The sequence below is a fragment of the Gossypium raimondii genome, chromosome 5, assembly GCF_025698545.1.
Source record: "Gossypium raimondii isolate GPD5lz chromosome 5, ASM2569854v1, whole genome shotgun sequence".
Taxonomy (NCBI): Eukaryota; Viridiplantae; Streptophyta; class Magnoliopsida; order Malvales; family Malvaceae; genus Gossypium; species Gossypium raimondii.
The window spans coordinates 53,200,241-53,272,329 of record NC_068569.1 but is presented as its reverse complement, the minus strand read 5'-3'; the positions used below and the strand labels follow the sequence as shown (position 1 = coordinate 53,272,329).

General features: G+C 32.2%; 3 protein-coding genes across 6 annotated transcripts; all 3 read right to left on the bottom strand.

Moving 5' to 3' along the window:
- Positions 1-34,768: 34,768 nt before the first annotated feature.
- LOC105768356 (NAC domain-containing protein 72) lies at positions 34,769-36,686 on the bottom strand. The gene is made up of 3 exons (XM_012588247.2): positions 36,384-36,686; positions 36,018-36,286; positions 34,769-35,510 (listed from the first exon to the last, which is right to left on the bottom strand). Exons 1-3 carry the CDS (start codon positions 36,562-36,564, stop codon positions 34,932-34,934), a joined length of 1,029 nt encoding a protein of 342 aa, XP_012443701.1. The 5' UTR covers positions 36,565-36,686; the 3' UTR covers positions 34,769-34,931.
- A 13,478-nt stretch (positions 36,687-50,164) lies between these two features.
- On the bottom strand, positions 50,165-55,950 carry LOC105768358 (uncharacterized). Of its 4 annotated transcripts, XR_008196036.1 has the most exons (5): positions 54,426-55,950; positions 53,516-54,301; positions 53,313-53,387; positions 50,501-53,224; positions 50,165-50,378 (listed from the first exon to the last, which is right to left on the bottom strand). XR_008196036.1 is itself a non-coding variant. In XM_052630990.1 (2 exons), the coding sequence occupies exon 1, from the start codon at positions 53,269-53,271 to the stop codon at positions 52,405-52,407; it is 867 nt and encodes a 288-aa protein (XP_052486950.1). In that variant the 5' UTR covers positions 53,272-53,297; the 3' UTR covers positions 50,165-50,378; positions 50,501-52,404. The 4 variants fall into 4 exon arrangements, 1 of the variants encoding a protein (XP_052486950.1); XR_008196034.1 differs by having other exon boundaries at positions 53,516-55,950; XR_008196035.1 differs by having other exon boundaries at positions 53,313-53,383; positions 53,516-55,950.
- Positions 55,951-61,637: 5,687 nt separating this feature from the next.
- On the bottom strand, positions 61,638-64,835 carry LOC105768362 (ABC transporter G family member 9). Its single transcript, XM_052631000.1, has 4 exons — positions 64,467-64,835; positions 63,401-64,196; positions 62,457-62,779; positions 61,638-62,373 (listed from the first exon to the last, which is right to left on the bottom strand). The coding sequence occupies exons 1-4, from the start codon at positions 64,566-64,568 to the stop codon at positions 61,705-61,707; spliced, it is 1,890 nt and encodes a 629-aa protein (XP_052486960.1). The 5' UTR covers positions 64,569-64,835; the 3' UTR covers positions 61,638-61,704.
- Between the last annotated feature and the right edge of the window lie 7,254 nt (positions 64,836-72,089).

Here is a 72,089-nt window from a genome sequence, read left to right as displayed (position 1 = left end):
AATTGGGTCAACAAATGGACAGCCTACTAAGAAGATATGAGTCCAAATCGTCCACTAAGGAGGAGAAGGCCCAACCGTCCATAAAGTTGCCCAAGGTAGCCACCTAAGACTTGATAGAATATCTAAAATCAACCATAAAAATTCTCCATGTGACTGTTCAACTCCCCTCCTCATTTGAAGTTTCTCTCCCATGAATCAAGCATGAAACTAGCTAAAAATAACAAAGTCATCCACCCTCTTTCCTTGAAGGAAGGGTCGGCCATAGGGAGAAAGAATTTGTAACATCCTAAAACCTAGCCCAGACGTTTCGACCAAATTTTTGTGGTCACATTAGCCACCGAAAAGGCTCAAAACATAACACTGTTTTAAGTACAACATTCTTTTCAAAAATGCAACTTACTTAAACCGAAAACGAATTTTGCCAAAATTCTTTGCACACGATAAACTTATTTTCGCTTAAAAATTTCTTAGAACCTATTTCACATTTAATGAATGAAATTTTTTACAACCAAAATAGGTTTGAAAATTTTGATAACCGAACTTAAAATCATAAATTTACATTGGAAAAATAAATTATTTATCTTGTTGAAAAATTGTGTTCAGTTACTAAAGCTTATGCATGGCATCACATGTTTAATTCAAAAACCATAAACTCAAAACTTAATGAAAGTCCAAAATTCAAAACTCATACAACAATCCTATGAAATTTAATTACAGTTCCAGTGAAAACATATTATCAAACTTTATAAAAAATCAATCTAAGACTCCAATCAAAACTAGAAATTCTGAGACCCTCACTTTGTTGATTCTGACATCTATCCTCACGAGTTACATGAGAAGGAAACTAAAAGGGGGTGAGCTACACAAGCTCATTGTGAGTCCGAAACAAATACAAAAGGCAAATGATGAAGTAGTAAAGCGAAAATTATAGATATGAATATACAGACAACATAGAAAATCTTGAACTGGTAATCAGATATATGAAAAGTTTTCACTAACAATCAAAACACAATTACATTATTACAAATTCACATGATACTCATTCACAACAATCATACAAACAAACATAAACTCAGAAGCGAAATGTAGCAATAAGTAGAAATCTCACCCAACTAAACAGAACACTACTCCGACCACCTTACACACTGCAATTTGGCTATGGTAGGCTCATCCACCCTGCACACCGCAATGGGCTATAGTAGGCTCGTCCACCCTACACACCATGATAGTGGATCTCAGCCAGTCAAATAGGAATATTTAGTTGAGCTAACATATATATTACGGTATCAGAACCATAAAGTATTACAGTTAAACTGTCGAATCAGACTTCCTTCTCTTCAAACAAATCCAAACCCAAATGCAGATGCAAACAATTCACAGAAATGGATAGGCTGATTTAATTAACAAATATTTCTTTTAAGTACTTATGTGAATAATAGATATAATCGGTGTTATGCGAATGATTAAACCATGAGGACAAACTCATATTCAAAATAATAGAATCAAAATCATAGTAGAACAAACTAATCACGATATCTCAAATGTCACAAAATTAAATCTAACAAAAGCATATTATAACAAGTTCAAACACAATTATAATCCTACACACTCCTACAAAGCTTTAAACATCCAAGAAATCGGTCAGGAACTAAAAATAAACCACTTTGCAAAAAGGGTGCAAAACTATAAAAATAGGGTCACACAATCATGTGGCTAGACCGTGTGATAGGCCTACACGACTGTGTGAAGGAGAGACAACTATGTGACTAAGTTACACGACTATGTGGCTAAATCGTGTAACTCACTGTGCACGTGTGACAAAATTAACACAATTTTAGAAGCAGATGAGGCATGGCCTTGTGTCTGGATGACACGCCCGTGTGGCAATAACACATGGCTATGGGCAACCGAAAAAATCCCCAAACAAAGGTCACTTGGCCGTGTGGCCAACTCGTGTGGCTCACTCCAGACTGTGGGACTCAAAAATAACATAGTTTACCTAGGGGCACTCGGCCATGTGTACTACCCGTGTGCGGCACATGCAAAAATAAAAACTTCCTATTGCTTTCAGAATTGAAACCAAAAACAAAAACATTTCCATATTGCTTTCACGGATATTTGAACATAAGACCAGCAGAATTTCATAAGCTTATCCATCGAGCCAGCAAACTTATTCTTCTCCTAAAACGCAAAAACTAACTTACCAGTCCCACCGAACCACTGACCCAACCAGCTAACCTGATTAATTCTAACCCTAATTCCTGGGCGTTACAGAATTTCAAGGCTCTCATTTGCTAAAAATAGCCAATCTATTCAAGTAAAAATACCCCTTAACCCTTCACTCATTTCATTGATCCCTCATTCACCATATCTTCTCCCATTCTCTCTTCTTTCACTTCCCATTTTCCAGTCATAAATTCCTTCTTGAAAGCGTTTGCAAGGCTTTGAGAGCAACCACATTCAGCCATATGAAGAGCTTCTGAGCTTGGTAGTCACGGTAAGAAGAGAAGAACGAAAGAGGAGCAAAGTGAGTTGTGCCATAGAGATACACTAGAAACGGCTTAGCATTTCTCTTTCCCTTCAATAGTTTATTTTTGTTCAATTCAAGAAACATGATTGCAACTAAGTTTTTTACTTTTAATATAATCATGATTGCTTAATTTTGTTAATGTTAGAATGATTTAAATTCCATAGCTTAGATTATTTAACTCAGTTAAAGATATTTTGTGCATTTGATCTGTTTACTCATGCAAGTAAAATTATGAACACGTTTCTCATGCATCCGAAATGAAGGAAGCAACTTAATTAATTAATTAATCTAATCAAGATTTTAATTAATTGACATAGTACTTATATGGTGTAAGTTTTGATCATTTAGTGATTAATTTAGTAATAATACTAAAACTATTATTACCTTACATAACATTTGTATAATGTTTGCTTATAAAATTGTAAGTTTATTAAACATAGAAATATGATAGATAGACTTATTAATTAAATAAGTTTAACATTATAACTTAATTAAACAAGGTTAGTAAATTATCAACTTGTCACGGAATCTTCATAACATCTCTTAACATTGTTTAAATAATTCTAAGTTAGGAAGAAATATTATTCTAACACATACATGCTATTGTGATTAACTTTTAAAACTTGCATACTTAATTCTTTTGTATTTATTTTAATTTTGAGCATACTTAGGTTAGTTTTTGTGTAATTATAAATTCATCACACTTTAATTTATCTCATCACCAATCAATTTGCTAAGTATTAGTTTTTCAATTCTTGATTTGCATAAATAGTCCTTGTGGAGACGATAACTCTTACTACTTTATTACTTGTCAACGATTGTAAATACTTGCACATCAATCAAATATTTTCGAGATACAAGTTTGTACAAAACAGAACACAAACTTATAGGGAAAAATTGGCAAATCATCTTTAAGTTAGGCACCTTAGGAATGAGAACAAACAAAGTTTTGATAAACAAAGGATTCAAAGGACACCCCCTGAAAACTCCCAAAGGATCCTAAAAGGTTATTATACATTAGGATGGAAAATGGTCATCGTTCCTATTTTCTTTACTCTCACTTTTCTTCTCAAGCACACTCAAATCTTATTTTTCCTTCCATTTTTACACTCCTTCTTCTCATCCCTTTACTTTTTTATCCAACCAAACACACCCTAAATTTTATTTTAATATTTTCTACGTGTCCAATACTAAAAATTTTGACTCAATAAAATTCATTCTAAAATCTCAATTATCTTTAATTGATAATAATTTGTTCTTAAATGATATATATATACTTCTTTTTATATATGTCATCTTCTTTGAAAAGAATAACATGGGAGAAAACATGTTATTGTTAAATGGAATCTTACAGTAAGTTGATGCTATGCCTAATGCAAATGGAATATGTCTTTATCTTTCCATATTTTAATTATTTTCTCAATCTCTAAATTAATTTCTCAATTGTTCTTCACGTGAATGCATGTAAATGGTCACGCCTAAAATATTTTATTCATTTCACAAATTATTGAAAGTGATTGAACACCCTATCCCCATAATTTTATCTTCTTTTTCTTTTCATTCTAAGGGAAAAATTAGAGTGCGTGAGAAAGGAACAAATATCCAAACTAAAATGAATACCAACATCTATAGATCATTATCCCAAACAATTTGTGGAAAGACGAATAATATTTAGTTGCAAAAGTTTAAAAGATTATTTTAAAGATACTTAAATTATACTTTTTTTTTATCTTAGCACCTAAATTTTTATGGGTCAAAAGTGGTACATAAAATGCTTTTTCCTTATATTGATACTTCGTTAATCAATCATTATTTAAAGATAGTCAATGATAACGTAGCTCAATCACATAGTAACACATGACATAAAAAAACATATAAGCTCTACTTTATTGACTAGACATTAACTAGTTAACTCAACCAATTCTTAATTTAATTTTTATTTTTAATATATATTTAATTATTTTTATTATATAAAGTTATATATACCTTTTAATTTTATATAATATATATAATATAAAATATAAATTTCATAACTTTAAGAAAATTGGATTTATATATATTGATAACTAGGGATAGGGTGGATTGCTAGGTGCTAAACTCAATTTCTCACGCCACGACACAAATATTTTTGTCACTAAGTCAAAAGATTGTTGGCAATTTTTTATACAATTTTGAATATTATGATTTTTTTAAATTTTTTATTATTTTGATACATATTTGAATTTCGATACATATTTTAATTTTTTATATAATTAATATTGTACAGACCTTATTTTGCCCGGGACCATATAAACCCTAGCCCAAACCTACCAACCCAAAAAAATTTACCGACCCAATTACAATAACAGACCCACAACCCAAAATTCAAAAGCCCAAATGGCCCAAAACGTTTTGACATTTTCAAAATGCCAGAAACCCTAGGGTTTCTGGCGCCGTTCCCTTGCCTCGCGCCTCTGCTACCCATGTGCGCCTTCAGCGTGCACCATGCCCGAGGTCTGCCACCGCCAGCTGTGCCTTGCACCAAAATGGAAGCTTTCCGTCTCCGTTGACCTCACCAAAACCTGCAAATAAAACAAAACAATAGAAGAAAACAGAGGCAAAAGAACAATGGAATACAATAGAAAAAAGCAACATAATCGGCTATAAAGGCCGAACTAAATGTAATCCGAATAGAGGGGATCTCTGTAGCAAAAATAGATATTAGCAAAAAGAAATAAAAAAGAAGAAAATTTGAGAGGTGATTTTCTCTCATTTCTGTTTAGATTTTAACTCTATTTTTGTTTTTCTTTTCTCTTCTTTTTGCATGTTTTACATAGTAAAAATAAAAGAAAAAGAAAAGCCTTACCTGCGCCGCGCCGGAGGAAGAGGAGACGAACGGTTCTCCTCGTTCTTCAGGTTTTAGGCTCATTTTTCCTGCGATTTGGCCTTGGGTTCACGTCTCAGAGACGTTCGGCTTCAAAACAGGACCAAAAAGATCCCATTTTGAGCCATCGACCGCCGCACGTGGCGGCGCTACGGCGGGAACCCGTCGGAGATGTAGGCCGGAATCGGAGCTGAGAGAGGGAAGAAGAGAGTTTTCTCTCTGTTTTTTTTAAAACAAAAATGATGAAACTTTTTTTTAAGCTTTTTTAATATTTATATTAAACACAAAACGACGCCGTTTTGACATGCCCTGACCCGCGTGCTCGACCCGATCCGACCCGGAGGATCCGCGTGTTTTTAACTTTTGGGCTATTTTCTCGAGCAGTCCCTCCTATTTTGCGGCATGTTGCAATTTGGCCCTTTTTCACTATTTTCTTTTATCTTTTAATTTGCCACAAAATTTCATTTTTGTCTCGATTTGATCCACTACAACGCAGCGTTTTGGGGCTTTGGTTTATTTGCCCTATTGGTCCCCCTCCTTTCACGCGCATCCCAAATTAATCTTTCGCTTTATTTTATTCTGATTTCTCCCCTGGGATTTTGTTTTTGTTTTCAATCTAACCCCGTTTATTATTATTATTATTATTATTATTATTATTATTATTATTATTATTATTATTATTATTATTATTATTATCATTCTTGTTATTGCATTTATTATTATTACTTTTCTTATTATTATTTACCCACTTATACCATTTTAGATTTTGTTATATATATCCTTACTAACATATACATATATTTTTAATTTTTATATATGTGCGTACTTGTACTTTTATATACTTTAATATATATATATATATATATATATACTTACTTATATATTATTTGTACTTTATACTTTATATATGTATACCCACATATTTTAAATATACATACTTATGTTTTTTATGCTTTATAATATATATATATACATAGATGCATATTTTTTTTGTATATGTATATACATTCATATAATTTATAATTTATAATTTAAATATATAGATATACATACATAAATATTTCATCTTTTATAATTCAGTATTATCATTGTTGTTTTATTTGATATTTATTTATCCATTTATTGAAGTGTTCATTATCTTTGTGAAATGCTTTAGATTTTTTTATTATTTCATGTATCTTTGATTCGTTTATTATGTATCTTATTTGTTGCTCATTTTAGTTGTGCTTGTATTATTTTACTTACATTATTATCATTGTTATTCCATGACGTTCATTTTTATTTAGATGTCAAAAAATGAAATTTTAAAATTATAAGTAATATTCGGTATTTTAGATCTCCGAGAGAATCGAGCCCTAACGTGTTGGGTTCCGACTTTCTTCGTTGAATTTAAATAATCGAGATTAGTCTTTTAAAAATGATAAAAAGCTCGTTATCAAGAATTCAATACGTCGTGTCCTAACGCATTGGATGTGACACGTTGTTTTCTCGAGACGAGGAGTTTTCTAAAAAATAGTAAGACAATATTTTGCGTTTGGAAATTCGAGGAAACGTGCCCTAATGTGTTGGGTTTCGATTTCTCGTTTAATCAAATAGCCAAATATCTTCTTAAATCTCAATCCATGTCGTTCAAGTTTTTAGGATCGTATTTTTAAAATTCTTCAAAATTCTCAATTTTCGACATTAAGACATTAACTAATCAACTAGGTACCAATTTTGGGCGTATCGAGGGTGCTAATCCTTCCTCGTGCGTAACCGACTCCCGAACTCATTTTTCTGAATTTCGTGGACCAAACTTGTTGTTTTAATAAAATCAAATCATTTATTAAAAACAACCACTTTTCGAGGTGATCCGATCACACCTTATCAAAAAGGATTGGTGGCGACTCCCACATTCGATTTCATTTTTTCAAAACCCAAGTCGTCCCCGTTTTCATCAAAAAAATGGTGTCAACAGCTTGGCGACTCCACTGGGGAAGTAAAAAGAGAGTTAAGCCACGAGTTGATTAATTTTTGTCTTTTTATCAAAAATTTAAAATTTGGTTTAAACGTACGATCGTTCCGTTGCATTTTGTCCGTCGTTTTTATGGTCTTTAATATGTTTACTTTTTTTTTCGGTTCAAGCCTTTTGATATTTCTGCACATTGCATTGCATGACCGTTGGTCACACCCTTTTAATTGGGAGTGAGAAACTAGTCCTTCATGAGGTTTTCACCTCCGTGCAGGATAGTGGATCGCTTTCGGGATACATCCGTACCTATGTCTTCGTGAGATTTTCATCTCCGTGCAGCCATAGGGAAATGTATTCCCCTGAACCGAACTCAGTCCGTATGAGCCTATAATGGGTGAAGATCGAGGAATCTGCTGGTTCGGGTACCCTTACTTTAGAGCCAAACTTCATGTAGTGAACCTTAGGAGCCCACCCTAGGTAGAATCACTTCGAACCCCTAGTATTCACCCGAATAGGTGTTCTATTTATTCTTGCTTGCTTTTTCTTTGTACTAACCTGCTTTCTTTTTTGTTATGATTGCATTGTATTTTCATCATAAAAATACAGTTGTTAAATAGAGAGCCTGTCATAAGGAAATGGGTTTCTTGATAAAGTGGATAATAATATAGTTGTCCGAATATGGTCCAAGAAAACGTGATAAAAGAAGGATGATAGTTCAATGAAGGACTACACGACTATTTCTCCGTTGCCCGAGGATTCAAGCTGACAAAGATTATTCGAGAGCCGCTGAACTTTCTTAAAGAGAAGCCAACGTGTGTCACGAGGATGAGTGATTAACGAGTCGTGGCTCGGATTAAGTAAAAGGGAGATAGAAGAGACGTCCTTTTGAAGAGATCGTGAGATTTATCTTAACGCTCGAATGAAGAAGAGGATCGAATGTCCCCGCCTATGACGGCAAAACCGTATATATATCCATTTTATGTAAAGAGATTTGTTTTCTAGTAAAGTTGTTCTAATATAATTGAATCAGAATCAACGTCTCTTTTTGCATTCATTCCAATTATCTGCATTACATTTCATTGCATGCGCTTTTTTGCATTCATGCATCTGCATTACATTGCATGCATCTTTTTATTCATTAACATTACATTTCATTGCATACAATAAATTTTCTAAAATCCAAAAGTACGTCAAGTTCAGAACTCTAGTACAGAGCCCGATCGAAATCCTTTGAATATATTGACGGTTCGGAAGGTAAAGATGTGTGTGCCTTTGAAGAAGGAACTAAAAAAACCAATCAGGAATTTGTTTCTACATCCCTAGAGGCGTCCTAAACAACTGGACTGTGGAGGAGATTCTTGTGTTTTTTTTAGGGCCAGTTCAGAGTAATATTTGGAACGCTCTTATTGCTCTAAGCCTGTGAGCAACAAAAAATCCTTTTGTGAAAAAGGCACATGTCCACTTTCTTTATTTCAACGAAATGCATCTTTGTGTCTTGTTTTGGCAAACATTCTTTTGTTCCTTCCATTTCATTCATACTCATACCACACAGATAAGTACCATTTGATTCATTAAGCTCTTTGAGTCTTCCTTCGTCTCTAAAACAGGTCTCCAGATATCAATGATATGAGCGACACTGCTATTAACTCAAAACTTTCTTTTGAACAAGAGATGTGTCTAGAGGTACCTCAGGACTTTGAAGACGACCGAGACTGTGGTTTATCTCCTGATTTGTTAAGGATGGTAGAACAAGTCGAAACAGATCCTACCTTACAAAAAAAATCAGCGGAGATTGTGGGATTAGGAGAAAAGAAAAAAGTGAAGATCGGAGCATGTATCACTGCAAAGACAAAGTGAGATGTCATTAAGTTACTCTAAGAATTTAAAGATGTTCTCGCATGATCAAGATATGCCTAAGCTGCCAAGACGTGTGGATGCCGCTGAGGCTAAGAAAGTATTAGAAAATGTCCATAAGAGTATCTGAGGAGCACATGCATTGATTTTGCAATGGCCAAGTAAATCGTGAGATTTAGGTACCGCTGGTCCATCGTGGAAAGGGATTGCATCAGTTATACCAAGAAACGCCACAAGGGCCAAATTTACGGAGACAAAACTTAAGTGCTTTCTTCATCTCTTCATGTTATGGCTCTTCCATGACCTTGCTCTATGAGGGGCATGGATGTCATCAAATTAATTGCGCCGAAAGTTTCTGGTGGTCATCGAGTCATCTTTGTGGTCATCGATTACTTCACTAAATGGGTGAAAGCTGCTTCATATTCCGGCGTCAGAATGGACAGACAGTAAATTCTCGAAAAAATTATATGCCGGTATGGAATGCCCAAAAGGATCATATTAGACAATGCATTGAATTTGAAAAACCGCACGACATCAGAAGTTTGCAGTCTGTTCAAGATTAACACCATGTCGCCCCAAAATGAACGATTCAATGAAAAAAAAGAGAGTAAAAAAGGCAAAAAAAATGAAAAAACCAAAATAAAATAAAAGACCTCTACCGGGGCAACTCATTTCTCATTGGTATATGGAATAGAGGCAGTCTTACCCATCGAAGGTAATATTTCTTCCCTTCGAGTCTTGTCAGAGTTGAACTTGGATGAAGCAGAATGGATCCAAGCCTGATTTGATCAGTTGAATTTAAGGGAAAAAGATTGAAAGCTATCTGTCATGGTCAAATGTATCAAAAGCGAATGATGCGAGCTCGCCAGAGAAGGTTCACCCTAGAGAATTCCATGAGGAAGACCTAATATCGAAGAAGATCCTCCCCTTTGCAAGAGACTTCAGAAGAAAGTGGATACCAAACTGGGAAGGACCTTATGCGGAGGGCCTTACTTGGAAAAGTGTTGATTTTGATCGGAATGGATAACAAGGACACTCCTAATCCTATAAGTTCCGATACAATAAAATATTCCAAAAAAGAAAAGAAAAAGAAAAAAATGAAAAAAAAGAAAAGAAAAGAAAAGAATAACGAAAAGATAAGGGAGAGGCCAAGGTGAAAACCCACAAAGGGCGCCTTGAAACCAAAGAGGTTTTGAATTGAAAACCCAGGAATGGGCAGTTCAAATTTTTATCAAAGGTGGGGCATGTGGTAGCCTTGTCCTCTCCGAATTAATAAGAAGGAGAGATGCTACGTCTTGGGGCATCAGCAAAGTCTTCTAAGACTTCTAGACACATATCAAGTTCAAAAGGGTCCTCAAGATGTTTAAGGTAGAGAAGCTCATGCTATGATATCTGGGGCACCTATTTCCATTTCATTCAATTTTTGTATTTTTGACAAAATACGCCACCTTGATTAATTTATTCTCATTTTGTATTCTAGTAAATTTGCTATCTTGATTGATTCATTCATTTCGAGCTCTGCTCTTAACAAAATTTCATCTTGTCCATTTTGATAATCTTTTCAAGCATTTTCCATTGAAACAAAGATTAATGGGCTGTTAATTTTCAAGCGAAAGGAGTTTTGCATATTACTTTGGAAGTTTCTAAACAATACAGTAGCCTGAAACAGGATCATTGTTTAGAGCACACCAAGTTTAAAAGGTCGAAATATCTAAGAAAGAAGAGTCTAAGTTAAAGACTATCCTTTCGGATTCTGTTGTCCAAACATGGATTGAACAAAATGACAAAATGTCGTGTTGGTGACAAAGCTTCAATGAACAAACAAGCAATGATCACCAAGTGATAAGAAAATGTTTTCTCGGAGAATAAAATTTTGTAATTGTGCATGAGCATTTGGTATGACACATTGGGGATGAGGTAAAGGACTAAAGAGTTTCACATCCTTGAATTGCAATAGGAGAAGATTGAGAAAAGCAATATCTTTCTACCCTTGGGTTATAGTAGGAGATTGATGGTACAAATTTTATGTCCCAGTGGTTTGAACTTCGACGTTCACAGTGGGGGGCAATCAGATTAAGTGTTTCTTTGGATATGCCAGCCGGGTAAGAAGGCGTTGTAGCACGTCAATGATAAAGCCTTAATATGCTTTCTCGTGATGATAACCTAAGCATTAAGGAATCATTTTCATGACATTCTGTATTCATTCAAATGTCATTCATACACATCTAGTTAGGAGCATTTGATTCATTCTGATCATGTCATCCTAATCACTAGGCATAAATAGGTTCATAAAATAGATTATACAGGTCATGTTCCACAGGGAACAGAGCAAAGAAATTACCAGATCTTGCCTTCCTGCATTGACAGCGAAACAGATCGAAGACAAACCTTGCCTCTCTCGGTTGTAGTAGAGCTGGTTGAAGACAACAGATCTTGCCTTCCTGCATTGACAACGAAGCAGATCGAAGACAAACCTTGCCTCTCTCGATTGTAGCAGAGCTGGTTGAATACAACAGATCTTGTCTTTATGCATTGACAGTGAAGCAGATCGAAGACAAACCTTACCTCTCTCGGTTGTAGCAGAGCTGGTTGAAGATAACAGATCTTGCCTTCCTGCATTGACAGCGAAGCAGATCGAAGACAAACCTTGCCTCTCTTGGTTGTAGTAGAGCGAGTTGAAGACAACAGATCTTGCCTTCCTGCATTGACAGCGAAGCAGATCGAAGACAAACCTTGCCTCTCTTGTTTGTAGCAGAGCTGGTTGAAGATAGCAAATCTTGCCTTCCTGTACTAACGGCGAAGCAGATCGAAGAAGCCAGTCTTGCCTTCCTGCACAGACAGTGGAGCAGACTAAAGATAGTAGATCTTGCCTTCCTGTATCGACGGCGAAGCAGATCGAAGAAGCTAGTCTTGCCTTCCTACACTGACAGCGGAGCAAACTAAAGATAGCAGATCTTGCCTTTCTGTACCGACGGCGAAGCAGATCGAAGAAACTAGTCTTGCTTTCCTGCACTGACAGCGGAGCAGACTAAAGATATCAGATCTTGCCTTCCTGTACTGACAGCGAAGCAGATCGAAGATTACAGATCTTATCTTCCTAAGCAGTAGTGGAGCAGGTCGAAGATGGCGGATTTTACCTCCCTGATTACAGTTGAGTACATTGAAGCTGGTAGTTCTATCTCCCTGGGCAACAGTGGAATAGATCGAAGACTACAGATCTTATCTCCCTAAGCAGTAGTGGAGCAGGTCGAAGATAGCGGATTTTACCTCCCTGAGATTACAATGGAGTACATTGAAGCTAGTAGTTCTATCTCCCTGGGCAGCAGTGGAATAGATTGAAGATTACAGATCTTATCTCCCTAAGTAGTAATGGAGCAGATCACATCAAGTCTTATCTCCCTAAGCAGTAGCGGAGCAGACGAAACCACAGATCTTATCTCCCTAAGCAGTAGTGGAGTAGATCGCATCAAGTCTTATCTCCCTAAGCAGTAGTGGAGTAGACAGAACCACAGATCTTATCTCCCTAAGCAGTAGTGGAGCAGATCGCATCAAGTCTTATCTCCTAAGCAAGAGTGGAGTAGATGTAACCACGATCTTATCTCCTAAGCAAGAGTGGAGTAGATCGCATCAAGTCTTATCTCCCTAAGTAGTAGTGGAGCAGATAGAACCACGATCTTATCTCCTAAGCAAGTAGTGGAGCAGATCGCATCAAGTCTTATCTCCCTAAGCAAGAGTGGAGTAGATGAGAATCATGATCTTATCTCTAAGCGAGAGTGGAGCATATCGCATCAAGTCTTATCTCCTAAGCAAGAGTGGAGTAGATGTAACCACGATCTTATCTCCTAAGCAGTAGTGGAGCAGATCGCATCAAGTCTTATCTCCCAAAGCAAGAGTGAATGCATGTAACCATAGATCTTATCTCCCTAAGCAGAGGGAGCAGATCGCATCAAGTCTTATCTCCCAAAGCAAGAGCGGAGCGAGCATGTAACCACGATCTTATCTCCCTAAGCGAGAGTGGAGCAGATCGCATTAAGTCTAATCTCCCAAAGCAAAGAGCGAGCATGTAACCACGATCTTATCTCCCTAAGCAAGAGGGAGCAGATCGCATCAAGTCTTATCTCCCAAAGCAAGAGCGGAGCGCATGTAACCACGATCTTATCTCCCTAAGCAAGAGGGAGCAGATCGCATCGATCTTATCTCCTAAGCAAGAGCGGAGCGCATGTAACCACGATCTTATCTCTAAGCAGAGTGGAGCAAATCGCATCAAGTCTTGTCTCCCTAAGTAGTAGCGGAGTAGACAAAATCACAGATCTTATCTCCCTAAGCAGTAGCGGAGCAGATCGCATCAAGTCTTATCTCCCTAAGTGGTAGTGGAACAGATCACAACCAATCCTATCTCCCTGAAGTTACAATGGAGTGGATTAAAACAATGAGTCCTATACCTTTGAAGTTGCAGAGGGTTGGATTAAATCTTATCATATCAAACCTTATCTCCCTGATGTCACAGTGGAGCAGGTTGGGGCAACAAGTCTCATCTCCCTGATATTGCAGTGGAGCAGACTAAAACCTCAAACTTCGTCCCCATGAAGTTGCTGCGAAAAAGATTGAAGCTACGAGTCAAAACTCTCTGAAGTGCAGTGGAGTGGATCGAAGCAACAAGACACAGTGGACTGGAACGAAGTTACATGAGGAAGAGGAGCATCAAAATAAGTCAAGACTTGGCGAGACTGGGCAAAATTGGTCTTTTTTAGTCTTTGCTCTGTTCTCGTTACACGACAACGAGCAAAGAGGGGCAGCTGTACAGACCTTATTTTGCCCGGGACCATATAAACCCTAGCCCAAACCTACCAACCCAAAAAAATTTACCGACCCAATTACAATAACAGACCCACAACCCAAAATTCAAAAGCCCAAATGGCCCAAAACGTTTTGACATTTTCAAAATGCCAGAAACCCTAGGGTTTCTGGCGCCGTTCCCTTGCCTCGCGCCACTGCTACCCATGTGCGCCTTCAGCGTGCACCACGCCCGAGGTCTGCCACCGCCAGCTGCGCCTTACACCAAAATGGAAGTTTTCCGTCTCCGTTGACCTCACCAAAACCTGCAAATAAAACAAAACAATAGAAGAAAACAGAGGCAAAAGAACAGTGGAATACAATAGAAAAAAGCAACATAATCGGCTATAAAGGCCGAACTAAATGTAATCCGAATAGGGGGATCAGAGCAAAAATAGATATTAGCAAAAGAAATAAAAAGAAGAAAATTTGAGAGGTGATTTTCTCATTTTGCTTAGATTTTAACTCTATTTTGTTTTTCTTTTCTTCTTTTGTATGTTTTACATAGTAAAAATAAAAGAAAAGAAAAGCCTTACTCAAGGCCAAGGCCAGAGGAAGAGGAGACGAATCTGTTCTCCTCGCTCTTCGTGTTTTAGGCCTGCTTTTCCTACGATTTGGCCTTGGGTTCACGCCTCAGAGACGCTCGGCTTCAAAACAGACCAAAAGATCCCATTTTGAACCATCGACCGCCAAGACGTGATGACGCTTACTGGCGGAACCCACGGAGATGTAGGCGGAATCTGAGCTTGAGAGAGGGAAGAAGAGTTTTCTCTGCTTTTTTAAAACAAAATGATGAAACTTTTTTAAGCTTTTTAATATTTATATTAAACACAAAACGACGCCTGCTTTGACATGCCCCGACCCGTGTTTCGACCCGATCCGACCGGAGGATCCGCGTGTTTTAACTTTTGGGCTATTTTCTCGAGCAATTCCCTCCTATTTTATGCATGTTGCAATTTGGCCCTTTTCACTATTTTCTTTTATCTTTTAATTTGCCACAAAATTTCATTTTGTCTCGATTTGATCCACTACAACGCAGCGTTTTGGGGCTTTGGTTTATTTGCCCTGTTGGTCCCCCTCCTTTCACGCGCATCCCAAATTAATCTTTCGCTTTATTTTATTCTGATTTCTCCCCTGGGATTTTGTTTTTGTTTTCAATCTAACCCCGTCTATTATTATTATTATTATTATTATTATTATTATTATTATTATTATTATTATTATTATTATTATTATTATTATTATTATTATTATTATTATTGTTATTGCATTTATTATTATTACTTTTCTTATTATTATTTACCCACTTATACCATTTTAGATTTTGTTATATATATCCTTACTAACATATACATATATTTTTAATTTTTATATATGTGCGTACTTGTACTTTTATGTACTTTAATATATATATATATATATATATATACTTACTTATATATTATTTGTACTTTATACTTTATATATGTATACCCACATATTTTAAATATACATACTTATGTTTTTTATGCTTTATAATATATATATATATATATATATACATAGATGCATATTTTTTTTGTATATGTATATACATTCATATAATTTATAATTTATAATTTAAATATATAGATATACATACATAAATATTTCATCTTTTATAATTGTATTATCATCGTTGTTTTATTTGATATTTATTTATCCATTTATTGAAGTGTTCATTATCTTTGTGAAATGCTTTAGATTTTTTATTATTTCATGTATCTTTGATTCGCTTATTATGTATCTTATTTGTTGCTCATTTTAGTTGTGCTTGTATTATTTTACTTACATTATTATCATTGTTATTCCATGACGTTCATTTTTATTTAGATGCCAAAAAATGAAATTTTAAAATTATAAGTAATATTCGGTATTTTAGATCTCCGAGAGAATCGAGCCCTAACGTGTTGGGTTCCGACTTTCTTCGTTGAATTTAAATAATCGAGATTACTCTTTTAAAAATGATAAAAAGCTCGTTATCAAGAATTCAATACGTCGTGTCCTAACGCATTGGATGTGACACGTTTTCTCGAGACGAGGAGTTTTCTAAAAAATAGTAAGACAATATTTTGCGTTTGGAAATTCGAAGAAACGTGTCCTAATGTGTTGGATTTCGATTTCTCGTGTAATCAAATAGCCAAATATCTTCTTAAATCTCAATCCATGTCGTTCAAGTTTTTAGGATCGTATTTTTAAAATTCTTCAAAATTCTCAATTTTCGACATTAAGACATTAACTAATCAACTAGGTACCAATTTTGGGCGTATCGAGGGTGCTAATCATTCCTCGTGCGTAACCGACTCCCGAACCCGTTTTTTCTGAATTTCGTGGACCAAACTTGTTGTTTTAATAAAATCAAATCATTTATTAAAAACAACCACTTTTCGAGGTGATCCGATCACACCTTATCAAAAAGGATTGGTGGCGACTCCCACATTCGATTTCATTTTTTCAAAACCCAAGTCGTCCCCGTTTTCATCAAAAAATGGTGTCAACAAATATATTATAAAAATAAATTTTAATAAAAATATATATTTTAAAAATTTGTTTTAAATTTTGTAAAGAAAATTTTTCAACTTTTTGGAATTATTTTATATAAATAAATGCATGACAATGCTTATTTAACTTTTGTGACATATGACAAATTATAATTGTTTAGTTTTTTAGTAGATAATTATTGGGATAAATTGAGTAATGGAGATATAGTTTAGATTTCATTTCTAATTAAAAAAATTAGATATTAGGATGAAAAATTGGTATAATTTAAATATTAATTTGTCATTTAAGTTTTTTTTTTAACAAACAATAAATATTTCTATAAGCGTATTTCTAACCCTAAAAAGAATTACTTACGAACACAATAATAAGGTTTGAATTTAAGGTAAAGAACACCAACTATTGCTCCACAATGGTGTTGTACTCCTAATTTTATACATATATCTTTTCTTTAAAAAATTCACCCATAAATGCAGTAATTAGATATCTTCTAATTTATTACTGTCAAAGAGTTTAGCAGTTTGTGATTAGGTTTGGACAAAGAAATTAAATTATTATTGTCGGTGAGGGATTTGTTATTGTTACCGACAATAAATATTTTGATTACGATTAAGAACATATTTTTAAAATTTGAAATTATAAAATCAACAATGAATCTAAGTTAACAAACTACGCCAAGTTAAAGAAAAGTAAACTATACTCAAGGTCATTAAACTATTAATAATTAATTTACATTTTAGTTACTTAGCTTCAAAAGTTAAAAAGGTTGCTAAACTATTTGAAAGTTTTCATTTAAATCACAGAACTATTAAAAAAGATTATTCAAGTCACTAAGCTATTTAGTTTTTTTTTCAAGCCAGCTAGCGAGCTCGAAGCAACAATTTAATAATTGATACGGTGGATCAATACCCATCGACGATTAGAAGAGCATACTTTAGATCCAAATTAATCTAACGGTCCTTGTGGGAGATCGGAGAAGAAAGCTGTTTGGATTTTAGTTTGTAAATTCATAGCAATCAAAACTATTTCATGAAAAAGAAATAGAGTTGTAAAAGAGAAAGGGAATGGGAGTTTTCAGTTGGTGCAAGCAGTGCAAACATAAAAAGTCATATAACAACAATTTTAACAGCTTATTAACTTAAATAAAAATTTTCGAATAGTTCAATAACCCTTTTTAACTTTTTAAAATTAAGTGACTAAAGTGTAAACTTATACGCAGTTCATTTTGTTTTCAAATACTATAGATTTATTTCGAAAAAGAAATTGATGTAATCTAATTGAAAAGAAAGCAAATAATAGCAAAGAAAAATAGAAGTGATTGGTGTACCTTATGAAATGGTATTCCACTTGTTCTTGTTTGTTTTTGTTAAAGTAAAAACTAAGAATAAAAGTTTGCTTAATAGCGTCATACCCACCTATTTCTGGGGGAAGAATATCCCTAATCCAACCTTAATCAAAATCAAGAAGGAAAAAGAAAGTTGTCACTAAGCTTAATTCAAGCAAAAAAGTGATAATATTCTTCTGACATTTCCTTAAATTCTTCAAAGGTGGAGAAGTCAATAATTTATTGGAAAATGTTGTTTAACTTTTTAAAACAAAATATCTTCTTGTATAGAGAAAGTAAAGGAGTTTGTACATTAGATTAAATCCAGGTTGGTTCTAAAACTTATATAATTTTTATATTTTATAATTAAAATTAAGTATAAATATTTTTAATTATTTAATTTAAATTCAAGTTAATCTAAAGATAAAAATCTTATCCAGCCCAAAGCATGAAAAGAAAATTAAGAAATAAAAAGTAAGGCATAATAATATTTTTGGCCTCCAATTTTACAAAAAGAATTATTTTAGCTCTTCATTTAATTCTTTATCTTTTTAGTCCTTGAGCTTGCATTATTTGTCAAATCACCTCAAAATGAATAAAAAAGTTAACAAATGCCGACGTGGCATACACATGGCCATTTGTAAGACACGTTAAGAATTAATAAATATTTTAAAACTTAAAATATATTAAAATATATTTTTAATATTTTGTATGCTTTAAATAATTTTAATAATTTTTATTTTTAAATAATTTTATATTTTTGAATTTTAAAAAATGAAGCAATTACTGATATGTCATATATTGTATTTCATCTCAATAAAGTTTTTAGGATTTTAGGATGATTTGATAAACAATATAAGTTTAAAAGTTAAAAAGAAAAAAGAAAAATAAATAAATAAATGAAGGACTAAAATAACCTTTTTATAAAGTGAGAGGGCCAAATAAATTCTTGTACCTAAAAATAATTCCATTTTATTTTACTTTTGCTTGTTTTATTCGCTGCTTGCAAATCTCAATTGCATTTATCAAGTGGAATGAAAACAAAAGTATTATTTCCTACATATATTTGAAGTTGATTTTATAATCTATTCTATTTATAAAGAGTTTTATTAGGATGGTGTTATTACTTTATACAATTTAGTTAATAAATTATAAAAAAAACCTATTATTTAAAAATAATAGTAAATATTACTTCCAGGAAAAAGGGGAGAAATTTCAATGGAATTCTTTGGAGTAGGTTTTTCGATAGGCTCTAACTCTGATTTTTTCGACATTGGCTTTGGTCAAGCTCTAAAGAAGGTTCGAAGGCGACCAGGTGAGTTGCCTGATCTGGTATACCCGTTAGTGGATAGGAATAGTATATACCTAGATAAGTTTAGGCATGGAAAAACCTGAACCACCCAATAAATTTCAAATCAATTCATTTTAAATGGAGTAGATTTTTCTTTTGAAAGGTGGATTGGGTAAGATACTTTTTTTTTTGGATAGTGAGTATAGAACAGTTATAGTAATTGTTTGTCCCGGCTCTCACCCTCTCCACTCTATGAAAATACCATTTTTATCTTTGTATATATAAACTATTAAAAGGTTAAGAATGCAATGACATACTATAGAAAAAATCTATATATTTTATGTTGAAATATCTTTTGAAGAATTATGTTTAAATATTTACTTGACTTTAAAAAGTTTGAAAATATTAAAAATAAGTAATAAAAATTAAATTGAAACAAAATGGAGTGAGGTAGAGTGAGACGAGGATAGAAATATCCAATACTTATGCAGATGATAGTAATTTTTAAAATATGTACTCATAATAAAAGGAGAGAGAAAAAATATCGGGCAATGATAAATTTAGCAATATTTGTCTTACCTCGTTCCATTTCCATCATTAGATGAGTGTGCAATGCCTAAAACGTCTTTTAGGGAAACACTAATGGGTTGATTGTTGAAGTCTTCGGGCTGCGCAAAAGAAGAAAATTTTGTATGTTAGACTATCAATGGCATCCCATCAATCAATTTTTCAAAACGAATCCATAAGTATATTGCCAAACGCATGGCGCGTACAATTATCATTAAATTGTTAGGCGGGCGCATAGCGTTCAATGCTTTGTCAAACAAGTTATATGCTTTATGGAAGCTGAATAAATTGATCCAAGTTAAGGTTTTGGAAAACGATTTTTATCTGGTCAAATTTCACGACGATGATGACTACTCCAAAGTGTTAACGGATGGGCCCTGGGTTGTTTTCAAACATTACCTATATGTTCACCCATGCTTCCCCTCTTCTCAACATCACAAGTACTCCCTAACAAATATGGTGGTTTGGGTTCGTTTACCAGGTCCCCCGTAAGGACTATATTCTAAAAGCTTACTTATGATTATCGGGGGAGCAATCAACTTGGTTGTTAAAATCGATCACAATAGTAATAGTGCTACTTGAGGGCAGTTTGCTAGATTAGTCATTTGTATCGACTTGGGGAAACCTTTAATCTCAATGTTAAGGATAGATGGGACGTTGCAACGAGTTGAGTACAAATCTGTTCCCGCCGTTTACTTTGGTTTTGGTCACTGTGGCCGCAACAAGGGACTTTGTCTTCACAAGATGCCTACCTCTGATAAGTCCTCTGGTTCTTGGATGATAGTAATGCGCAGACAACGTCGGGATGATCAACCAACAGGAATTAGAAGCAATAATATCAAGGCAAGAATCTTAGAAGCTCGAGATTTTCAGATCTCAACGAGGATTATGACGAAAACTTAGGGCTAGTTTGGATGGGCGGGTGTTTACCTCCGGTGAGGTTAAAAACAGCGGTGGCGGTGAGATTAGTTACTGTAGCGGTGAGATTAGAAACAATGGTGGAGTGTGTGTTTGGATTCAAACGCAAATTAGAAAGAAATGAGGTGAGAATAAAAATTACTATTAAGAACATCGATTAGAATTGATATATAATGGAAGTTTTTAAATTATTTTACTTTTTAAAATTATTAAAATATGTGAATTTATAAATTCATTTAATAAAATATTAAAATGTATCTTTCAATATTTTAATGAATTATATAATTAATTTAAATTATTTATTAGATAAAATGATAATTATTTTAATTTTGAATAGTTAAATATTTTTTATAACAATGATAAATATTATTTTCACAAATAGTAAGATTATACTTGGATCAAATTTTGAAGTATCTAAACGGATGATTTTTAATAAAAAATATAGTAACATAAGACATAACAAGTTTCGTTACTACTAAAAATTAGGTTATGATACAAAATGTTTTTACAAATATGGATTCATTAAACTAGTTGCAATGGTTTTCATCCCTCACGTTCCATTTTTTTTCTTCCCTTATCGTCTTCCTTCTTTTCATTTTGCAAATCTTCTTCTTTCTTTTCATTTTGCAATTTAAAATGGTGAAAACAAAGGAGGATGAAAATGTAGCAATGACAATGTTGCTTTCCTTGGGGAGAAATAATGTTGTTGTCGAAGCCTGATGAGCATACCATGGTCCATTGAGAATCCATGTCAGATATGCAGTAACTTTTTGATCAATTTAACACATATATACATATATACTTTCTGTTATAGGCTAGAACCTTAAGCAGAGGAGGGAGAGTATATATGTATATATGTGTTAAAATTCTAGTCAAAAGAAGTTGCACCACCTTATCCTTGTGATCTTTGATTTCTAATTGATTCCTGCACTTGACGCAGAGATTTGGTGATCTCACCAAGAGTTTCTTGAATTTGCGTCATATCACTTTTTAGCTCGGCCCTCATCTCCTTGAGCTCTCTATTCATATCATGTCTGATCATACCATTTGCTCCAACTTTCTTCAAAGTTTGCCACAACACTTCCTCAATTGTCGGCGCTTTTAAGGCTTCTACATGGATAGTCGGTGCTTCAGCTTCTAAGATGGATAACAAATGGCTGCGATTTCTACATGGATAGTCGGCTTCTACTATTTCGCATGGTCCTGTCGACATTTCGTGGCTTCTACATGGACCATGAGCGTTTCTGAGGCTTCTAAGAGTTCTCCATGGACAGTCAGCGCTGTGGCAGTTTCTTCGACAACAACATTATTTCTCCCCAAGGAAAGCAACATTGTCATTGCTACATTTTCATCCTTCTTTGTTTTCACCATTTTGAATTACAAAATGAAAAGAATGAAGAAGATTTGCAAAATGAAATAAGGAAGACGATAAGGGAAGAAAAAAGATAAAACGTGAGGGATGAAAACCTTCTTGTGAAAATGAAATCTTCTTGTGAAAATGAAGAGTATATATAGAAAGTTAGGGGGTCTCTCTGCTCTGAAATGCAAATGAGAAATGCAAGGCACCAGAAGCTTCTTTCACTTTTCTGTTAGTGGAATAATTGTGGCACCAGAAGTTTCTTTCATTTTTCTGTTAGTGGACTAATTGTGGCACCAGAAGCTTCTTTCATTTTTCTGTTAGTGGACTAATTGTGGCACTAAAAGCTTCTTTCATTTTTCTGTTAGTGGACTAATTGTAGGTGCAATAGGCCAATTTTGGCCCGGGCCTGAGACCCAAAAATAGACAAAATAAAAAGGTCCATTTTCAAAAACAATCAGATCCAAAATACACCCAAAACAAGATAAAATAAAATATAGCCTAATAACCCAAAATGGCCCAAATTCCCAAAACCCTAGCACCCTTAAGCCATGTGCGCCGCTGCCCCCTCTCGTGCCGCCCGAGGTTTGACCCTTTCCTTTGGCCTCCTTGCCTAGCCCTACAAGTATGGGTGAGCATTCGGTTGAATTGAATCGAATCGAATAAAATTTTTTTGAGTTAATTGAGTTTTCGAATATCATTTTATCATCCTAACTTTATTTGAAGTTTTCTCGAATCGAGTCGAGTGAGATGAAATTCGAATCGAGTTGAATCAAATATATTTGTTCAAGTTAAATTTTAAAAAATAATTTTGAGTCCTTGTAACCACTGTCACCCATCGTAATAAAATTTGTCCACCTTAATCAATTTTTTTCTTAACTTTTATCACCTCATAATTTATTTATTAATTTTTTATATATTGGTTAGCTTCTTTGCTTGCTTAGTTGTTTCAATTATCTTGATTCTTGTCACTATGTATTTTGGAATTAAAAATATATTAAATGTAAAATATGATTTTTAATAAAAGTTATTTTAAAAATAAAATTGAAATTGATACTAATATAAAATTTTAACACGAATATTTTATGGCATAATTAATAATTCAATTTTAATATAAATATTCAATATGACTAAACAATTCAATAATATAAATAATATAAAATGTGAAATTTAATTTAATAATATAAATAGTATATATAAATAAAATTATTACTATTTATGTTTAGTGATTTTTTGGATAATTTTGATTTTTTATTTGAGAGTAAAGGTGAGAAGTAAAAGTTTAAGGGAAAATAAAAATTTTGGGGAATAAAAGTTTGAGGAAAGTAAATAGAGGAGTAAAATTTTGAGGAAAATAAAATTAATAATTAATAATTAAATTTTAATATAAATATTCAATATGACTAAACAATTCAATAATATAAACAATCTAATTTTTTTAAATATTTTCCTCCAAAATTTTACTCCCTATTTATTTTACCTCAAACTTTTATTCCCAAAAATTTTATTTTCCCTAAACTTTTACTTTCACCATTTACTCTCAAATAAAAATCAAAATTATCCAAAAAGACTAAACATAAATAGTAATAATTTTATTTATATATACTATTTATATTATTAAACTAAATTTCACATTTTATATTATTTATATTATTGAATTGTTTAGTCATATTGAATATTTATATTAAAATTGAATTATTAATTATGCCATAAAATATTCGTGTTAAAATTTTATAATGGTATCAATTTCAATTTTATTTTTAAAATAACTTTTATCAAAAACCATATTTTTACATTTAATATGTTTTTAATTCCAAAATATATAGTGACAAGAACCTAAAGATAATTGAAACAACTAAGCAAGCAAAGAAGCTAACAAATATATAAAAAATTAATAAATAAATTATGAAGTGATGAAAGTTAATAAAAAATTGATTAAGATGGACAAATTTTATTACGATGGGTGACAGTGGTTACAAGGACCCAAAATTATTTTTTAAAATTTAACTCGAACAAATATATTCGATTTGATTCGATTCAAATTTTATCTCACTCGACTCGAATCGAGAAAACTTCAAATAAAGTTAGGATGATAAAATGATATTCGAAAACTTGATTAACTCCAAAATTTTCGATTTGATTGGATTTGATTCGATCGAATGCTCACCCCTATTTTTTACACAAATAATACAAAAAAATTAAAAAAATACCAAAATAATACAAGCATTTTATTATGTATCAAAAGGGTACAAATAGTAGTGGAGGGACTGCCACAGGCGGCACCCCCTTTGTTCGTACTTTTCTTATTTTCGGATTTTATTACTTTTAAAATATATATTATTTTCGTATTATATTATTTTATATTATTTTATTACATAAAGTTTGAAATGTTGTCTTTTTTTTATATAAATTTAGTAAAAAACCCTCATTTTGGCCCTTTGTTCATATTTTTCTTATTTTAAAATTTTATTACTTTCAAAAATATACTATTTTCGTATTTTATTATTTTATATTATTTTAGTACATAATGTTTGAAATGTATTATTTTAGTTTTTTTATATAAATTTAGTAAAAAACTCTTATTTTGGCCATTTGTTCCTATTTTTCTTATTTTTGGATTTTATTACTTTCAAAAATATACTATTTTCGATATTTTGTCATTTTATATTATTTTAGTACATAATGTTTGAAATGTATTATTTTATTGTGCTTTTATATAAATTTAGTAAAAACTCTTATTTTGGCCATTTGTTCGTATTTTTCTTTTTTCGAATTTTATTACTTTCAAAAATATACTATTTTCGTATTTTATTATTTTATATTATTTTAGTACATAAAGTTTGAAATGTATTAATTTAGTGTGTTTTTTTATATAAATTTAGTTAAAAACTCTTATTTTGGCCATTTGTTCGTATTTTTCTTATTTTCGATTTTATTACTTTAAAAAAGATACTATTTTTTATTTTTTATTTTATATTATTTTAGTAGATAATGTTTGAAATGTATTATTTTAGTGTTTTTTATATAAATTTAGTGAAAACCCTTATTTTGACCCTTTATTCAGATATTTCTTTTTTTCTTCAGATTTTATTACTTTCAGTAAATACACTATTTTTGCTATTTATTTCTTTTCGTATTTTATTTTTTCATAAACATATTTTTTCGGTATTTTATTTTTAATACTATTTCTATAAAAAATCTGAAAATAAGAAAATACTGAATAAAGGAGGTGCCGCCTGTGGTTGTTCCTCCACTACTGTTTGTATAATTTTGGTACATAATAAAATGTTTGTATTATTTTAATTTTTTTTTAATTTTTTGTATTATTTGTATAAAAAAACCCTATTTTTTATTTCCTATGTGTGTATAATGAAGAAATCCATGTGGCAAGGACAATGAACAGTCAATGCATATCTTGAAGACGGCTCAATTATACATATTTTTGGAGTTTAACAAAAAAAAAAAAACCTAGTAGTTATCATGTCACATGTTTCAGCCTATGCTTGTTTAACACCTGATACATCAGTGACCGTTGATTTTCTCATCTTTATTGATCTAAAGAACTGAGAAGAACGAAAAAGTAACCCACTTTTCTGTCTTTACCTACGTGTCATTATTTGTCCTTTACCTTTATAAAACAATTCATTTTAATCTTTTTAATTCATATTATTCCAAAATGGATAAAAAATTTTATATCTGTTAATTTTACTGATCTGACATCTTTATGTATATCATGTCAATAATTAATTATGTAACACCCTAAATTTGGTCTAAATATTATGGCCAAATCTGGAGTCGTTACTTAATATGATTGAAAATTTAATTTTTGAATAACCGAAAAATCGTCGTACACTTTCAAAATCTCAGTTTTGTTCAAAATCATTTCTTGTTATTCTATTTACTAAAAACATTATTTTGTTTTTATTTTCTAAAACTTATAATTTTTGCAATGGAAAACTCCATAAAAAGGGATATTTGGGAAACGCAGTTCATTATTTGAAAGCCTTTAATTTTATAGAGAAGCGAATTTTGTCAACTAAAACATTTGAGCAATAAAGCAAAATGCGGAAATAAAGTTTAAAAATCTAAACAATCCAAAAAGTCTAGAGAGTTCAAAAATTTACAGAACCAAAATACCAAAATTTAAATAAATCAATTTAAATGAATTATGACATTAATCGAGCTCCCGTTTGCACCAACCCGCCAAATTCTGAGCATTACTTGAAAATATCAGTCAAATGGAGGGTGAGTTTTTGAAACTCAGTGTATAACGAATGTAAAAACCATTATTTTAAAAAAGGGAGTCGACTTTAATTTTGAAAATAAAAACGAATATGGGAGTTGTCACCAATCCTTTTTGATGATGTGGGATCAGGTCACCAAGAAAAATGGTTGTTTTTAATAAACGATTTGATTTATTAAAATAACAATTTTGGTCTACGAAATTCAGAAAAAACGGGTTCGGGAGTTGGTTACGTACGAGGAAGGATTAGCACCATCGTAGCGTCCAAAATTGATACCTAGTTGATTAATTAGTGTCTTAGTGTTGAAAATTGAAAACTTTGAAGAGATTTAAAATACGATCCCTTGTTAAAATATAGCTTAATTGAAAGTTTTTTAGAAAATGGTGTATTTCACGTTAATCGAGAAAAAGAATTATATCTCGTAAGTTAAGGCACAATGTCTTAAATCCTCGAAACAAGAATGAATGCCGAAAAATTTACTTATTTGGAAAATATTTGATTATCTCGATTTTAGAAAAGGAATCATGTCCCGTAAGTTAGAACACGATCTTTTATTAATTTTCGAGATTGTTAAAAAACTTATGTTTAAAAATGATTCGTGTATTCAAATTTATCAAGAAAATCGAAACCCTGTAAGTTAGGGAACGACTTTTCGAATCTCAAAATACGACATATCATTTATTTAAAAAAAATTATGTATTACGACATATCATTTATTTAAAAATATTTATGTATTGAGTAATGATTAATGTAACACAAACCGGTAGAAATAAAATACGGTGTTAATATGCATAACGGAATAATAATAAATGTGTTTATATGAATGTTAATATACAGAATAAAATAAACAAGCTAGAAATAATAAACAAAACAAATAATAAGGATAACAATCTAAAAGTTTAAAGTTAAAGACTTAATATTATAGAAATAAATAATAAATATTGTATAAAACAATTTAAGAATAATATTAATAATAATAATGATGATGATAATAATAATAGAAATCTAAAGTTTAAAGATTACATGAAAGAATATAAATAAATAAAATGACATAATAAAATAAATGTATTTAAAATATTTAGATAAATAAATAAAAAGAAATATAATAATGCAAAATTAATTAATATAATAGTATAGTAATAATAAGTAAATAAATAAAAGGAAAAATAATAATAATGATGATAATAATAATAAATTAATTAACTAATTAATAACATATCAAAAATAACAAAAAATTAAATTGAACTTTAAAACAAAATTTCGGGGCAAATTAGAAATAAGTAAAAAGGGAAGGACTAATCTGAACACGCAATGAACAGGGAGGGACTAAATGGGAAATTCTCCCTTCTCCTCCAAAACAGAGTCGATTAGATATGGACCGAATTGAAAATTGAAATAAATCATAGGACAAAATTAAAAAATAAAAAATAAAAAAATAAAAAACTTGATTGCAAACAATAAAAAAAAGCGGAAGGGCTAAAAGCGCAATTAGCCCTTCCGTTCAAAAACATGCGGGTTCTAGGAGTGGGTTGGGTCAGTGCGCGGGTTAGGCACAAAACGACGTTGTTTTGGTGCCTGAGAGGCCTGCCCAAAATGACGTCGTTTTGGGGGCCTATTTAAGGCAAAATTTTCACCAAAAAAACCATTTTAGCATAGTTCAAAAAAAAAAAATCCCCCTTCCCTTTTATTTTCTTTGAAGGCCTGAGGGTCCGGCGAGAGTTCGGTCGGTCGTCGCCGCATCGGCCACAAGTCGCCGATGACGGCGCTGCCGTCCACGGCGGTCGGAAGGCCAAAAGTCACCTCTTTTTTCGGCAAAATTAAGGGTAACTTTTTCTTTTTTTAAAACTCTCTTTAATGAATATAATTTTTTTTAAAAATAAATAAATAAATAAATATATATGTATGTAAATAGTTTTGAAAAGAAAAGAGATATTAGCACGATTGAATCTATTTTTCTCTCCTTCAATGCTCATTATTTTTGTATGTATGCTTGAATCCTTTTTTTTTTTTTGTTTTGTATTTCAAAAATCCAGAGAAAAAAACAATGTTCTTGCTTGGCTTTATATAGCTATTTTTACACAATTTTTCTTTTATTTCTTGTGTTTGCTATCTTTTCTCATTGATGTTTTGCAAATGGCGGTGCAAGCGGATGGGTGGCTGTGGCAGTGGTAGTGCTGACAGTGGCAGAGGCTAGGGGCGGCGGTAGACTAGGGTTAGGTGCAACAAGGGCTAGGGTTTTTTGAAAACGTTTTAGGTTTTGGGCCTATTGGGCCTTTAATTTTTGGGCTATAATTTTTATTATTTTGGGTGTGTAATTTTTTTATTTGTAAATTAGGCCCGGGCAAATTGGGCCAATTACAACGAATAACTTAAAACAGTTAAATGCATATCCTACCCCCAACCTCTACACACCAACTCCGTCCATCCCAACACACCATATGGGTGTAAAACACCTATCCAACCTTACACACCACTTAGTTTCGTTAGGACACTTTACAAAATAGTTGCAACTGAGTTGCAAAATCATTAGGCGAACACAAAATATACCTCATCATTTTACAGAAACATTTCCTCCACATATTAATATACCTCATCCCAGATGCAAATACAAAATATAGCATATATCAAACATGCTCACAATATAACCGCAACATAATAGATACAAAGGTTTAATCAACATGTGACAATTTAGTTATACGAACATATATCAGGATTCATGCAAACAGTTGGCTGGATTTCATATTTTACAGCACATTTAATCTCATATCGACCATACAGAAAGCCCATAGTCGATCAGAACAACATATACAGCCCTAGGAAAGATTTCAGATTTTTTGGCCAACACGCCTATGTGGCGCATACAGCCCAAATAGCCCAGATCGTGTAGCACACACAGTCTATCACATGGTCATGTGTCACACACAGCCTACCACATCACCGTGTGGTGTTGACAATAAACTTTTTTGACTTTCGCCAACTACAATTTTTTAGTGTTTTCGGTACACACCTGAACAATTTCTGATGTAATTCCACAACCGAATAATTTCACACTTAGACTAATAGTTAACACAACCTAACTCAGTAACGGTTTGCGAATTTAAACAAACTTTGTTCACAAACGACTAACTAAAACCTTCCAAAAACATAACCGAAACCCTTACCATTTATCGAACAACAATAACACAAAATTTAGGCCACTAGAGGATCGCCAATCGTTACATAAACGTCCCCTAAAATGAACTAAATTAATTAGTTAATCTAAAATAAACCCTTCCCACACGCTTAATGAACACTTGCAACAACAACATCAAGTAAAAGCGATAAACCTTACCTTTGTGGATTGAAAACCAACTAAAAAAAGCCCAAAACAGATTAAAAGATAGTTGCAAAATTGGAATATGGAACATAAGAATTTGAAAGCACCAACAGCAACGAAAGTAACAAGAACCGACGTGAGAGGCTAGAAGGAGCACAAAATTGAATTGAAAAAGAAACAAACAGATTGCACAACCAGGGAATGTGCAAAACAGCGCGAAGTGGGGGAACAAAAGCCAAAACGTGGGTTAAGGGGAAAACAAAATAAAATAGAAAAGAAAAAAATGAAATAAAATACAAACAAAACCAATTTTATTCAAATTTTGATATTTGTTTTCCACAAATAGAGTTCAAACAGACCACAACTGCCACATGGTCAGCTCAAACAGAAATAGTAAAAATATTGTCAACACATTCACGTAGGGATTCAAATACAGGATTATAAAGTAAACTAAAGTCTTGCCACTAAACCAACAAACTCATTCTAACATAGATTGACCAAGAATAATATTTATGCCCAACGAAAAAAGATAGACCTAGGAACAAAATTTAATTAAATTTTCCAAAAGAGTATGACTTGAACCTAAGACTTTAGACACAAAATTAAGGTACTTAACCACCGAAACAGATACTTACTAATGAAAAATTTAACAAATCATACATACGAAATTTGGGGCATTACAACACTACCCCCTAAAAAAAATTTCGACCTCGAAATTTACCTGACTAAAAAAAATGCGGATATTGTTGTAGAACCGAGTCTTCAGGTTCCCATATGGAAATGCAGATATTGTTGTAGAACCGAGTCTTCAGGTTTCCATATAACTTCCTCAGTGCCATGATTTCACCACAAAACCTTAACCAATAGAATTGATCAAATAATATTTAATTTGAGAAATACAAAAAACATGTACTGGGGTGGAATAAATTATAAAGTATTTGGTTAAAGTCCAAAAAACACATATAATTTGACCCAATACAGGAGGGGCCCAACTCCCCTTATGGAATACATGGGATGGCGAACTGTAGTGTTCCTATCTAGGGCTGCTGCCTCTCTCCCTAAATAATAGGGAGTTAGGAGTTTTTTTATATCAAAATAATATTATTTGTATTATGCCAACTCTTACTATAAATAGATGACACTAGTAAGCTTCAAAACACATCAATAGAAAGAGAAAAACACAAATTTTCTTTGAAGTTTTCAATATTGCTATTATGGCAGAAAGTAGTGGAAATTCATTTTAAGAATAAATTCTACTTTCTGCGAATTGCAATTCTACCGGTGTCTATTTAAAAGCGATTTACTTTCCCATTGAAAGTAAAGAAAATATATCTATTTTTGTGTTTGATTCATTTGTTTGAGCCCACACTTGAAGCAAACCATGGTACAAAAATAGTGGAGAAGATTGTTTAGTTGAAAGCCAAGAACGACAAGGATTAGCCTATTTAAAAACACAGTTACAAATTCAATCTAGGGTTTATTACTATAAATATCAAAATTGGCTTGGCTTTCAAAATTTTTATTTTTTGTTGTACAAAAAAACTATTTTCGAATCGGATTTTTTTAGTAGATACTTGATTGTTTTTGTTGTTATGGGCCAATTTTGCCTAGGCAAAAAACAAACAAAAATAAAAAACCCAATACAAACCCAACAAGCCTAAAACTTTTACAAGCCCAAACCAAACTAAAACCTAGCCCCACAAGCCCACAACATTAACATTTTTGACAGAAAGGAGCAGAAACCCTAAGGCATGCCGTGTGCCAGGACCACCAGCGTATCACACCACCGCCGCCGCTCGCCTATCACCTATCGTCCACGCGTCTGGCACCTACAAAACACCTACAGCACGCAAGAAGAAGACAACAAGAAAAAACAAGGAGAAAGAAGCTGTTTAGATCGACTATAAAAGCAAAAATCTTAGCCTTGTATTTTTTTTTTACGAACACTTAGAAATAAAATAAAAAAACTAAGGTGATTGGATTTTTTATTCTATCTTTTAAAATTTTCTTTTTTGCGGTATTGTCATTTTTTTATCTATATTTGGGAATAATAAAAAAGGAAAGGATACTTACCTGAGCGCCGTAATTTTGTCGTCGGAGTTCCCCCTCTCCGTTGCCGAAGTCAGGCATAAAGGGTGGAGGGACCGCTTTTCATTCTTCTCTTTTTCCAGCAAAAGAGAGGGACCGAGAAAGCCCTGTTCCGTGTGACCTTGGCCGCCGTTCTCAGGGGGTGCTGCGACGGCGCGTGGTGGTCTGGTATTTGGGCCCCCCAGAACTGGGTCGAAAACCCTAACGGAGGAAGGGGCATTTTTTTTTTGTTAAAAAGAACAAACAACAAATGAAAGAAAAAATTGCAGCTCTTATTAAGGCGCAAAACGACGTCGTTTGGTGCCAGATTCAGTGGCTCCAAAATGGTGCCGTATAAGAACACCCATATGCGCGACCCGACCCGATTGCCAGAGGATCCGCGTGTTTTAAAGCCAAATGGGCTATTTGCGCTGTGGGTCCTTCCGCTTTGTCGCCTGTTTTCAATTCTGCCCTTCTACCTTTTGTTTTGCGTTTTTTTAATTTGACCCCATTTTTGACGCTTGTTTCATTTTGGTCCTACATGAAACGGTGCGAGTGAAGGCTGGGAATATTTTCCCAATCGATCCCTATCTCTTTGGGCGTGTTTTATTTTGGTCCCTGGTGACCCATTTTTATTTATTTGCAATTCAGACCCCGAACTTTGGATCCGCTTTCAATCTCATCCTTAGTCCATTTATTTATCATTAAAAAAAAAACTCTTTTATCATCATTAATTTTAAGTTTTATATATTATTTATTTTAAACAGCTTTACATGTTATTTATTTTGAATTTTTTCTCTTTTATATATTATTTATTGTAAACTATTATATATACATATATCTTTTTAATTTATATATATATATATATGTATATATTCCTTAAAACTGTTTGTACTTATTTTTATATATAATATTATTGATTTTAAAAGTTTTATTATTTTTTTATTTTAAGTTTTCCTATATATTGTTTATTTGAAACTTTTATTATTTATTGTTCTTATAAATCATTTATGTTAAATTATTATTTATTTTAGATTGTTATATGTGTTATCTTGTTTTATTTTCCTTTGGTAATTAATGTTGGTATTAAAATTAGATATGTTGTGTGCTCACTGTCATTGTTATCATTGCTATTATATTATCATTTGCATTATCATAAGTATTATCGTTTATGCGTATTAACTTTACTTAATCATTAATATTTATGCCATGTCCATTATATTTTATTATGTAAATTATTTCATTGTTACCTCAAATATATATTGCAATACCACTATTAGTCACGTATGATCCTTTTAAAGTTTTTAAATGATTTCTTTTAAAGCATAATCTAATAAACCACATGTGTATTATTCTTAGATATTCCATTGACTTTCACCCATTATTCAAAAGAAAGAAGAGTTTTAAAATAAGGCAATATTTTACGTTTAGAAATTCGAGAAAACGTGACCTAACGTGCTCGGTTTCGATTTCTCGTTCGACCAAATAGCCAAATATCCTCTTAAAATTTCAAAGTACAGGTTTTGGGAACTAAGGTAATCTTAGTTTCGAGGGTTTAAAATATTGTATCCTAACGTGTTGGATGTGATATTCCTTCAAAACAAGAGAATCCTAAGTTTCGACCCCTGTTATTCGAGTTTTTTTAGGATAATTTTTTTAAAAAAAAAACTCTTCAAAGTTTTCAATCTTCGACGTTAAGATACTAGTTAATCAATTAGGTACCAGTTTTTGGGCGCATCGAGGGTGCTAACCCTTCCTCGTGCATAACCGACTCTCGAACCCGACTTCTTAAATCATCGTAGACCAAAATCATTGTTTTGATAAATCGAAATATTTTATTAAAACGACTATTACGAGGTGATCCGATCACACCTAAACAAACGATTGGTGGCGACTCCATTTTTGTTTTTCAAATTTAAGTCGACCCCCTTTCAAAAAAAAAAAGGTTTCAACATTTGTGTTTCATTATTTGGTGCATTCATTAGTTAATTTGGCTAGTTTGATTTAATTTTAATCAATCCTTTTAAATTATTAGATTAAATAATAGAAAGTTACTAATTACTAGTAATTGTAATCCTCAATGGAACAATACTTGTACTCAACATAGTTATACCATTAAGATACGTACACTTATCTTAATCAATTTATTAGTTAGTTTAATGGACATTAGTATCCTAATGAGCAGATGGTCTTGTCATGATAGCAAGTGGACATGGCCACAGAGCAGGTGGTCCAAGTTTTTAACTGAAAATATGAGGGGGTTAGGTGGAGAGAATGGGTGGCTTGGTCTGGGAAGATGTCTAAGCGGAGAGAGGCCAATCCCGATAGCTCACTATGTTGATATGTGTCGAAGCTTTAGGGAGTATAATAATTTTATAATTGAAGGAATAAAAATATTAATTTTTATGAGAATGGAGCATATTTCATGATCAATTATTTATCTTTTCGAAGAATACTTATAATTAAAATGTTAATCACTGCTACTGACGATAAATACCTTAATTTTGAAGAAAGAAAAACCAAATTGCCATTTTTAGAGGCGAAATTCCCTGCTTACGTGCCTCTCGAGCCAATCGTGCAAGGAAAATAATAATAATAAAAAATTGATTAAAAATTTAATGAAATGACATTCATGGTACCTTTAATCTTTTAAGAAATGTTTTATAATTCTATATCTTAAACCATACAAATATATGTTACATCAATACCCATAACATGATACTATGATTAACCCGAATCGACATTAAACTAGAAAATATCAACAATCTTCAACTTGGTATATGGTCAAATATACAAAACAAAATGCATAAGATAAAGGATTTCTTTTTTATTTTTGTTTTTATCTTCATAGATAAGACAAGGGTTACACAATAAAATATTTCCATTTGTTTTTGTTTGTGTTTATTTGACCATATTGTAAGTACAATATTAGATTTACTATCAAGGTAGGTGCCTCAAAAATTAATATGGTAAAATTTTTCAATTTTGACAAAACTAAAATTTAATTTTGTTGCAAATAATTGATCGATTGAATCTTAATTTAGTTAGCATCGTTATTATTATAATAAGTAAAAGAACATGAATTTAAATATATTTTACTTCTATTTAAAAGTTGAAAATAAATTACAAATGGAAATCGATTTTAAAGCTTATTAAATTTCAATGGATTTTCATTTATTACATTTCAAAAATAACAGCAATAGGTTAGCCCAAAGAAATCCAAACAATTATACAAAGTTTTGAAATCCTCTTCAATTCCATACCTCTTTCCCCCTCTCTCTCTTTTTTTTTTCAACTTTTTATTGCTTAAACACAAACCCACCCGACTGAGTCAGGTACCGGAATCCATACGGGTCAATTGAGTTAGAAAAGTTCTGGGTCATCAACCCACTAGAGTTCTGTTGAAAAAACCCTGAGTTATTAATTCGCTGAGTTCTGAGTCCACTCTGTACTTCCTCTTCCACCGAATTACCAGCTTTACTCATTGACATATCCATCTGGGTTAGCGTAGGCGGCATCGTGGGTATACACAGGTCATTATTTACATAACTTTGAATCCCCTGAGTCTGAGTTTGTCCACTGGGAACCAACTCAGGCACCGAGTTAAGCCCTGCAAGACTCGCCCAATCTAAATTCCCACTGCCCAGATTGTGAAACCCCGTTTTGTCATCGTTTTGAAGCGTCTTCAACGAGTTCATCCGAGGCAAAGCAAAATAACGATTGTCTAACTCGGGGAATGGCTCAAGCATATCGTCGAGTTGGGAAGAAGAAGAAGAAGTAGAGCCATTGTTACTATGCTCTTTGCTTGAAACACATGGTAATGATTTTTGAGCACTTGAATTCTTCTTGTAAATTCTACATAATACCCAATCATCCAACTACAACAAATAAATTAAATTAAATTAAATTAAAAAATATTCTACACATGACAATATCTTCTAAATTATTATTATTTATTAAAAATTTTAGGAAAACCCAAATTTATATATATAAATATTTAATATATTAAAAATAGTTTTTTTTAAAAAAAGGATGACATATGAAAAATTATAAAATTAAAAATTCATTAAAAACATTAAAATTTAAAAATTCATTCGATTCGATTTACTATGTTGATACACTTGATCAATAGTTGTGAAAAAAGATGGAGTTGAGTGGTTTCATTTTCCAAGAGCATATAATCAGAAACAGAGAGAAAGAAAAGAACCTCTCGTCCCGTGTATTAGAATTTTATTAGGTAGGTTGAGTAATCGGGTTGAATTCTGGATCGAATCCTGGGTCGAGTTGTAATTATTATATAATAATAATTATATATATATATATATGGTCGAATGATGTTGGAGGTATACGAGCTAAATGGTTTAGAAATAATGAAGTAAATTTACCTTGGAGCTACCACTTTTACGGGAAGTTTCCAACAATCTATATTCATGCATAATCCAATTCGTTTTAGTCCCTTTAGGTGCTTTTCCAACGTAAAAAACCAGAGCTTTCTTGATACCAACTTTTCGGCCATCGGTCGTGATAACTTTATCGGTTCCGGTAGCTTTCCAATACCCGGAACCGGCGACTCTATTGGGTCGTGACCCGTTCGGATACTTTCGATCTCTCGGACTAAAAAAATACCATTCTTTTTCACCAAATATAGCTTTACCTATGAAAAATAATAATATACATTGATTAGCCAAAGAAATAACATTTCATAATAAGCCAAACAGGAAAGAAAAGGTAAACCATTTGGTTGAACTTACTTGGTAAAACCCATGGATCAAATTTGTATAAATCAATTTCCGCAATGATTTGTAGAGAAAAATGATGCCCTGCAACCTTCCTGCATAAATATTGTACTAAAAGCTCTTCATCCGTCGGATAAAACCGAAACCCCGGTGGTAAGCTCAATTGAGCCAATGGATCAGTTTCCGGGACTACCATGTTTCAAAATTTTCTCGACAACCAAACAGAAAATTAAAGAGTAGTTTGTTTTAGCTAGAGAGAGAAATAGAATAAGAAAAATTAAAAAAATGTTTTTTTTTTCTTTCTATTTTCTATTAGAGTTTGGGGGATTGGAAAGGTATTTAAATAGAAGAGAAAATGGATAGTTATTAAAAAGTGAAGTGTGAGAAAGTACGGACGTCCTTGTCTCGTTGTTTTTTTTTCCCTAAATGCGACCCACTTTTATTTTTATCACCTCTGAAAGAATGCCACGTGCCTATCATCAAGCGGCCGACCTTATCCGTCCAAGAGGGTGCATGAACCATCACGAAAATTTACAAAAGTGAGTCATCGGTTCTAAGACACGTGTCCTTCTCCCATTTTATTTTGCTACACCCTCTAAATGCCCTGCAGCTAAAATTCATGAATTTTTTTTACTTTTTTTAATGTTATATTTCTATATTATTATTTTAACTTTTTTATTGAATTTGTGACCTTTTAATCGGATCATTAACTCAATTGTAAAAATTTCGAAATATGTTTTCTTTTAAATTATAAATAATTTTATTATATGATATTTTTGTATTTCATAATTTTATATTATTTTAAATAAAAATTAAAATCTAAAATCTAAAAATCGAACACGTGTTCGTTACATTAAAATATAAGTTTATTATCACTCCATTTATATTCATTATTAAAAAAATTAAAGGAAAATTTTTCACCCCTAGGTGAAACAAAATCTAGTTTATATAATACTTATTTATTTTTATATGTTAAAATGTATTTAAAATACTCTTCTATACTTATATAAAGAGTTTTGTTGAGTTGATGTAACGAGTTAACTCAATACCGATTCAATTAGAAAATTACTTAAAACTCTCTTTTAATAAAAGATTAAATATTAATATAATAATATTTTCATATTTTTAAAATTTTTATATAAAATATTTAAATAAAAATTAAAATATAATATTTGAAAATCAAACCCAAACCTAAGATATATTTAAATATAATCACTTTATTATTTCACTTATAACTCAATTATTAATATTTTTTTTCTTTCAGTTAGATTATGAATTTGATAAAATCTAATGTATATATTTAAAAGTAATAATTTGATCGATTTGAACTTAAGCCATGCAAATAATTCATCATTACATTATTAACCACCTTGACATAATATATAATTAATATATTATTTATTAAGCTTCGACTTAATCTATGTTATTCTCAATCGAGTTATCAATTTAGTTAGAAAATTATGAAAATAATCTTTCGTAATTAAAAAATTATATTATTTGAAGATTTTTAGTCTTCTTATTTTAACAAAAATTAATTAAGATATACATATGGTGAGATTTGAACTTGCACTAATTAAATTAAGAAAACTTTAAATTCACCACTCAACCAAAGCTTAATTTTAATGTATTTTTAAACATATTTGTTTCGATATACATAAATTATTATCTCCATCAGTTGTATATATTAATAATGTTGTTCACCGAGTTGGTGTTACAAGTTAACTCGACACTAACTCATAATTGATGACAAAACCATGATAAATAATGCAGTGCATTTAGTATTGTTTATCTTATGTATTTATATGTTTAAATTTTGTTTTACTCGTAATTTAATCTATTTTTATTTTAATATCGTATATATTTCATATGTTATTATAATTAATTTGTTTCAAACTATACTTTTCATTGTTTATTGTATTTTACGTTTAAACACACGTCTACATTTTAAATGCATGTTTTTTGTGTGTATATTCGTGTGATAGAATTTCTAATATTAGTAATTTGTATCAGTTATATTTTAAATTATTAAATGTTAGAAATATTGGACAACCATGCATCCAAATGTGAGAGTTAGGCAAGAATTTTTGTGACGAATACAAAGGGAGGAGAATGATATGAAAGAAGAGAGAAAAATGGTGGCTGGTTTTGTTTAGTGACACGTTTACTTGACTTTTTATTATGGTTTCTTTTTGTTATTTTATTGGGATTTTTAGGGTTTTCTTTCACTCAAGAACTTCTATGGATGGCTTGCAAGTTATCATGCATTACATGGGTTTGGACCATTTTGAATTGTTCTTAGCACATTTTAAAAAGAAATTTTGAGTGGTTTTTCAAAAGAGAACTAGATTCTTCTTAGCTTTTATTTTATTCAATTGTTTTAGATGCTTGTAAAACTGTAATGGTTCCATTCAACTTTTGAATCAACGAAACCCATGTATCAAAACAGGGTTAGATGTAATATTTTCATGGGTTTTATGCACTTTTAAGATTATGATTGCTCATCGTGTAATTGTTAGAAGAGATAATCATAAAAATTATTTTTTAGAATCTGTAAAATAAATATGAAGAATATATTTGGTTAATTGTTTAGACAAAAATCAAGTTAAAATTTGATTGTTTGACTTCACTTTCTAATAAATTTCCATTTTGGGTTTTATTTTATCTTTCTATTTGTCTTTCAAAAAAAATTTATGCGTGGAGACTTCTAGTTATGGAGAAAAGATATAGGTGAAGGCATGGCATAAGTGTTTGGTGGGTCAAAGGGGCACGTAAGGGAGGTTTAGCTCACATAAAGAAAGTGACATTTGGTGTTATGGGAGCAATGGGTTTTGACAAGTTCACTACAAAATTGATCTAAATCTAAAGCTTATGTTCACAAAATAATGATAACCAAAATGGCAAATTAGGTCTCTACTTTTTAGCAAGAATATCTTAAGTCAAATCAGATTGATTAAGCTTTTTATACATAATTAGTAGAATTTTTAATTTAATTTTCATTAAAAATTGGTCTAATTTTTATTTTAATATTCTATTATGTTGAAATTTGAGGTTTAATTTTGTACTTTAATTTGATATAATTTAGTGTCTTTATTTCTATAATATTATTAATATGTCTAAATTGATAACACTATTAATTGTTGTAGTTTGATGTGGAATTTGTTTTAAACAACCTTCTAAATTTATTATAAGTTAAATTTAGTTGATCGAGGATTTTCACATGACATTAATTATGTGGTTAACTAATAGTGAAAAATATTTCCTTATTTGCTTTAACCATAGTTATTAATGGTATTATTAATTTGGGTATATTTATAATGTTTTTTTAATTGGAACTAATAATATTTTAATAGTACTTTTCAAATATCCTAAAAAGTACTTTTCATATATATATATATATATATATATATAAATTGAGGGACAAATTTATATCAAAATAAAGTGGGATGAATATTAAATTTATACATGAACTTTGTTTTAATATGCAATTTGATACATGAGCTTTGTTTTGGTGCAATTATAAACATGAAACTTGAATTGTGATTCATATATATACAAGAAACTTTGATTTTGATTCAATTGTACACATTCAATTGTACACATTTAAAGAAATAAATATGTACATCTATTGTAATAGCTAGTTCGGCGTAGATCATACTGATATGCTGTTGGTGTATAAATGAGTAAGTCGGAGTAAAAAAGGGTGAATTATCAGTTAAAGTGTTTGGTTGGCGTGTTGCGTGAATTTAACAATATGCCTTTTTGGGGGACGCCTTGCTGGAATTAGCCATTTAGCGATCTTTAAGGTTTGGTGAACTCTAGGGTTTGGCGGACTCTTCTATGAAACGATCCGCCAACCCCAGATGTCCTAAGCGAACTTGTTAGTTCGCGGAGCGATAGAATTATTTTATGTGGAAACGATAGCTCGGTAAGTATCGTTAGAATTTAGTTGAGACCTAGTTGAAATTGAACTAGAGTACAACTCGATATGTTTAGGTAGTTGTATGACTTGTTTAGTTGGCTGCTTAAATGTACAAACAATATTTTACTACTCTGATTAGTGGTAATAGTTACGTTTGGTAAAAGATTAGATTTCAAATCTTGTTAGGCAAGCTTAGCCTCAGATTTCAAGGGTGATAGTGGGATTTCTGACCTTCCCACTAAGGCTTTTCCGCTGTTTGTGCTATAAAAAGATGTCTGTAACTAGCATGTTTCACTTTTGTTCCTCTCTATGTTTTTCCTTACGTCCCTAAGAAATTTCTTTTATCTTCACTAGAGGAGACGAGGAAGGTTTCCAGGAGCTTGTCAAAACTTCATTGATAAGTACCAGCTAACTGGTAATTTCTAGAAAACCCTTAGGTTGATGTAAAGGAAATTTACGTCTTTGTTTAGTGCATGCTTGATCAATTTTTAGTAGATAAAAGGGTCTGATGATTATGATTGTTTCTTATTTAGCTCAAAAAGCTAGTGAAGGTCCGAGAAATTGAGACAAAAGACCTATAGAGTAGATTCTGACTGAAGATTCTGGTGAGTTCTTTTTTGCTTCATTTGGGTTTGAAACTTTATGATATGTGGTTGTGTAAGGTAACTTGTCTCTGCTAGAGATGGGTCGATGTGGTGTGTATTAACATATGTGCAAGAAGTCAATGTTGTGTGTAAACATGGCCATGGTCGAGATAACACCCACCTTGTGTGTGAGCCAAATACTAGACTATTTGTGACATGTAAAAATGTGGAAAGAAACTTTATCTGTGATGCCTCCGGTAGGGCAGTTTTATTGGAAACTAGAATGGCATATCATGGCTCGACCTTGCGAGAGAACACGTGTTGAATTTAATAAGGACTACGAAAATAGATGTGATTATGACTGATATGCGATTTTGATTTCTGAAAAATGGGTTCGAGGGTGATACAAGTTGGGTTATAGGTAAACATACATGATTGAGAGAAGTATGTATAAGTTGGCGATATGTATCCTCCAGGGGCACTGTGTGTGTTGTTTTGATAAAGTGTTGTCGTAAAAAAATTGTACTAGCAACCTGGCGTAGTGTGTCAATAAAACTGAGTCTTGAACATGACTTCATTTTTGGGTTGGCTATATGGGTAACCTATTAAACATTATTTGTCTATCTAGAACTCACTAAGTTCAATTGAACTTATTTCGTTACCTTTTTTTCTCAGGTGATTGATTAGTAGAAGAATGTTTGTAGAAGGGGACTACGTCAGAGCTACATCTGCAAGTGAGTCACTTGTTAATTGTGTATCATGCATGGCTACCTTGGCGGGTGGCGCATAAACTTGTTTTGTAACCAATTTTTGTATTTCACTTTATGGTCTGTATTGTTCCATTTAAAAAAAGAAGAAGAGATTTTACCCTTATTATAAGAGCATACAACAAGCTTTATGGAATCGCCATTGATTGCAACGAATGATTAATAGACTGACTTTTATGACCCCTATTGTTTCGTTTACTTTAAAGACACGTTACCAATTTAGAGAAAGAAAAATGTTTTGAAATTTAAAAGAGAAATCTTTATAACTATTTTCTAAAAGAATTAAGTAACGCCAAAGGATCTAAGTCTGTCAGTAACGCTTCGGCCCTCGACGGCTATAGGGTGTTACATTTATTTTCATATTAGATTAATATAATAATTTGTGTATGCAATATATCAACCAAAAATGGTGTTAATTAGACAATGTTGTCAGTGACCTATCAAAATTGAATCAAATCAAAATTTCATATATAAAATCTCACAAAATTAAAGTTCATATATGACCAAAATTTATGTATGCAATATATTCCAATTAAAATAAACTGATTAAATTCCAAATTTCAGCATAGAATGAAATAATAATTAAACATACAAGTATTCGAAAATCTTTCAAGATTCATGCATTTTCCTCTAAAAGATTTATCAGAATTTTATCTGAATACGAATTCTACTAAGAGATTTAGTATAGAGATAAGAAATTATTGAATATCAAAATGTTGATTATTGTTAGTATTATTTTTAAAGCTTATTTGCCTTTTAAAAAAAGTAAAATGAAAATGAAATAGAAAACTTTCCATGGGTCAATTTTAGCATAAAGGAATTATCCTTATTTTTCTTATGCTAGAAAGCTAATTGTGATTGGAAGATGAGGCATTGGGGCACTAAAGGAAATTGGATTGAAAATTGAATTAATTTATGAATGAATCTAATTACACTACATCATTAAAAATTAAATAAAGTAAATTAATTTTAATTTTTTAAAAAAATTATTATATGCAATCAATCAATCTTTCAAAAATTCGGTAAAAGAATTGCATTTGTAGCTGTCATATGGTTTGAACATAATTGATGCCTTATTCTTATTTCTATAAACATGTAGAATGGAAAATGTGTTACTGAAAGGTACAAAGAATCAAAAGGGCTTCTTTTGAGTTCAAGTTGAAGTCCTTTATAAATAATTATTGATGACAAAGAAATAAAGAAAGTTTCTTCTTTTTGAGGTTTGGCAGCATACTATTTGGGTTGTAAAAATTCAATATAATTTTTTAAGATTTTGTTTTAAAAAGGGTCTCATTTCTTTTTCTTTTTGCCAAACAAGAGTTCAACAAATGGTATTTTGATTGGGCAATTTTACAGATTGCCTTCTTCAATTATTGTTTAGCACCTTCTTCTTTTTTTTTTCCCTTTGATGTTAGTTCACATGTTTGAAGAGAAAACTAAGTTTCAAATTATCTATTATATATATAAATAATTGAAATAATAATAAAATCTAAACTTTTTTTCTTTTTTCTGTAAAAGTGTCAAATAAAAGTTACAGAATTTTATAAATTTATTAAACCAGAAATTTATAGATTTGTATACAAATAGCTATATCTCTTTCTTTTAAAAAATCTATTGTCACCTAAAACATTTTTAATTGGGCTAAAATAGAATTTTTTTCCTTTTAGTTTGGCGAAAATGAGAAAGAAGAAAAAGGAAAGAAAAGGAAAAAGAAAGAAAGAAAGTATATTAGTGTATTTATATCATATTTTGACATACTGATAATTTATTATACATTTGTATCCCATTGGATAAATGAGACATAAATATTAAATATATTATTTAATTATTTTGTGACAATAACAAAAGTTGTTATTGTTGGTTGCATCATTAATTGCATTTAGATTGTTGTGCAACTTGTTATAAATGGTGGCATATTTTAGCAAAATTTCTAATCTTGATTTCCTTACAGGATTAGACATTACTAAATTATACATGCATTGCTACTATTCAAATTTAAACTCCTATTACATTCATTGACATATACACTAAATTAATCCTCAAGACGTGACCTCTGAGGGTGCCCTTTTATATGCATGATATAGTCACGATGCCCTTCGCATAGGACTTAGTAATGTTTGGTGTGATCTCTCCATACGATTCTCAAGTCTTTCCTTGACCCTACATTCAAGATAAAACGCACGTAAGTTCATATGAACCTAGTGAGAGTTTGTAATACAATGTTTAAAAATGACTAGAAGTTCAAAACAATAAATGAATGATACGCAAAATTTACCTCCCTGAATATTATAGGAGGTTTCGCAGTTAATCTAGCCACGACAACGCCCACATTTACTCCACAAGATAATTTGGCGATCTCTCAGGTTGAATCTAGTTTTCGTTTACTCTTACTATCGTCACCTTGTGTTCTTTAAGTTAATCGTTGGCGGCATATCCTTTGATCTAGCCATTACTGTGCTCTTCCAAATAACAATTTCTTATGGGACTTAACCTGGTCTAACTTCATCTTAGACTCCCATTTACCTTTCCTGGTTAGACTCCTTGAGATAACCATATATGTGTACATAAGGTTCGGTGACTACTTTTTCTATTGGCGGTCTTGCGATGGTCTTCGCCACATTGGCAGATCCTTACCTTGATCCGTTCATTTCACGCTGAATTAGACACATTTTACCCTATTACCCAGGGGTTAACTTCTTTTGACTTAGCCCTTGCATAGACCATTCCTAACATCCTTACTTTTTTTGTCTTGATTATATGATTTAGCAAGTGATAAACACTCCTCTTCTCTTACGGTCTCGTACTTGTAAGGTAGTCTCATAGGGCTTCTTTTACTTAGATCATTTAACATAAAGTCTTGATTAGCAGATAGTTTTTAACATACCATCTTTTATTTAGATTTCCTTTTTGGACCTCCTCATTTGATAGTTTTTGCGGATTTCCCTACGTTATGCAGTCTTGACAGATATCCCATTTTATTTGCAAACTCTGGCGAATTCTACCGATCCCGCAATTTTGACGGACAATCCCTTTAAGATGGTCATTGGCAGACTTCCCATTCTTTTGATGACCCCTTTATCAATAACTATTTATATATTCAAGTTCGATAAATCTTTCCGTAAACACTCAACCAAGGATGGTTCTACGCCGACTCTGGCGAACTCCTATTGACAAATATTTCCAAAAGAAATACCCTTCCCTTCCACTGATGCAGCATTTAGGACGCTTCTACCCATTCCTCTACTTTGGCTTTTTGGCGAATTAATCTATTTTAGCACATTTACTCATGCTTTCAGACATACCACAGTCATTTTGTCAACCTACTTGCCACGCGAGTCATACATAAATCTCCCTTTTTAAGCCCTAGGCTTCCTATTTGCTACCCTTGCAAGGACTCTATTTTTGCCATAAAGTGTGCTTGTTCACAATTGGATCATGTCATGACTTAACCATGGACCTTTGAATCCAAAGAATCATTCAACCTCTTTCAAGGTTTCACCCCAAAGGACCTAAATATTATTTACACAGTGTCGTCCCGAAAGACTTATATATCGTTTACACAATGTCACCCCGAAGGACCAATCAATAATCGTCGTTAAGGTGTTGCTCTATAGAGTCAATAGACCATCGCCACAATGTTGCGCCAGTATATATTTGAAATATATATGATAAATTTTATTAATTAATATAAAAATATAATTCTCACCACATAAAATTAACATTATATATATAGATGTATTAGCAATCATTTCATTCAAGAATCATTTAAATAATCATGGGAAAATAAGGCGTAATAATTTTTCTCTATCTTCTTAACCTTTGCCACATGAAGAAGTATTTTGATAAATTAGGTCACAAGCCAAAATTTTGGTTTAATTATTCTTTCGTCTCTATATTCTTTACACATTTAAAATTTAATTTCTTTATTTATAATTTTAAAAATTTAATCCTTTTACTTTGTTAAATTGGATTAAGTGACATTTTTAACTTAAAATGTTCTCATGACAAATATTATATATAAGTGAAAGACCAGATAAGCAAATAAGAATGTTAAATATGAATACGAGATATAAAGATTTTTCAGCATTGTTTAAGAGAAGTAGAGAGAAAGTTAAATGTTTTTTTTTTTACAAGGCTTTCACCCGACTTCAAACTAGCCTTATGAGCATTCCAATTTAATGAAATTCTTTATGGTATTATCCATTGGAATTTAATTATTGAATCAAACATGTAGAGATATTAAATTTCTGGAATTAAAAATAGAAAAATTAAATTTAAAATATACAAAAAGTATAGGGTTGGAAGCACGATTAGAATAATTTAGCCCCAGGTATTTGAATGGATATAATCAAATTAGCTTAAGCTAATTTGACTATGGACTATCTTCTGTAATCACCATATAATAGTAATTTAGAGATGGTCTATGTGGTCGACTATATCTACCCCTTTCAAATGGTTTAAGAATTATTTACTATTTTGGTCCAATCATGGCCATCATAGTAAATTGTTCCATGGAGTTAAGAAAGCTTGACGTTTTTTTCTTAATTGGAAAAAAGAGAGAAAAGTAAAATAAGAAAAATGAATGGAGAAATTTATAATTTAAATTTAGAAAGAGCTTTTTCAATAGATACAAATTTGAAAAAAAAAGGAGTTGAATGGAGAAATTTATGCATATAAAATCAATGACTAAAAAAAAAGTAAGTAAATTTTTTGAACAATTTTATTATAGGTTTTGACTATATCTGTTTTTTTTTGACATACTGCCAAGAACTACTCATAAACCCTCCCCAACCCATAAATAGGAGTATAATATGCTTCAGTGCACTCAACCCACATCCTCCTACATTAGCAACAATGTCTATGCCAATCGAGTTAAGACTCAATCGGCAAATATTAGTAATTTTTAACAATACAATTTTAATAAAAAAAACCGCGTTACTTAGGATTTGTTTAAGTTTTTTTTATCCTATTTTTATGCTTGAATTATTATTTTAGTCTTATTTTATCAAACAAAAATATTTTTAATAAGAACGTGACACATGGCACAATTTTTTATTGGACGTAAGTAATTTTTAATGGTAAAATGAGACGAAAATTATGGCTTAAGTAGGGGTGAAGTGAAAAATATTTTCCGGAGATCAGATTAGAATTATAATTTTATGAAAAAGCTAAAATGAAAATTTATTACTGTATTAGCGTAAAATTTTACAATTTCTTGAACGATTAAAAATATAACATTTCCATGTAGAATTGAATTTTAAAATTTGAGGGATAAATTACAATTTTACTATTAGATTAACATAAAATCTTATAATTTTAAAGAAATTAAAAGAAACAACTTCACATGGGGGAGACCCTTATCTATCCTCTAGCACTGTCACTAAATTTCACGTTGCTAAAGTGAAAACAAAATAAAAGTACTTGAAAACAATTATGTGTATTAACTTAAAAAAAGAAAACAATTTTCAATTTTCAACTTGGAAATGCTTTTCCTGGTAAATAAAATGTTTATTGTTGAAAAGTGAACCCAAAATCAGAGTTTGTGGGCATGAAGTTGAAACAAATTCAAACTGTGAGTCAACTGTATTGAATGGTAGATTTATTTTTTATTTTTATTTTCCAATAAAGAAAGGTAAATTCAACGCATTTTATAAATGTGGAAAATACATTAGACATGGTTTCAAAATTTCCTTCTCAATTGTGGAGGTTGAAGTCGAGTAATGACAAATCAGTCCACTGATTTTTCTTTTTTAATTTTAGTAAAGAGCATAGCAGCCCATATGTGATTTAAATAAGAATAATTAGGAAAAGAAAAAGGTAATGCAGCCCATGCACCGTCAAAAAACAGCAAAATATTTTTTTTCTTGCTAATTGTACTATAATTACTAATATAATTTGAATTTTGAACAAATTAATATTTTATAATACATATTTTTTTTACAACTTTGATTCAAACCTAGTTATTTTAAAGAAAATTGAACATCCAATCAATAGATATAATTTGGGATTCTTTAATAATAAATTTTAATCAATTAGAATATGGTTCAAAGGTAACAAAGTTGTTTAGAAATTTTGAAGTTTTAGTTCAAATTCTGTGTGAGATTCTTTTCCCCATTTATTGTGGTTTTTAGTGGTTTGTTCAAATATATACTTATTATTATATCTAGTTACTAATTCAATAGTTTTTTTTTTGAAATGATTGATTATATTGATGGTAAGTGTAACTTTTAAAACAAATAATTTTTTTCTACATAAACAATCATGATTTTAGGATTTAAATTGAAGGGAGATAATCTTATATCCAATAGCTAAATATTAGGTTATGGTTTTTGTTATAAGGAATCTCATCAAGCCAACCACTTTGATTAAGGAAGGATTTACCTATATAAAAGCTCCTCTAACTGAAGACTCTTGTATGCTTTCCATGTGGACTGTCATCATATCACACTAAAATTTACTCAAAAATTCTTCCTCTTATATTTAAGCCCATTGGCAATAAAGCTCCCACCAACTGTTTAAGATCTAATTAGGTCACATCCTATCACATCATAATAAAGCATTATAATCTAACTACTACACCTACATAGTAGGACACTTATTTAGAAGGATCTAGACCAAGCTCCTCCTCTATATAAACCTCATCCATCACTAAGAAGCTTACAAGCTACTATTCAACTATTGATACTTTACCGAAACCTTTCCAAAATTGTCCAAACCCTCTTAAACCATTAATAATGGTTCTTTGCACACCATGTGAACTGCCTCCAACACCACATTTTGTATCAACAATTGGCGTTGTCTATCGAAACTAAAGCAAAAAATCATGTCTCCAACCAATGATAACAACCCCAAAATGTAGAATCAAGACACCCCGATAGACTTTCAACAACAATACAACCTTGTCGCTTCTTCTATGTCATTCATTGTCTTTAACCAACATCAACAAGAAGACAAAGGGTACCAAACTAGGCCACCATACAACCAATATGGTTACTATGATGGTTACTCTTATATAACAACACTTATTATTTTGGTTACCACCAACTTTTTAAGCAAAACTACATGCATCCTCATCCCAAATATTACTTTCCCCGCCAAAACTATCCACTGCTACCGTCCAAATTAAATTCCTTCAAATGCAACTCCAACATCAATAAGAGATGATAAAACAAAATGCTTTGTCTATTCAAGATCTTAAAGCAAACCAAACCCTCTTAAACTACCTAACACTAAGGAAGAAAGATGCTAGCTCCTCTATGTTAGCCGTTGACCTAATTAGAAGAAGGAGAATAGGTCAACTAGGTAGAACATAAAGAACACCAACTTTTAGTGGTTGCTCCCCAAAACTAGAATGTGTCCTTGGAGGGTCAAATATGTTAACTCCAAAAATACTAAGAGTAGGCCTGGATTGGTGTTTAAAAATTCTCAAATGAAAGCTAAAACAATTGAAAATAAATAGACACATTGATTTAACCTCAATTGCCTATTTCCATTATTTTAGGTCCTTTTGATAATGATTTTCCCAACTCTCTCTTTTAGAATATATACTTTTCATTTAAAAGGTATAACCTTTACAAGTACTTATCTTTTACAAAGGCTAAAATAGAAACCTTTCCTCTTATCTTTTACAATGGCTAACATGTTGGAAAATTTCGGTTTGAAAACGATTTTCTTGCACAATGGAAAAATAAAATTTTGAAAACTGAGTCGAGTTGTGACATTTATAGCAATAAACTCTTTACCGAAATCACACTTGTTTTTCTAATAGATAGATCCTTCTCGTTCCCGACTTTCAACCAAACGGTCTTCTCTGCTATTCTCATACTATGAATTACTTTGAGTGTGAGCTTGAACAAATTTGAATCAAACATAGAACCATAAATATTTTCTTTACTTTCAGTGGGAAGACAAATGTTCTTTTTAATAGAAACTGATAGAATTGTTATTCTGGAAAATATAATTTCTACTTAGAAAATAAATTCTCACTATTTTCGAGCAGAATAACAATATCTCAAAGTTGTATATTTAGCCCTACCAGTGCATTCTATTTATAGGGAGAAGAAATGAAACCCTTGTTGAATTGTAAAGTTTATTTCAATAGAAAAACTAAATCCTAGTCTAAATAGGATTAAAGGGGCAGTTTGCTATCCCATGTATCAATATGAGAGGCTTTGAGGCCTCTCCCATATTTGGTTTAATTATAAGTGTTTCCTGGAGTTTTAACCCAAATTTTTTTAATTTTCAGATCACATCTATTTAGAGAAAACTACATTCATTTCTAAATGCTTCTCATTTCTCTAACTTTACCTTTTCTAACCATTTCAATGGTTTCTATTTGATTGGACACATGTGATTAGGACTCAAATGATTTATAATTAAGTTCCAACTTTTTGCCTATTAATTATAAACTTTGTAACACCTTCCCCTGACCTGATCACTGGATGCAGGTACGGGCATCATAGTTGAATCAGGTTATTTTGCACACTTAGAATTTACTAACTATAAAAATATATATTATATCTCTTATTTACTTAAAAGCTTGTACAATAGTCTATAACGTTTAAAGTAAAGATTTACTGTCTTAAATCTAGTCTCTAAAGAAGCTATCTAGTTACAACATATTTGTCCTCTTGGTAAAGTCTCTAAAGCTACCCTCGTCTTGTGCATGGCTCTACTCCATTGAATCCACGATTCCATCCGATTTGGCTTGGCTCCTTCCCGAGTTCCTTAGTTCACAATTCTTGTAACCACAAATCCAACGTTTGTAAGTTCAAATGTACTTAGTGAATTTCTTATTTACACTAAATACACCCCACCTTGTTGGGGTTTCAATAAATGATATTAAAATTTAAATAAACTCACTGCTCGTTTTGGGAAAATGTCTCTTAATCCATCAGTGCGGTATTTATTTTATTCCCGTTCCTATCCGTTGGCAGATAGATAGCTGAGTAATTACTTACCAGTAATTCTATCATCCTTCCTTGATTGTTTCTCCCAATGTCTGGATTCTATCCTTTCTTTTACTTATACTCAATGTGTATTCATCTTTCCATCATGTACTTATAAGGTAGTTCCTTAAGCCTACCTGCCCAAAAGTTCTTGAGGATATTTCCCTTGGCAATCATTCTAGATTAGAATAGTCCATGGCGAACTCTTTCCTTATCATAATCTCATATGACTTACTATCCTTCCGTCCACTGGCTAACTAACATGGTCCAACGCCACCTAGGCAGACTCATTTCATTTCGACGGCTAAGATTACCGACTTTTTGGCATTTTTCACAGGTTTTACAGAATAAAAAGGCATCACGAAATATACTTGGCCAAAATAGTCCACACTCAAGAATTTTATGTGCGGTGCGTTTAAGTCCAAAGTGTCCTCCACATGCATAAGAATGACAAAAAGTTAAGATAGACTGTACCTCTATTTCTGCTACACACCGTCGAATTACCTGATCGGAGCAATGCTTCCATAGGTAAGGATCGTCCCACATGTAATATCGAGCATCTTTTTTAATCTTATCTTTTCTGGACCTTGGTAATTCTGAAGGTATAGTACCTGTGACGAGATAGTTTACTATGTCTGCGTACCAAGGATAAACCGCATTTGCTGAAAACAGGTTTTCATCTGGGAAGTTGCCTTTCAATTGTGTGTCATCTGCTGGAATCGGTAATCGACTCAGATAGTCAGCTACTAAGTTTTCGCATCCCTTCTTATCCTGGATTTCAAAATCAAATTCTTGCAAAAGTAGAATCCACCTAATTAGTCGAGGTTTTGCCTCCTTCTTCCCTATCAAATATTTCAAAGCTGCATGATCAGAAAAGATAATCACTTTAGTTCCCAACATGTAAGATCTAAATTTATCTAAAGCAAACACAACAGCTAATAATTCTTTCTCAGTGTTTGTGTAATTGCTTTGGGCAGTATCCAAAGTTTTCGAAGCGTAGTAGATAACATGAGGCTCTTTCCCTATTCTTTGGCCAAGAATAGCTCCTACACTTTGATCACTTGCATCACACATGATTTCAAACGGGAAGTTCCAATTCGGTGGTTGCACTATGGGGGTGGAGACCAATTTTTACTTCAGTACGTCAAATGCATCTTTATAAGTTTGGTCAAATTTAAATTCTTTATCCTTCTGTAACGGACTGCAGAGCGGTTGCGCGATCTTCAAGAAGTCTTTTATGAATCGTCTGTAAAATCCTGCATGGCCAAGAAACGAACGAATTTCCCTCACAGATGTGGGGTATAGTAGTGAGTTAATAATATCCGTTTTTGCTTTATCGACCTCAATACCTTCTGAGGAAACTATATGACCCAAAATTAACCATTTGTCAACCATGAAGTGGCGTTTTTCATAATTTAAAATAAGATTAAATTCTGGGAATCTTTGTAATATCTTGGCAAGATTATCGAGACATTCGTTAAAAGAGTTACCATACACCGTGAAATCCTCCATAAAGACTTCAATGATTTTCTCGACATAATCGGAGAATATGCTTACCATGCATCTCTAGAAGATGGCCGGAGCATTACAGAATCCAAACGGCATTCGTCTATACGCAAACGTTCCAAAGGGGCAAGTGAAAGTTGTTTTGTCTTGATCCTCAGGCGCCACCGGAATTTGGAAAAATCCTGAATATCCATCGAGACAACAATAATGAGTTTTACCAGCTAATCGCTCGAGCATTTGATCGATGAATGGAAGTGGAAAATGGTCTTTTCGAGTAGCTGCGTTCAACTTCCTATAATCGATGCAAACCCTCTATCCATTCTGGACTTGGGTAGGAACTAGCTCTCCTGATGAAATTTTCACCACTGTCACGCCAGTTTTCTTGGGCACGACATGAATCGGGCTAACCCAATCACTGTCGGAGATCGGGTATATCATTCCAGCATCCAACAATTTCTGGATTTCTTTCTTCACTACCTCCATCATGGGTGGATTAAAGCGCCTCTGAGCATCTCTTTTTGGTTTCGTGTTATCTTCGATGGAAATTCTGTGCATACAGGTGGATGGACTTAGCCATTTTATGTCGGCTATTGTCCAACCAATAGCCTCCTTACAATCCCTCAGAACTTGAACTAGACTTTCCTCCTCGTCTTTGGTTAGTTTGTTTGACACTATCACCGGTAAAGTGTCTTTCTCTCCCAAAAAGACGTACTTGAAGTGGTCCGATAATGCTTTAAGCTCCAAGGTTGGTGGCTGCAAAATCGAAGGCAACATTTTAGTTTGGGAAGGTAATAGTTCAAATTGGTTACCTCGATTCGTCGACGATGGTTGAGTCTTTAAGTGGTTGACAATTTCTCGTAACGGATCTTTTATAATTGATAATTCATCGATGCGACTTAAAACATCCATGTCAATGCTTCTGTAAAGGATAGTTTCTAACTCATCAAAATCCTGATACTCAAAATAAGTTTGAGTTAAACAATCTATAATATCAATGCTAGAGATATTTGATAGTGAGTTAGGATGACCCATAGCTTTGTAGACATTGAATTTCACGATTTCACCGTCAAACTCCATTGTCAGTGTTCCGCTCCGAACGTCAATTTTTGCGCTTGCGGTACTTAAGAACGGCCTTCCAAGCAAAATGTCAGATGAATTAGTTGAGTTATCATTCTCCATATTAATAATGTAGAAATTTGCAGGAAAACTAATTCGTTTACTTTAACAAGGACGTATTCAAGCAACCCTTCGGGATAGACGACTGACCTGTCCGCCAATTGGATTATTACTCCTGTCTTTTTCAAATGACCCGTGTTAATCAACTTATAAATAGGATAAGGCATAACATTAATCGAAGCCCCTAAATCACACATGGCTTTCTTAATGCCTACATTACCTATCTCACAGGAAATAGCAAACATACCTTAGTCCTTGTATTTGGGCGGAACTTTTTTTTGCAGTACTGCGGAGACATTTTCTCCTACATTTACCCTTTCGTTACCTAATAACCTCCTCTTGCTAGTACACCATTCTTTGAGAAATTTTGCATAGCGAGGGATTTGTTTGATAGCGTCGAGCAAAGGGATATTCACCTCCACTTTCTTGAACGTTTCGAGGATTTCTTTTTCCTCCTTTTATTTCTTATCCTTCGCGAGTCTCCCTGGAAAAGGAGGTGGCACCACAACTGGTTTCTGAATTTCTGATTCTGGTTTGGCTTTTCGATCAGGGATCGGCTTTTCCCGTTCCTTGTCTTGCCCAAGACTTTTGTCCGGAACTGGTTCCAGAATTTTTTCACTATGAAGAGTTATTGTACTTGCATTCTGCCGAGGATTCGGCTCTGTCTGGGAAGGTAATTTACCTTGAGACTCCAAACGATTAACTGCCATCGAGAGTTTACTAACTTGATTAGTTAACTCTTGTATTGATGCGTTTTTCCTTTGTTGGTATTTTGCAGCATCGACGGCAAGTCTCTCTATAATAGCTTCTAGAGATATGCTCGGCTTGAGTGGCGGTTGCGGTGGTTGCAAAGGTCTCGGTTGGTATGATGGATTATATCGAAAATTAGCTCCGTAATTCAAGTTGGGATGATCCTTCCACCCGGGATTGTAGGTGTTAGAAAAAGGATCATATCGTCTTTGTGGAGGTCCCGAAAAGCCTCCGACAGCATCAACATGTGCCGTTGAATTTTCGTTAAGGATTGGGCACAAATCTGTCGGATGTTCAGATGTAGTACAAATTCCACACAGTTAGGTCTGATTCTTCTTTTCTGTAAGCATAGATTGAACAATATTAGTAAGCTTATCCAATTTATCTTCTAGGGATGAAACGTTTACCCCATTAACCCATCTTGTGGGTTCTGAATTCGGCCGATACTGTTAAGAATTTGCCGCCTTGGTGGATATCAGTTATCTTGCCCTTTGAGGAGTCATATTGACAAGCGCCCCTCCACTAGCTGCGTCAATCATTTTCATTTCCATAAGGAGCAAACCCTCGTAGAAATACTGAAGAAGTGATTGCTCGGTCAAACCGTGTTGAGGACAACTTGCACACAGTTTTTTGTATCTCTCCCAATAGTCGTAGAGCGATTCACTCTCTATTTGGCGAATTCCCACTATGTCTCTCCTAAGTTCAACTGCTCGCAATGCTGGGAAAAATCTGTCAAGAAAAACACGAGATAAGTCATCCCACGTTGTAATAGAACCGGGAGGTAAGTAAAATAACCATTCTCTTGCTGTATCAACTAAAGAAAATGGAAAGGCCCGAAGTTTGATTTCATCTTCGGTTACTCCCTGTGGTTTCATGCTTGAGCAGACCATGTGGAACTCTCTCAAGTGAGTGTGTGGATTTTCGTTCTTCAAGCCTTAAAAAGTGGGCAAAAGGTGGATCAGGCCTGACTTCAACTCGAATGAGGTTTCTCCGGCTAGATAGTTGATGCATAACGGTGTTTGCTCGTTTGGAGCTACGGCTAGCTGACGAATGGTTCGGTTCGCCATCCTTTCTGGTTCACCGAGGTTGTCTTCCACCTCTTTTGTTTCACAAAGTGGTTTGGTCTCAGGTTCAACCACTTCGACTTGTTTTCCACGTTCAATTGCTTTTACATGTTTAAGAACTTTCGTCTCTTTACGTCGCGCTCGTGCTGATTTTTCAATCTCTGGGTCGTATTCGAGATCTCCGAATGAAGATCTGGTCATGAAGATAATCTAAACAATTTGTAAGTGTTGCCAGTCCCTGACAACGGCGCCAAAAATGGTGGGTGTCGAATCCACCAATATAAACCTACACCTTAGTTTGCAAATTATGCAGTATAGGGAGTAGGGTTGATCCCTCAGAGACTGGTTTACTGTAAATTGTTGCTCGCTTGACCAGATTTATGTCGGGGCAGCTGTCGTGCCCAAGACGTTTGGGGGGATAAAAATTTGAAAACCTGAAATTAACAGAAAAATAACGTCAAAAATAAAAGTTGAAAACAGAATAATAAAAATTGTTAAATAAATATTAAGAAAAATTAATTAGAATGAGCTCAGCTTTAGGCACGAATTTTCCTCGTCTTTGAACCGATCCCGAAATTGGATGAACTCCTCTTTTCCAATAAGCTAGTTATAGCCACCAAGGACGCCTCGGACACCAACTCTTCCTTCTGTAAATTAGTTATGGAACGTCCAATAACTAATTCTTACCGATCAAACAACCACGAAATGTTCGTGATTTAGAACTCTGGTAGCTTTGCGTTCTAGAAGAGCCTAGCTCGAACCAATGCCCTCAACCGCGTGAGACATTTAAATCCGGTTACTACTTCCCTTGACGGAACCAAACAACTATCTCCACTTGGCACGCCAATGTGTTCACAGAAAACCGATTAGAAACGTTCCTTTCGGAATTCCAACTGTACGTCTAACCATACTAAATCAAACGACGTTTTTTTTGACTTAGTGTTGATCTGACTCTGTGAGCTGACAAAATCATACTCTTAATCCGGAGAAGTAATAAGTATTGGAATTTTAGGAGTTGAATTGCTCGGATTCGTAACTCACGGGTTTTGACGAAGCTAATTCCGGCCTAAAGCTAAAAATGGGCTTAGTTGGCTAAGGTTTAGGACATGTTGGTATTTGATAAATTAAATAAGGTAGAAAGGGTGAAAAGATGGGTGATGTGATTGAGTATGGGGGTGGAAATATATATATATATATATTAAAGTGGGGTGGTTGAAAAAGGGAATTTGAAAAAAGAAATTTGAAAAAGGAATTGTAAATGGTAAGTAGTAACAAGCTGAAAGTTTTAGGAGTTGAAAGTTAAAGAAACTAAAGACAATAAATAAATTTGTGAAAAGTTGAAAATAAAGGTGAAATGGATGGTTGGCTACTGGAACTAATAAATTGAAGGAAGACAAACTAAGAAATAACAAAGGCTACGTGAGAAAGGAGAGAATTTGAAAGATAAAAGCTAAATGTTTTTTGATTGATGAATTGATGAACAATACAAGCTCTATTTATACTAGCGGATTTACTAAATTAGGAGCCAACTAGTCATAGGAAATTAAGGAAAAAATATCCCATAATAAAATAAATACCAAAATAATCTCCCCCACTAAGTCAACAAAATTTTCAGCTAATTAATATTGGAAAATTTCTACTTCGGCCCTCCTTTTTTGCTTCTTTCTTTAATTTGGCCCAATTGTTTCCTTTTTCTCCTATTTAGCCCCAAATTACATTCCTGCACAAAATTCAATAAATATGGCAAAATGAGTGGTGCATTCTCATAAATTAACCAATTTAGTTACATAAAATATGTAACTTTTAGCATTTAATCAGTGAATTGTTTATATTAAATGAATTTTTAAATATTATGTTTTTTTATCCTATAATATTTAAAGTCTATGCCTTATTTATATTAATAATTATGAATATTTAATATTTATGTCCATAAACAATCTTACTTTACGTTATCTATATCTCTTTTCTATAGTTTAATGTCATATCAAGTATATTCATTCGAATTTTAAGATAAAATATTGATATTACATTAAACTATTAAAAATACAATATGACATCACTATTTCATGTAATTCTTTCCCCTGAATTCAATAGTCTTTAACACAAACTTTTGAAAAAAGCCAAACAATTCCTAACTATGGATACTTGAATTCAATTGAGTAATCATATTCCCATATTAGCATGTTTCTAATCTAGGATATGAATGCTTGCTAGCTTCAATATCCCACCAAACCCATTATCACAAAGAGGAAAAACAATTTAAAATCGGCTATCACTTGACAAAAATGAATGTAAATTCTATAATTTTGACATAAAATTATATGATATGCACACAATAAATTAAATAATTATATCCCATTTTAATTTATACTAAATTATAGTATACTCACGAGTGAAAAATATATATAATAAATACTTATTAAATGTTTATATAAAATTAAATAAAATTTTAACTGAAATAATAAATTGAAAGCTTGATGTTTATAGTGTTCTTAATTCAAATCTCAGTTTATTCAATTTTTATTAATTTATGAAAATGTAAAAGGATAAAAACATTATCATAATAATATAGTTTTGTAAAAAAAATGAAAATTTGATAGTTTCCTAACTGAATTAAAACATAATTGATGGGTCACATCAACTTAATTGATTATTTAAATAATAGTATAAATATATGTACATAAAATTTGACATTTAATGATCTAAAATATATAAAATATGATATTTTGCCATGTTTATGAGACATTACATTTAATGATATATTTTTATCATAGTCGTTCTTTTTATACAATACCTAAAATTATCTATAGCCCCTCCCTAACTCTTAAATTAGAGAATAATAAGCTTCAACTCACTCGAACTCACATTTTTCTATACTAACAATAATTCTAATACTAATCAAGTTAAAATTCAACTTACTCGTGTTTATGTAGTTATTTATTAACGGTGATGATGTATTGTAGGCGTGCTTCAAACCTTTTTAGCTGTCGAAATTCTGGAATATGAGAAGTTAGGCAATGACCTAATAAGGAACTAGTATTTAATTAATTGCTTTAAAAGGCAATAGGTGCCTAATCTAAAAAGAAATCAATATTTAATTAGTCAATGTTCTTTTTGTAGTCATTTCTGGTCAGTTTCTGGGTTGACTTTAAAACAATTTTAATTAATTCCAAATCAACTGGCTAAGACTATTAATTTTTAATAAAATGGGAAAATTGTATTTGATCATCTAATTAAGCAACTAAGTATAATAAATCACAAATTCTTTTCTTTTCTACAATTATTATAGATTTAAGGCATAAAGATTTACTTGGCTCTCTAAATTTATGAAAAGGTCATTTCAGCCCTCAATTTAAATTTTGCTTCTTTTAATTATTGAACTTGTATTGTTTGTCAAATCACTCCCAAAATAGATAGAAAAATTAATGCATGTTAACTTTGTTGATATGGTATCCATGTGGTAATCCATGTGTATGTTACGTAAGCAATTAATTAATTTTTTAAAATTAAAAGATTAAAAATATTTTTATACTTTTTAATAATTTTTAATTTTAAAATATTTTTATTTGTTTTATTTTAAAAGTATTTTGAATAACTCACATAAGCATACTGAAAAATTTATACATTATACCCTTTAATTACCTTTTATTAGAGAACCCCGTCATCAAACTCTGAATAATGCTCAATTTGCACCCACAATTTTTAGTCAAAGAAAAAGAAAGTTTTAACAAATTGGATCTTAATTAGCATTTTCCAATGTGCTAAAAAACAAGGTGGGGAAATTGATAATTGGTGTAGGAGCCAATGTATAGATATTATAGCTTAGATTTTTTTGTTTATTTGTTTGGTTAGGGATAGTGAAAGATATTGTTTAAATTCGAAGTCCTATAGCAATAAATATCTAGCTTAAATTATTTTTCATTATAGCAATGGTTAGTTAATAAATAAATCTGTGATAATTCAAAGATTATATGGGTTCAGATTTTATTATTCAATTTTATATTTTACCACAATTTAGTATTTGTATTCAGTTTAATCAAATTTAGTTCTTATATTTTTTAATTAATCAATTTTAGTCCTAATCAAAAGATAGTAATTACTTATTTAGTTAAATTTTTCTGTAGGAAAAAAAAAAGAGAAAAAAGAGTGTGCGATTTGAAACCCAAATTCCATGCAAAAACTTCTCGCATGCTAGTATGAAATATCATGCAATTGTGGCTACAAATGTATGGCACAAAATACAAGACATAGAAGATAAAAGCAATGACTGAAACCTGCCCGGTTTGGTTTGGTTTTGTTTGGCTTGGGTGCATTTGATACAGCCATGAGGAGAAAGTAACATGGCATTTTTCCACGTTTGGCCTTGGCTTTGCCTGCCCAGTTTTGTCCACCAGCACCCCCTACATTTGGCTGGCTATTCTAGCTAACACATTCATGGAATTAAATAGCTAATATTTAGTTGGAATTGGAATTTCATTTCCGATAAAACATACATTGTTGCATAAAATTATAAGTTTCGTTGATGGAATGTTGGGTTGATCTATTCATATTGTTTAGGATAAAGATGAAGGGTTGATAATACGGATGACCAATGTATGACGGAGAAAAATGGGTTCTCTTGCAATACAGAGGAAACCCCTTTTCCTTAGCCCTTTTAGCATACATACATAGAGTTTTTTTTGGACCCATGCAATGATGCCCTATTATATGGTATAAAATATATTTATGTATAATAAACTTGAAATTTAAGTTAAAGTATAAATAAGGGGAGTTTGGCATTGCGGTTTGAGAGTGTTTTTCAAAAATTTGAATTGAAAAAAAAATACTTTTCAAAAAAACTACGGGAAAGTGTCATAAAAGAAAGTGTGGTTTAGTTTGACATTGATTTCAAAAATTGCGGTAGAAAGTTAAAATGTTCATATTAAACTTTACTTTTTCAAATGGAGACATAAATTCAAATTTTGAAAATGACATTATTGGGGAGGGCAACCTCAAATATTGATCGTAAAATAAACATTGAGAATAAAAAAATATATTACTTTAACTAATTTAGACATAAAACATTCATTTTAAATGCTTTTTTTAGGGTTTTTTTAGAAGTAACCTAAATTTTTGATTAATTATAAAAATGACCAACTTAAAAATCATGTACATAAATAAGCCAATTTCTACAATGCTTGCCGGCGTCGCTAGACACATCAGCGACAGTGGCTCCCCATCATTGACGAATAATGGCATTAAAAAATAATTTTTAGTGGTGCCATCAGATAAATTGGTGGCACCAGACTAAAGTGTGATTATATAAAACCTTTAATGACCTAATAAAGCAATTACCCTTTAGATTGGCTGAAAAAGGGTGTCCCTTGAGGCAACAAATTAAATACAACTTTTGATTTATTTGCATGTTAGGTCTGTCTCTTTTGAAATTAAATTGAAATAGCTCTTAAAAATATAAGAATAACAAATATAAACCCTTCTCTTTTTTATTTTTTAAAATAAAAAATTATAAAATATAAAAAATTTAAATTACCCAAATATATCCTCAACAAATTTTCTCAAGTTTATCTAAATTTAAAACATTTTTAATTCATTCCTAGCATATTTGAATTTGGATAAACTTGAGGAAATTTTTGGAGGAATATATTTGGATAATTTAAATAAAATTTTATATAATTTTTAAGTTTATTATTTAAAAATTTAAAAGGTTTATTTTTATTATTCTTATATTTTTAACGGTTATTAAAATTGAATTTCAAAAGGGGACATACCTAATATGCAAATAGACCAAAAATTTGAAAAGAATTCAATTTGGTGCCGCCATACTCTCTCATGCTGCCCCTTTTTTCATCCAATCTAAAAAGGCAGTTGCTTTATCAAGTCCCTAAATATTTTATATAATAAAAATTCAAAAATAATATTTTTAAAAAAAACTAATGATTGTTCAATGATGATCGGATAGTGCCATCAATAGGAATGGCAGCATCAACATGCACTATAAAAATGAGTAATTTTCGTAATTAATCAATTTTTGAGTTAATTTTAAAAAATCACATTTTAGTAATTAATAAATTTTGTGTAAATTTAATGATACATGAAATATTTTATAATTTTAAATATAATGATAAATAATATTTAAATAACCTAAAATGATAATACATGAAATATTTAAATAATTTAATATAATGGTACATAAAATATAAATTAATCTAATTTTAAATATATTTTAAATAATTAATAAAAATATTGCAAAAACTAAAACTACGTTAATTTTAATTTTTATGTTTGGATGAAAAGGCTAAGAGGTGAAAAGGGCCTTTTAAATCGCACTTTCAACTAAAAAACTAGGTGTTCGGCATTGCCATTAGGATTTATAAGAGAATCAAACTTATTTTTATTAGAAAAACAATCTTAATTGAGCTCAAATAATTCAATATTTATATGATTTGATTTTATGCACTTACACCCTAATTGAGATCCTACTAAAAGTTAGGCCTAAAGGGCTATCAAACCACTAAATTGCTAAGGAAAAAAAAACATTAAAAGACAACAAAAACGTTTCTAATTCAATTCATCCGAGTCCCCTTTCTTGATTTTATGCATAACAATGGAGAAAAGGGTTAATCTAATTCTCTAGTTTTTTAGTGACTCCAATTCTCATGAGGGCCAAATAAGCAATCAATCGGTACATAACAAGCATAATAGCCAATGCAACGGCAGACACAACTTGCCCATTGAGGCCAACAGATTTTATACCCTGAAAATCACCAATCAAGCAAGTCTTCATATGATCACCACAAGGGTATGTTTCATTTGGCTTGTATTGAGACCCCAACAAGAGTTTGTATGTGTGATGGCTAATGGACATGTATTTGATCCATGCTATGAATGGTGGGACATGTTGGATGTAGTAACCCCCGGCGAGGAAGAAAGTGAGCATGATGACCGAACCGAGAATGGTGGCCGATTTTAAGTCCATAACCATGGCACCAAGGGCTAGTCCTAGGCCTTGAGAGACTAGGACACTAAAAAGAAGTACAAATAATGTGTGGAAGAAATTGGTTGCTGTGGGTTTAAGCCCTGCCATCCAATATGTTATGGTGATGAAAACTGTGGGAAGAATAAGTTCCATAGGGAGATCAGCTGTGATCCTTGAAATGAAATACGAAGAGAGCCGATATGTCCCCGAAGATCGTTCTTTTTCGAGCATCATACGTTCTCGAGGGAAGGTGAATATGGCTTGAAATAGAGGGTAAAAACCCCAAAATCCTGAAGTAAAGAAGAGGAGTCCAATCTGCATGTTTCCAAATCTCGAAATCAGCATAATAGAGGGACTAAAACCATAATTAGACCAATAACTTGCACACATTCAATTACCTGGTCTTGCAAGTGAGAAATATTAATTTTCCACCATAATAAACCTGAAAGCACAGCTACAATAAGGACCTCAGCAATGTTCAAACCAGAGAATGATTCATGTTTCCTTTCTTTTACACCCCTTTGAAGCAATACAATGAATTGTTGCCACCAAGTTGTGGGCCACATTGCAAGCTTCTTGTTTTCCAATTCATCAGGAGCTGGTTCATTGCTCATATCTTGAAGATCTTCCTTTAGTTTGTCTGCAATTTTCATCCCATAAGCACCAATCAATGTTTTCTTCACCAGGGTTTGCTCCTTCATTAGCTCATTTGGTGAATCACCTAAAATGAAAATACATCACATTGGGATTCTTTAATTAAGGTTGGTACTCGTGTTCAATATTCATATATGATATTTGAATATGAGAATATAATACATATATATATTACACTCACATCCATATCCAGGACTAATATTAGTTACTAAAGATGATTAGGTAAATGTATCATGAAGATGCTTATATTAAAAGTCAAATTATATTTTATCTTTTCTACTAAAAAATAAGTAAATTAGTCTTTATACTATTTACTCTTTAATTTAATATATAAAATTAATTTACTCATTTTTAAATAAAAAATAAATTATAATCTACTTCTATTGCAAATCTTAAACAATATTTTTACCTAAAACTTCTTAAAACAAAGTTAAATGAATTTAGAATTTAGGGTTGCATTTTACTTTTGTTGGGAATTGAAATCATTTTCCAATACATTTAAGATTTCCCACGCATTTCCTAGATTGTTTATCAAAACATTAAACCTACATTGGTATTTGGAATAGACTGACTCAAAAGAGAAAAAGCCTTAATTATGGTCATACCTATTAATTACAAAATTCAATTTGGTTTCAATGCAATATAAGGAAATTAACAAAGATTCATGCAAAAGATCAAGAAAACATACCGTTTGCAAGATCGAGAAGGAAATCTGAAGGGTTCATAGCAACTGATGGTACATATCCAATGCTTGAAAAATAATCCATGGTTGCCGATCCTTGTCCAAAATATAGAGGGTTACCATCACATAACAGCAAAACCTTATGAAACATGTAAAATATCCTACTCGATGGTTGGTGTATCGTTAGCACAACTGTTCTTCCACCTTCAGTAAGATCCAACAATGTAGACACGATCCGTTGAGCCGTGGTCGAATCCAGACCGGACGTTGGCTCGTCTAAGAACAACAAACTCGGGTTTATAAGCATTTCTTGACCTATACTAACCCTTTTACGTTCCCCACCCGAAACACCTCTCAAGAATGGTTCACCAATTATGCTATTTTTGCACTTTGTTAGTCCGAGTTGATCGATCACTGCTTCAGCATGCATGATCTTGTCCTGTTTGGTGAAACTATTCGGTAATCGAAGTAGAGCGGTGAAAATGAGGGTTTCGGTCACGGTTAAATGAGGGTAAAGGACATCATCTTGAGTTACGAATCCGGTTTTTCGCTTCATTGAATTGCTGAATGGCTTGCCATTGTAAGTTATGGTGCCATTTAGGTGACCTCCTAGACGACCTCCCAATGCTGTTAATAGAGTTGTTTTGCCACTACCTGATGGACCAAGCATGGCTAACATTTCCCCTGGTTGAACCATCCCACTGATCCCATTTAAGATCACTTTATTATCATCAGAACTCGGATTTTTTTCGAATAATTTACCTACTTTCCGTAATTTGATCGTATACACCACATCGATAAACTGCAAAATATTGAATCAAAAAAAAAAAAAATGAGAAACACTACAAAGACAATATGTGCCGATTCTATCAAAACCCATAATGGGTTCACAGCGTAAAAGTGCTTCAGGTTGTTTAAACAAGCAAAAGCCATCCCTAAAGTGCAAGAGCATGCCCCCATTGTTGCTGAAAAGCAAGCAAGACTCAAATTCAAGATTCTCCATCTTTAAACAAATAAAGCTCATGACAAGACTCAAACCCAAAATAGAAGATATCCTAAATATTACGCATACCTTTAGAACAACCTGTTGATTTGTAACCTTAAATATGGCGTTGGCTTTGAACTGATCTTCAGCCCGAGTTTCAGCTGCTTCAATATCCGACACTTCCTCCATTGTTACCAATCCAATCAATACTTCACTATATAAAAGGCTTATAATCTTTTATGCTTTTCAATTCACATTCAAGCATTAAAACTATATATATACACACACACACACACGAAAAGGAGAGGTTCAAAAATTTTGCATATTTGACGAACAAAAAAACAAAGATAAATCGAAAAAAAAAAAGAATTTGATATGAATGCAAACAAAGTGAAGATAGGTTAGTGCATTATGGGTCATAGATGATTTGTTTTTGGGGTTTACCTGTAAAACAATTCTGCCTTTTTAGTGTCCTTCATTCCTTTAACTTGTTTAACATATTTATAAGTGTTTGAGACGGGTAAATTACTTCCACTTTTATCATAATTTCCGAAATTTAATAAAACTGTTTTAATTAAAGTTCTAGCTTATATAGCAATATGAAACTAATTTTAGGATATATTCTATGTCAATACAATAATTATAAACTAAGTTTAAACTTTTACGCATATACAAACATTCCATTATAATATTATTAATAAATTTATATAATAAAAGAACAAGTAATGAATTATAAGTAAATAAACTTTAGAGGTTGATTATGTAACATTCATAAAATTTGAGAAATATAATATCTTATCTATAATCTATAATTTTGGAAATTTTTAAGGGATTAATATAATTTTTATGGTCATTATATTATTGAAATTATATTATAAATATTTTATTATTTATAAAATTTATCACATTTTTAATAAAAATTAATTTTAATAAAATATTTGATTAAATAAATTTACTTGATAACTTATAAATAAGAATTATGATTCTATTAAAAGACTTTTATTAAATGAATTTATATAATAAATAAAGTATGTTTTCTATTAAAGTATATTTTCATTAACCACAAACGTAAAAGAAAAAAATGATGTAATTACTATTTAATTTTGTATTAATTATATGAATTAAAACAATGTTGCAAATTGAATATGATAAAATGATGTAATTACTATTTAATTTTTTACTATTATATTGTTTTACGTTAATTATTGTAATTAAAATATATTATTTGAAAAATTAATAAAATTAAACATAAAATGACATGTAACCGTTATAAACTAGTTTAATAGTGGAGAGTATAGCTAGAAACCAAAACTTTTAGAGAAAAATTAATGTATATTATGATTAGTTAGTTAATTAAAGAAAAATTACTATTTTTGTTAGAAAGGAACGAATAATCAGTAAGCTCATTAATTTGATAGGAATTATAGAAAGGATTGAAAAGAAAAATAAGTTGTGGCATTTGAAACCTAATTTTTATCCCTCTTTCGCTCCCTATTTTCATATGTTTTTTTTTTAATTTATAGCTAACCTTTTATTGTTGGAAATAAGTTTAACTTCTTACATCAAAGATTGCTTTAATCAAATTTCGTGTAAAGGTTTTATTGAAAATATTTTTATTATTTTTCTACATTTATTTGGTGGAAAATGAGTTACCAAAAGTATGTCATTTTCCAAGACGCGTTCAAATGAAAGTTTTTTTCTTTTTTGAAGGAAATGTCTTACGCTTTCTAATCTCGTGAGATATTTTTCAAACTTTACTTCTCTAAGCCCTTACCCCCAAAACATCTTAGATTGTCTTCTGATCAATAACCATTATCGACGTTGGTGCTTCTCCCTCTCTGAAGACGAGAACTCAGGTGAGATAGATTTTGCTTTGGGTTTATGGGTTTTTTTTTTTTTTCCATTTCCAATTTCTTTTCTTGATTTTCCATTTTCATCTCATTCCTTACTTTACTATATTCATTTTCTTTCCTTTAGCTTTGATGGGTTTCATCTTCTATAGAATATCTTTGATATCTTATTGTTTCTAGTTAAAAGCTCACCTTGAACCTTTTTTTCCTTTTATTTTGTTTTTCTCCTCGGTCTAATATACTTAAAATTATTCTATTTGATTTTTCCACTTTTTATGCTCAATTTGCTTTTAAGGGTGTTGCATTTTCTTACAATACTTTTTGTCTCTCTAGTAAATCAGGCAAATCTTTATGCTATATGTTATTTATGCTTCTAGATTAAGAACAATTCATAATGGTAGAAACTTTTATTAGGCATCCTTTTTAAAGTGGAAGCTTTTAGTTTCCAATTATTGTTTTATACGCATTGTAGAAATATTCATTAGTTTTCAATTATTGTTTTATACGCATTGTTAGTCACATTATACATACCTTAGATGTTTAGTTGTCAAAGGGATGCTCCACTGTAGTTGTGTTTCCATGGTATCATAGACTTTGGATTGGTCAAAATATAACAATTTTTTTTTTCCAAGAATACCATTTGTAGCAATCATCATAACCTGGAAAGAGTGAAATCACTTGTGAACTTCATTATAATAAATACATTCTTTTGAAATGAAAGAAAAAAAAATACTTGGTGAAATATTAGTGGTTGCGCCATGGAGGTAGAGGCTAGCACATTAAGCATCATATCTTTTCTTAAAAAAAAAAACTTAGGTGAAATATTATGTTAGAAAAAGCATCCTAATCATATAGGATATCAACATGCATTAGTATGATGACATGGTAAGGTAAGAAATAGTCATAGTAATCAAGTTATAAAATAAATTATGGTTAAAAGTTCACGATCTTTAATCCACCTTCAAGGAAGCCATTACTTGAAAAAGGAACTTAAGTTACTATGATGAAGATACTATAAATAGAAAACCAAGAATTATAAAATATAAATATGACATCCATCTTTTGAATGAGGACATTCATAAACTAACTTATGATATTTCTAGTATTAGCCAACTAACATATTTAATTGTGCATTTTACTTCATGACCTGTATTGCATTTTTTTATTTTGTATTATTGAAATTTTTTTATTTGTTAATACCATAAGCACATATTGAAGGCTAGAAGCTGAGTTAATTTTCACTGTCCATATAGATATAAAATGAAATTTAAAATTGTTTGAATTCATTCTATATGCTCAATACCTGTGTGCTAATACCATGTTTCTTTTTACTCTTTAAAGGTGATATCGATGGAGATGGATGGGTTTGATGACGATTATGTTTTTGTAATTGTTGACACCATTTTTTGGATGAAAAACGGGGTCGACTTGGGTTTTGAAAAAAGAAATGGGAGTCGCCACCAATCCTCTTTTTTTTTATGAGGTGTGATTGGATCACCTCGAAGAGGGGTTGTTTTTAATAAACGGTTTGATTTTATTAAAACAACAAGTTTGGTCCACGAAATTCAAAAAAACGGGTTCGGGAGTCAGTTACGCACGATGAAGGATTAGCACCCTCGATACGCCCAAAATTGGTACCTAGTTGATTACTTAATGTCTTAATGTCAAAAATTGAGAACCTTGAAGAATTTTAAAAATACGATCCTTGTATTAAAACGTTGAAATTTTTCAGGAAAAAGGGGATATTTCACTTTATTCGAGAAAGAGAATCATATCTAGTAAGTTAGGACACAATGTCTCAAATTCCCGATACGCGGATGAAAAATGCTTATTTAAAAGATATTTTATTATCTTGGTTTTAGAAATAAATTAGGCCCAGTAAGTTAGGGCACGATCTTTTCTTAATTCCCGAGATCGTTTAAAAACTTGAGTTTGAAAAGATTCGTGTATTTAGATTTATTATGAAAATCGAAACCCAGTAAGTTAGAGTACGATCCTTTCGAATCTAAACACGAAATATTTTTTAAAACAAATTTTGTTATATCAAGTAAAATAAAACACGAAAATCGTAGTAAAAATGTGAAAGCAAATTACATTGTTGTTATCATGGTAAAATCATAATAAACATAAAAATAAAAATGATACGAGTAATAGCAACAATATAAAATAAATAAAAGTCATACCTACAATCATATAAAATAACAATATATATAAACAAATAAATTAAAACATTCATTCAAAATAATAACGAAAATGAAATAAATAAGTAACAAATACAATTAAATATAAAAGATATATATAGACATAAACTAAAATATGTATATATATAAATTAACAAAATATATAAAGTATATTTAAATATATAAAAGAAAAAATAAATATGTATATATTTATGAAAATGAAAATATATATATATAGATATGTATATAAGTTGTAAAAATATATAAAATATATAAGTATATATACATATATGTTACAAAAATAATGTATATATATCAAAAAATATATGCACATATATATACATATACCGAAATTTTAATAAAATAAATATAAATAAGTAGGTAATAATAATAATAATAATAATAATAATAATAATAATAATAATAATAATAATAGGACTAAATCAAAAGCTGAAACGAAATCTAAATTGAAATCAAAATAAAATAGGGTAAGGGATCAAAATGTGAGGCGAAAATAGAAGGGCCAATTAGGAAATTATTCCTATTAATCGAGCAGGCGCCGTTCGCCAAGACTCAAGCGCATGGTTCTGGACCAAATTGAAACGGATCGAAAATTTGTGGTCAAAATTGCGAATATGAGAAAACTTCCTTGAAAGCGCTTCAAAATCGGAGGGACTAAATGCATAAATATCCCCTTTAGAAAAGCGCGGATCCTCCCTCGGGTCGGGTCACCGCATGGGTCAAGGGGCGAAAGCGGCGCCGCTTTTGTAACCTTTATTTAAATCAAAATTTTTTAAAATTTCATTCTTTCATTGTTTGAAAAAAATTTCAGAGGAAAAAAAGAAGAATCCCTCGGTCCCCCTTTTCTCTTGGCCCGGCGGGCCACCATTGACCCCGCCACGTGCGGTGGTGGAGGCTCAAGCAGTCGGTTTTAACCCCGTTTAGGGACAGTGAAGGTTGGGCTTCAGAGCCAGTAGGGTCAAGGAGCAAAACCCGAACGTCGCCTTCATGGTCCGACTTGTGGCGAAATGGAACTCCGGTGTGGCGCAAGCAGAGCGGTTCAGTACCGTTCTTTTCTTTCCCTTTTCTATTTTTTAATGATTATTAAAGAAAAAATAGTTTTAAAAATGATAAAACAAAAATCAATCGAAAAGAAAATGGCAACCTTTTATTTCATATTCACTTTTTGAAAAACAGGCCGCCCCTTTACATCTCTGTTTGACTTTTATAGCCCTCATACATTATCTATTTCCTATTTTTTCTTGTTTCTCTTTGCTGCTTGCGTTTTCTTCTTTCTTTTGCAGGTGCGGCGATGGGACGTGCAGTGCGGCGATGGCGACATGACCGTGGCGGTGTCAGAAGGCCAAGGGTCAAAGACCCTAGAGGCGGCGCCTAGGTTAGGGTTTCAGTCCCTGAAACCCTAGTCTGACTTGGGCCAATAAATTGGGCTCGGGTTTTGGGTTAGGTTTTAGATGGGTTTGGGTTTATTTTGTAATTGGGCTTGTAACGGGTAGTGGGCCACCGGGTAAATGGGCCTGCAACAGCTGCCCCTCTTTGCTCGTTGTCGTGTAACGATAACAGAGCAAAGACTAAGAAAGTCCCATTTTGCCCGGTCTCGCCGAGTCTTGACTTGTTCTGGTACTTCTCCATTTCAAGTAGTTTCATTCCAGTCCACTAAGTCTTGTTGCTTCGATCCATTCCACTGCATTTTAGAGAGATACGTCCTGTAGCCTTTATCTTCTTCGCAGCAACTTCAGGGGGACAAGGTTTGTGGTTTAAGTCTACTCCACTGTAACGTCAGGGAGATAAGACTAGCTATGATAGATTTAATCTGACCTACTGCAACTTCAGAGGTATAGGCATTGGCGCTTCGGCTCACTCCACAACGTCGGGGAGATAGAATTACTGGCTTCAATGTACTCTACTATAACCACAGGGAGGTAAAATCTGCCATCTTCAATGTGCTCCACTTTGGGAGATAAGATCTGAAACGATCTACTCTACTGTAACCTTAGAGAGATAAGATCCTTTATTTTAATCTGTTCCACTGTAATCTCAGGGAGATAGGATTACTAGCTTCAATCTACTCCGCTGTAATCTCAGGGAGATAAGATCTAAAATTCTTTGGTCTGCTCCACTGTAATCTCAGGGAGATAAGACCTGATGCGATCTACTCTGCTGTAACTTCAGAGAGATAAGATCCTTTATTTTAATCTGCTCCACTGTAATCTCAGGGAGATAGGATTACTATCTTCAATCTGCTCATTGTAATCTCGTGGAGATAAGATCCAAATCTTTGATTCGCTCCACTATAATCTCGGGAGATAAGACCGATGCGATCTACTCTCTCGTAACCGGAGAGATAAGATCCTTTATTTTAATCCGCTCCACTTGTAATCTCGGGAGATAGGATTACTATCATCAATCTGCTCATTGTAATCTCGTGGAGATAATATTCAAATTCTTGATGCGCTCCACTGTAATCTCGGGAGATAAGACTGATGCAATCTACTCTCTGTAACCCGGAGAGATAAGATCCTTTATTTTAATCCACTCCACTGTAATCTCAGGGAGATAGGATTACTAGCTTCAATCTGCTCCACTGTAATTTCAGGGAGATAAGATCTGAAATTCTTCTGTCTGCTCCACTGTAATCTCAGGGAGATAAGACCTGACGCGATCTACTCTACTGTAACTTCAGAGAGATAAGATCCTTTATTTTAATCCACTCCACTGTAATCTCAGAGAGATAGGATTACTAGCTTCAATCTGCTCCGCTGTAACCTCAGGGAGATAAGATCTAAAATTCTTTGATCTGCTTCGCCGTCGTAGGCAAGATCTGCTATCTTTGATCTGCTTCGCAGTCAGCAAGATCTGATGTCTTCATTGATCTGTTCTCTGGGGAACATGACCTGTACAATGAACCTGATTATGCCTAATGATTAGGATGGCATGATCTAAATGAATCAAATGCTCCTAACAAGACATGTGTGAATGGTGTTTGCATGAATGCAAAATTTTATTTTTTCGAGAATGATCCCGCTTAGGTTGTCATTACTCGAAGTTTATTAAGGCTTTGTGACTAACGTGTTACAACACCTTTTTGCTTGACTGGCCTTTCTGAAGAAACATTTAGCCAGGTTGCCCCCACTGTAAACCTCCAAGTTTAATCCATTGGGGCACAAAGCTTGTACCATCATTCTCCCACTGCAATCCAAGGGTAGAAATATGTGGCCTTTCCTAAATCCTTCTATCACCATTCAAGGATACAGGATCTGAATCGTTTTGGTTTCTTACACCATTCTCGGGGTGTCATACCAAAGACTCATGCGCAAATGAAGGCTCTCTTCTCCAAGGTACCCTCTTCATATTGCCTGGTGATCATTGCTTGCTTGTTTATTTAAGCCTTGTTATTGACACGACATCTTGTCATTTTGTTCAATCAATGCATTTGGCAACGAAATCTAAAGAGAAAGTCCAAATTTAGACTCTTCCTTCTCAAATTTCCAACCTTTACCTGGTGTGTTCTAAACAATCGTCCTATTTCAGGTTCCTCTGATATTTAGAAACTTTCCAGAGTAATATGCAAAACTTCCTTTGTGAAAGTTTTATTAGTCCATTAATTATTATTCCAATGCAACACGTTTGCAAAAAGGTCATAACAATGAATAAGAATAAAG

Bases quoted from the DNA above. Each gene is read 5' to 3' on its own strand.
- LOC105768356 (XM_012588247.2), bottom strand. From the start codon at position 36,564: ATGGTAGTCCCGGAAACTGATCCATTGGCTCAATTGAGCTTACCACCG. The intron at 36,287-36,383 runs GTAAGTTCAACC...TATTTTTCATAG, and splicing joins TGATCCATGGGTTTTACCAA to GTAAAGCTATATTTGGTGAA. The intron at 35,511-36,017 runs GTAAATTTACTT...TATTTGTTGTAG, and splicing joins GTAAAAGTGGTAGCTCCAAG to TTGGATGATTGGGTATTATG.
- LOC105768358 (XM_052630990.1), bottom strand. From the start codon at position 53,271: ATGGAGAATGATAACTCAACTAATTCATCTGACATTTTGCTTGGAAGG.
- LOC105768362 (XM_052631000.1), bottom strand. From the start codon at position 64,568: ATGGAGGAAGTGTCGGATATTGAAGCAGCTGAAACTCGGGCTGAAGAT. The intron at 62,780-63,400 runs GTATGTTTTCTT...TTTTCATTTTAG, and splicing joins CCTTCTCGATCTTGCAAACG to GTGATTCACCAAATGAGCTA. The intron at 62,374-62,456 runs GTAATTGAATGT...GGAAACATGCAG, and splicing joins TTTCTCACTTGCAAGACCAG to ATTGGACTCCTCTTCTTTAC.